At 43.9% G+C, this 72,089-nt stretch overlaps 1 protein-coding gene across 1 annotated transcript; it reads left to right on the top strand.

Annotated features, from left to right (window-relative positions):
* Nucleotides 1-31,696: 31,696 nt before the first annotated feature.
* On the top strand, nucleotides 31,697-68,441 carry LOC124284363 (NADPH oxidase 5-like). The gene is made up of 14 exons (XM_046720448.1): nucleotides 31,697-31,947; nucleotides 47,634-47,755; nucleotides 51,366-51,569; nucleotides 52,180-52,390; nucleotides 52,850-53,241; nucleotides 53,662-53,837; nucleotides 54,592-54,783; nucleotides 58,098-58,230; nucleotides 60,760-60,867; nucleotides 63,774-63,883; nucleotides 64,610-64,651; nucleotides 66,630-66,839; nucleotides 67,524-67,790; nucleotides 68,082-68,441. Exons 1-14 carry the CDS (start codon nucleotides 31,697-31,699, stop codon nucleotides 68,211-68,213), a joined length of 2,550 nt encoding a protein of 849 aa, XP_046576404.1. The 3' UTR covers nucleotides 68,214-68,441.
* The last annotated feature ends 3,648 nt before the right edge of the window (nucleotides 68,442-72,089 follow it).

Here is a 72,089-nt window from a genome sequence, read left to right as displayed (position 1 = left end):
TCACAATTATATTGATCAAACAACATATAGACGAACAATTCTTCACTCTAATGATGGGCGCAATTCTTCTACATTTGATAATTATTTATATCTGATTTTATCAAAGAACATTAAATTCAGTTATCCGTCGATGTGTGTGTGTGTGTGTGTGTGTGTGTGTGTGTGTGTGTGTGTGTTTTGATGTAATTGCCAATCTGTGCATTGTAATTTGTCTTTATGCTGTTCATTTAAACAGAAACCTCCCGTGTCTTCCCGCCGTGATATTGCTGGAATATTGCTAAAAGCGGCGTAAAACTAAAAACTCAGTCTGTCCCGTGTCTTCATATCATCCACTATCAAATTACGTAAATCGTAAATTTCGCTATGTTTGATACATAACGAACCTGCGATTGGCGGTGTTGTTTTCTGCATGTTTCCAAGTGTAAAAATCGGATATATAATCGGGAGAAATTACAATATAGCATATTAGTGATATGTATGTAGTGATATGTATTTCATCAAATCGCCAATGGTAATTCTGAAATACACATATAATTTGTTGTGTTGGTGTGGAAAATATAGAAAATATAGTGAGATTTCCGCCATACTCGACAGTTTACAACGACCGGTCATGTGTCGCCTATGACGTCACGTACACATTCAGCAGCGACAAAGACATCACTGAATTCCTCATACATTTTAAAATAAAGTATCAAATGGTCTTTGTGACCAATACCAAGTGTCGAGATGATGTCAAGTAATATTTTACCTTAGTAAAATATATTTTGATACGTTAGACACGATTGGCCGCCCTTTCCATGTTCACGCTTGTTTTATAATAGTTACCTCCCTTTTATTGTTTACGACTTGTCTACTGTCACCAAGTGGTTTGTGATGGTCCATGTGAAACCAAAACTGGGAAATGCAGGGCTTAAAATGATGGAAGCTTTGGAGTCTCGTTATGAAGGGTTTGTTGTTAGTTCACCTCACGACTCACGAACCCACCACGCCTGCTAAATTGACGTCACCAGTTTTCGCTGTAAGTTCACGTGTTATGGGTGACAATACTCGTTGTTTTGAACTTGAAGCACCTGAGGCTGAAATGAAACCTCTACGACCAAGCGGATGGAAACTTGAAAGGGAGGTGGAGCGCCTTAGACGGGAGTTAGCGGATGGTCAAGCTGGCCCACGTGTTTAAGATGACATAAAATGTCTCCTGGAAGTCGGATGTGCTTGACGGTCTAGTCCCAATAGGTTGCAAAGCTTCAAATTTAGATAGTATCGAGGGCTTGCCCAACCTTTTTAGCAACAATCATGTGTAAGCCGGGACGTTTTTTTTATAATGGTAGCTACGCCCTTGACCAGACTTAGTGATGGGGGTGAGAAGTCAGGGAAACTAAGAAAATGTGGGAAGATATCTTTTGATATCTTTGATATTCAGGGGAAAACAATAGACTTTGGCTAGGGTATTAGGTTGGATATTGGGAATGTAAAAGCTGAAGGAAATCTAGGTAAGATGACTCAAGAAATGTGGACATGCGATCATTGCATTTGTCACCACTCGCATCTTTCCGTAGCCTCGCTATTCGGCTTGTCCCGGAATAACACGAGTTGGTCACGAATGGCGATCATTGGTGTGTTGAAGGACATGATTCAGAAGGAAGCTGACCTCGCCGGCCTGTTAGACTATTTAAAATACATGTAGGGTGTGGCATGTTTAACAGCAGCATGAAGAAGGGTTCCCATGGAGAAAACCCTATCAGGAAATCAGAGACTTTCAACACCTCAAAAGCGCTACGTCATATGCAACAAGGCGGTAACTCTAAGCGTCAAAGGTCACGTGGTCCGTTCACGGGTGATGGGAGAGAAATCTGTCGCCGGTTCAACTACTGTAGCTGCAGCCGGCCTGAGTTATGTAGACTTGCTCATGTTTGTCTGCTGTATCGCTAGGAAGGACATTCGGCCCTCCAACACAACTCCCAGGTTCCGGTCAACAGGAGTGCTGGACCTGGCAGTCAACCCGAGCCCAGGGCAGCTGACCATGAGACAAAAAGACCTTCGTCACATGACACAGAATCACTAAACTACGAGGCTTGATACAGATGGTTACCCCAGGGCGACCCAGACGGAGAATATACTTTGCCTGGAATAAAGCATGCATTCAGATTAGTGGAACTTGATAACGTGACTTTATTGAATGTATTTACTAAAAATCATAACTCTACCATGGTAAAAAGAATTGAAACTGGGAAACTAATTTGTGAAACTAGATCTTGGAAATTATGTGCTAACCAGTTCCAAACCTGCCGTTATGAGCCCCCTTGGGTGAGTTCCCAAAGACAATGGTGCGTCAAACTCATGCTGGAAGTCTCCCAAACAATGCAGGCATTAATTCATTCAGTGTGTGTGTGTGTGTGTGTGTGTGTGTGTGTGTGAGATTGAGAGAGAGAGAGAGAGAGAGAGAGAGAGAGAGAGAGAGAGAGAGAGAGAGAGAGGTGTTGTGCTCAGCTGCCTTCTGCTTGAGAAGTCTAAAGAAATCTGCAAAGGTTCATTTCTTTACTTATCAGGCAATAGGCAATACACAAGGGGGTACATTCCCCTCAACAAAGACATGTATATATTGTTTTCATAAATATATAGAATATAGATACATGCTATATATACAGACATGCTACAGAAATGTACCAGCTGAGAAATTGTAATTTCCACCCTGTACTGCTGCTAGAAGGTCCACAAACTTGAACAAGTTTGGATGACAGGCTGACAGGAGCATTTAAATGAGAGTGCCAACCTTCTACGTGATTGGTCGTTCTAGAGTCCATCTGTATGAAAGTGGTTCCAGAACAGCAGCTCGCCACCCTCAAACCACTGCTCAGTGACGTAGTCGGCAAACCGTTGCACACCCTGGTCATTCAGATCAACACTCTCTCTAGTGCATGAAACCAAAAGTTCTCGACATCACACACCTAACCAAAGGGAAGTGCTAATGCACGCCGCCTGACAAATGTACGCACGTTGTCATCATTCTTGTAAACTCTCCCTGCAGTCCATAGTTTCTTGCGTGTTTCACCAGGGCCTGTCTGAAGTGGAACATACAGCCCCAGAAGCTCACACTGGAACACTTCCTTTGTTGCATCCTGCACACCTTTCTCAAAATCACTGAAGAACGTTGAAAGTACCATCACAATAATAAACAGCAGCAGCAGCAAGGTAAAGAAGGTTTTCATCTGTAGCAAATATCATGATCTTGTTGTGGCCAGTAGCATGGAGCAGGAAGTCTGCGTTGGTAGCCATCTTGGTGCAGTTGTCGGGGAGATCGATGTCGTTGCGCCGGAGTGTCAAGTTTGGCATTTCCTTGGCTCGAGATCGATACAGGCTGGAATGAATACCGTAGAAAGTGGGCACTGAAGGCACTGCTTCGGGAACATCTCTCTGGAGTTCTGGAAACAAAAACAAGATGTATAACAAATAAAAAAGAATATATAATTATAACACATGACGTCTTACTGACTTGATATTCCATTTACAAAATCCATTGCACATTTCAGTATCTCAATTACATGAATATCGAGACAACGGTGCTTGACTGTGTATGGTACGGTATACGTATTTAGGTCATGTTCACAATGTTAAACTTACTGTCTATTTCTTCATTGTAAATAGCCTGAACTGTCCTGGAATCAATTCGGACTATGGTCTTCAACGTGGCAAGAAAGGTGTCAGTGTGAAGCTGAACTTGATCTTGATGATGGTATGGTATTGTTCTTGGAACTGCTGAGAACATCACTGACGGTGTTGGCGGTTGCAGGAAAACCTGTCTTACAACATTTCCAATCAACTCGTTTATTTTTAAACGTCATAACGGGACCGTCGCATTCCTCGACACACTACAATGGTCATTCCTCGACGCATGTAATGAAGGGAGGGTCACACGCCTGGTGTACTGACGCATGTAATGAAGGGGAGGGTCACTACAATGGTCATTCCTCGACACACGCCTGGTGTACTGACGCATGTAATGAAGGGGAGGGGGTCACTACAATGGTCATTCCTCGACACACGCCTGGTGTACTGACGCATGTAATGAAGGGGAGGGGGTCACTACAATGGTCATTCCTCGACACACGCCTGGGTGTACTGACGCATGTAATGAAGGGGAGGGGTCACTACAATGGTCATTCCTCGACACACGCCTGGTGTACTGACGCATGTAATGAAGGGGAGGGGTCACTACAATGGTCATTCCTCGACACACGCCTGGTGTACTGACGCATGTAATGAAGGGGAGGGGTCACTACAATGGTCATTCCTCGACACACGCCTGGTGTACTGACGCATGTAATGAAGGGGAGGGGGGGTCACTACAATGGTCATTCCTCGACACACGCCTGGTGTACTGACGCATGTAATGAAGGGGAGGTCACTACAATGGTCATTCCTCGACACACGCCCTTGTGTACTGACGCATGTAATGAAGGGAGGGGTCACTACAATGGTCATTCCTCGACACACGCCTGGTGTACTGACGCATGTAAATGAAGGAGAGGGTCACTCAATACAATGGTCATTCCTCGACACATGCCTGGTGTACTGACGCATGTAATGAAGTGGAGGGGGTCACTACAATGGTCATTCCTCGACACACGCCTGGTGTACTGACGCATGTAATGAAGGGGAGGGGGTCACTACAATGACATTCCTCGACACACGCCTGGTGTACTGACGCATGTAATGAAGGGGAGGGGGTCACTACAATGGTCATTCCTCGACACACGCCTGGTGTACTGACGCATGTAATGAAGTGGAGGGTCACTACAATGGTCATTCCTCGACACACGCCTTGTGTACTGACGCATGTAATGAAGGGAGGGGTCACTACAATGGTCATTCCTCGACACACGCCTGGTGTACTGACGCATGTAATGAAGGGAGGGGTCACTACAATGGTCATTCCTCGACACACGCCTGGTGTACTGACGCATGTAATGAAGGAGAGGGGTCATCACTACAATGGTCATTCCTCGACACACGCCTGGTGTACTGACGCATGTAATGAAGGGGAGGGTCACTACAATGGTCATTCCTCGACACACGCCTGGTGTACTGACGCATGTAATGAAGGAGAGGGGTCACTACAATGGTCATTCCTCGACACACGCCTGGTGTACTGACGCATGTAATGAAGGGAGGGGTCACTACAATGGTCATTCCTCGACACACGCCTTGTGTACTGACGCATGTAATGAAGGGGAGGGGGTCACTACAATGGTCATTCCTCGACACACGCCTGGTGTACTGACGCATGTAATGAAGGAGGGGTCACTACAATGGTCATTCCTCGACACACGCCTTGTGTACTGACGCATGTAATGAAGGAGAGGGTCACTACAATGGTCATTCCTCGACACACGCCTGGTGTACTGACGCATGTAATGAAGGGGAGGGGGTCACTACAATGGTCATTCCTCGACACACGCCTGGTGTACTGACGCATGTAATGAAGGGGAGATTCCTCGGGGTCACTACAATGGTCATTCCTCGACACACGCCTGGTGTACTGACGCATGTAATGAAGGGGAGGGGGTCACTACAATGGTCATTCCTCGACACACGCCTGGTGTACTGACGCATGTAATGAAGGGGAGGGGGTCACTACAATGGTCATTCCTCGACACACGCCTGGTGTACTGACGCATGTAATGAAGGGGAGGGGGTCACTACAATGGTCATTCCTCGACACACGCCTGGTGTACTGACGCATGTAATGAAGGAGGGGTCACTACAATGGTCATTCCTCGACACACGCCTGGTGTACTGACGCATGTAATGAAGGGGAGGGGGTCACTACAATGGTCATTCCTCGACACACGCCTGGTGTACTGACGCATGTAATGAAGGAGAGGGGGTCACTACAATGGTCATTCCTCGACACACGCCTGGTGTACTGACGCATGTAATGAAGGGGAGGGGGTCACTACAATGGTCATTCCTCGACACGTCGGGTGTACTGATGCATGTAATGATGGGGAGGGGTCACTACAATGGTCATTCCTCGACACACGCCTGGTGTACTGACGCATGTAATGAAGGGAGGGTCACTACAATGGTCATTCCTCGACACACGCCTGGTGTACTGACGCATGTAATGAAGGAGAGGGGTCACTACAATGGTCATTCCTCGACACACGCCTGGTGTACTGACGCATGTAATGAAGGAGGGTCACTACAATGGTCATTCCTCGACACACGCCTTGTGTACTGACGCATGTAATGAAGGGGAGGGGTCACTACAATGGTCATTCCTCGACACACGCCTTGTGTACTGACGCATGTAATGAAGGGGGGTCAGGGGACACACACTACAATGGTCATTCATTCCTCGACACACGCCTGGTGTACTGACGCATGTAATGAAGGGGAGGGTCACTACAATGGTCATTCCTCGACACACGCCTGGTGTACTGACGCATGTAATGAAGGAGAGGGTCACTACAATGGTCATTCCTCGACACACGCCTGGTGTACTGACGCATGTAATGAAGGAGAGGGTCACTACAATGGTCATTCCTCGACACACGCCTGGTGTACTGACGCATGTAATGAAGGGGAGGGGGTCACTACAATGGTCATTCCTCGACACACGCCTGGTGTACTGACGCATGTAATGAAGGGGAGGGGTCACTACAATGGTCATTCCTCGACACACGCCTGGTGTACTGACGCATGTAATGAAGGAGAGGGGTCACTACAATGGTCATTCCTCGACACACGCCTGGTGTACTGACGCATGTAATGAAGGGAGGGGTCACTACAATGGTCATTCCTCGACACACGCCTGGTGTACTGACGCATGTAATGAAGGAGAGGGGTCACTACAATGGTCATTCCTCGACACACGCCTGTGTACTGACGCATGTAATGAAGGGGAGGGGGTCACTACAATGGTCATTCCTCGACACACGCCTGGTGTACTGACGCATGTAATGAAGGAGAGGGGGTCACTACAATGGTCATTCCTCGACACACGCCTGGTGTACTGACGCATGTAATGAAGGGGAGGGGTCACTACAATGGTCATTCCTCGACACACGCCTGGTGTACTGACGCATGTAATGAAGGGGAGGGGTCACTACAATGGTCATTCCTCGACACACGCCTGGTGTACTGACGCATGTAATGAAGGGAGGGGTCACTACAATGGTCATTCCTCGACACACGCCTGGTGTACTGACGCATGTAATGAAGGAGGGGGTCACTACAATGGTCATTCCTCGACACACGCCTGGTGTACTGACGCATGTAATGAAGGAGAGGGTCACTACAATGGTCATTCCTCGACACACGCCTGGTGTACTGACGCATGTAATGAAGGAGAGGGGGTCACTACAATGGTCATTCCTCGACACACGCCTGGTGTACTGACGCATGTAATGAAGGGAGGGGTCACTACAATGGTCATTCCTCGACACACGCCTGGTGTACTGACGCATGTAATGAAGGGGAGGGTCACTACAATGGTCATTCCTCGACACACGCCTGGTGTACTGACGCATGTAATGAAGGGAGGGGGTCACTACAATGGTCATTCCTCGACACACGCCTTGTGTACTGACGCATGTAATGAAGGGAGGGGTCACTACAATGGTCATTCCTCGACACACGCCATGGTGTACTGACGCATGTAATGAAGGGAGAGGGGTCACTACAATGGTCATTCCTCGACACACGCCTGGTGTACTGACGCATGTAATGAAGGGGAGGGTCACTACAATGGTCATTCCTCGACACACGCCTGGTGTACTGACGCATGTAATGAAGGGGAGGGGGTCACTACAATGGTCATTCCTCGACACACGCCTTGTGTACTGACGCATGTAATGAAGGGGAGGGGGTCACTACAATGGTCATTCCTCGACACACGCCTGGTGTACTGACGCATGTAATGAAGGGGAGGGTCACTACAATGGTCATTCCTCGACACACGCCTGGTGTACTGACGCATGTAATGAAGGGGAGGTCACTACAATGGTCATTCCTCGACACACGCCTGGTGTACTGACGCATGTAATGAAGGGAGGGGGGGTCACTACAATGGTCATTCCTCGACACACGCCTGGTGTACTGACGCATGTAATGAAGGGGAGGGTCACTACAATGGTCATTCCTCGACACACGCCTGGTGTACTGACGCATGTAATGAAGGAGAGGGGTCACTACAATGGTCATTCCTCGACACACGCCTGTGTACTGTACTGACGCATGTAATGAAGGAAGAGGGGTCACTACAATGGTCATTCCTCGACACACGCCTGGTGTACTGACGCATGTAATGAAGGGAGAGGGTCACTACAATGGTCATTCCTCGACACACGCCTTGTGTACTGACGCATGTAATGAAGGGGAGGGGTCACTACAATGGTCATTCCTCGACACACGCCTGGTGTACTGACGCATGTAATGAAGGGGAGGGGTCACTACAATGGTCATTCCTCGACACACGCCTGGTGTACTGACGCATGTAATGAAGGGGAGGGTCACTACAATGGTCATTCCTCGACACACGCCTGGTGTACTGACGCATGTAATGAAGGGGAGGGGTCACTACAATGGTCATTCCTCGACACACGCCTGGTGTACTGACGCATGTAATGAAGGAGAGGGTCACTACAATGGTCATTCCTCGACACACGCCTGGTGTACTGACGCATGTAATGAAGGGAGGGGTCACTACAATGGTCATTCCTCGACACACGCCTGGTGTACTGACGCATGTAATGAAGGGGAGGGGGTCACTACAATGGTCATTCCTCGACACACGCCTGGTGTACTGACGCATGTAATGAAGGGAGGGGAGGGGTCACTACAATGGTCATTCCTCGACACACGCCTGGTGTACTGACGCATGTAATGAAGGAGAGGGTCACTACAATGGTCATTCCTCGACACACGCCTGGTGTACTGACGCATGTAATGAAGGAGAGGGTCACTACAATGGTCATTCCTCGACACGCCTCCTCGACACACGTGTACTGACGCATGTAATGAAGGGAAGGGGGTCACTACAATGGTCATTCCTCGACACACGCCTGTGTACTGACGCATGTAATGAAGGGGAGGGTCACTACAATGGTCATTCCTCGACACACGCCTGGTGTACTGACGCATGTAATGAAGGAGAGGGGTCACTACAATGGTCATTCCTCGACACACGCCTGGTGTACTGACGCATGTAATGAAGGGGAGGGTCACTACAATGGTCATTCCTCGACACACGCCTGGTGTACTGACGCATGTAATGAAGGGAGAGGGTCACTACAATGGTCATTCCTCGACACACGCCTGGTGTACTGACGCATGTAATGAAGGGAGGGGTCACTTGGTCATTCCTCGACACGCCCTGGTGTACTGACGCATGTAATGAAGGAGAGGGGTCACTACAATGGTCATTCCTCGACACACGCCTGGTGTACTGACGCATGTAATGAAGGGGAGGGGTCACTACAATGGTCATTCCTCGACACACGCCTGGTGTACTGACGCATGTAATGAAGGGAGGGGTCACTACAATGGTCATTCCTCGACACACGCCTGGTGTACTGACGCATGTAATGAAGGGAGGGGTCACTACAATGGTCATTCCTCGACACACGCCTGGTGTACTGACGCATGTAATGAAGGGGAGGGGGTCACTACAATGGTCATTCCTCGACACACGCCTGGTGTACTGACGCATGTAATGAAGGGGAGGGGGTCACTACAATGGTCATTCCTCGACACACGCCTGGTGTACTGACGCATGTAATGAAGGGGAGGGGGTCACTACAATGGTCATTCCTCGACACACGCCTGGTGTACTGACGCATGTAATGAAGGGAGGGGTCACTACAATGGTCATTCCTCGACACACGCCTGGTGTACTGACGCATGTAATGAAGGGGAGGGTCACTACAATGGTCATTCCTCGACACACGCCTGGTGTACTGACGCATGTAATGAAGGGGAGGGTCACTACAATGGTCATTCCTCGACACACGCCTGGTGTACTGACGCATGTAATGAAGGGAGGGTCACTACAATGGTCATTCCTCGACACACGCCTGGTGTACTGACGCATGTAATGAAGGGGAGGGGTCACTACAATGGTCATTCCTCGACACACGCCTGGTGTACTGACGCATGTAATGAAGGGGAGGGTCACTACAATGGTCATTCCTCGACACGCCTGGTGTACTGACGCATGTAATGAAGGGGAGGGTCACTACAATGGTCATTCCTCGACACACGCCTGGTGTACTGACGCATGTAATGAAGGGGAGGGGTCACTACAATGGTCATTCCTCGACACACGCCTGGTGTACTGACGCATGTAATGAAGGGGAGGGTCACTACAATGGTCATTCCTCGACACACGCCTGGTGTACTGACGCATGTAATGAAGGGAGGGGTCACTACAATGGTCATTCTCGACACACGCCTTGTGTACTGACGCATGTAATGAAGGGGAGGGTCACTACAATGGTCATTCCTCGACACGCCTGGTGTACTGACGCATGTAATGAAGGAGGGGTCACTACAATGGTCATTCCCGACACACGCCTCATGTAATGTAAGGTGCAAGGAAGGGTAGGGTCACAATGGTCATTCCTCGACACACGCCTGGTGTACTGACGCATGTAATGAAGGGGGTCACTACAATGGTCATTCCTCGACACACGCCTGGTGTACTGACGCATGTAATGAAGGAGGGGGGTCACTACAATGGTCATTCCCCGACACACGCCTTGTGTACTGACGCATGTAATGAAGGAGGAGGGGTCACTACAATGGTCATTCCTCGACACACGCCTGGTGTACTGACGCATGTAATGAAGGAGAGGGGTCACTACAATGGTCATTCCTCGACACACGCCTGGTGTACTGACGCATGTAATGAAGGGGAGGGTCACTACAATGGTCATTCCTCGACACACGCCTGGTGTACTGACGCATGTAATGAAGGAGAGGGTCACTACAATGGTCATTCCTCGACACACGCCTGGTGTACTGACGCATGTAATGAAGGGAGGGGGTCACTACAATGGTCATTCCTCGACACACGCCTGGTGTACTGACGCATGTAATGAAGGGAGGGGTCACTACAATGGTCATTCCTCGACACACGCCTGGTGTACTGACGCATGTAATGAAGGAGAGGGGGTCACTACAATGGTCATTCCTCGACACACGCCTGGTGTACTGACGCATGTAATGAAGGGGAGGGGGTCACTACAATGGTCATTCCTCGACACACGCCTGGTGTACTGACGCATGTAATGAAGGGGAGGGGTCACTACAATGGTCATTCCTCGACACACGCCTGGTGTACTGACGCATGTAATGAAGGGGAGGGTCACTACAATGGTCATTCCTCGACACACGCCTGGTGTACTGACGCATGTAATGAAGGGGAGGGTCACTACAATGGTCATTCCTCGACACACGCCTGGTGTACTGACGCATGTAATGAAGGGAGGGGGTCACTACAATGGTCATTCCTCGACACACGCCTGGTGTACTGACGCATGTAATGAAGGGGAGGGGGTCACTACAATGGTCATTCCTCGACACACGCCTGGTGTACTGACGCATGTAATGAAGGAGAGGGGGTCACTACAATGGTCATTCCTCGACACACGCCTGGTGTACTGACGCATGTAATGAAGGGGAGGGGGTCACTACAATGGTCATTCCTCGACACACGCCTGGTGTACTGACGCATGTAATGAAGGGGAGGGGGTCACTACAATGGTCATTCCTCGACACACGCCTGGTGTACTGACGCATGTAATGAAGGGAGGGGGTCACTACAATGGTCATTCCTCGACACACGCCTGGTGTACTGACGCATGTAATGAAGGGAGGGTCACTACAATGGTCATTCCTCGACACACGCCTGGTGTACTGACGCATGTAATGAAGGGGAGGGGGTCACTACAATGGTCATTCCTCGACACACGCCTGGTGTACTGACGCATGTAATGAAGGGGAGGGGGTCACTACAATGGTCATTCCTCGACACACGCCTGGTGTACTGACGCATGTAATGAAGGGGAGGGAGGGGTCACTACAATGGTCATTCCTCGACACACGCCTGGTGTACTGACGCATGTAATGAAGGGAGAGGGTCACTACAATGGTCATTCCTCGACACACGCCTGGTGTACTGACGCATGTAATGAAGGGGAGGGTCACTACAATGGTCATTCCTCGACACACGCCTGGTGTACTGACGCATGTAATGAAGGAGGGGGTCACTACAATGGTCATTCCTCGACACACGCCTGGTGTACTGACGCATGTAATGAAGGAGGAGGGTACTCACTACAATGGTCATTCCTCGACACACGCCTGGTGTACTGACGCATGTAATGAAGGGGAGGGGTCACTACAATGGTCATTCCTCGACACACGCCTGGTGTACTGACGCATGTAATGAAGGGAGGGGTCACTACAATGGTCATTCCTCGACACACGCCTGGTGTACTGACGCATGTAATGAAGGAGGGGTCACTACAATGGTCATTCCTCGACACACGCCTGGTGTACTGACGCATGTAATGAAGGAAGGAGGGGGTCACTACAATGGTCATTCCTCGACACACGCCTGGTGTACTGACGCATGTAATGAAGGGGAGGGGGTCACTACAATGGTCATTCCTCGACACACGCCTTGTGTACTGACGCATGTAATGAAGGGAGGGGGTCACTACAATGGTCATTCCTCGACACACGCCTGGTGTACTGACGCATGTAATGAAGGGGAGGTCACTACAATGGTCATTCCTCGACACACGCCTGGTGTACTGACGCATGTAATGAAGGGGAGGGTCACTACAATGGTCATTCCTCGACACACGCCTGGTGTACTGACGCATGTAATGAAGGAGGGTCACTACAATGGTCATTCCTCGACACACGCCTGGTGTACTGACGCATGTAATGAAGGGGAGGGGGTCACTACAATGGTCATTCCTCGACACACGCCTGGTGTACTGACGCATGTAATGAAGGGAGGTCACTACAATGGTCATTCCTCGACACACGCCTGGTGTACTGACGCATGTAATGAAGGAGAGGGTCACTACAATGGTCATTCCTCGACACACGCCTGGTGTACTGACGCATGTAATGAAGGGAGGGGTCACTACAATGGTCATTCCTCGACACACGCCTGGTGTAACTGACGCATGTAATGAAGGGGGGTCACTAGGGTCACTACAATGGTCATTCCCTCGACACACGCCTGGTGTACTGACGCATGTAATGAAGGGAGGGGTCACTACAATGGTCATTCCTCGACACACGCCTGGTGTACTGACGCATGTAATGAAGGGAGGGGTCACTACAATGGTCATTCCTCGACACACGCCTGGTGTACTGACGCATGTAATGAAGGGGAGGGTCACTACAATGGTCATTCCTCGACACACGCCTGGTGTACTGACGCATGTAATGAAGGGGAGGGGTCACTACAATGGTCATTCCTCGACACACGCCTGGTGTACTGACGCATGTAATGAAGGGAGGGTCACTACAATGGTCATTCCTCGACACACGCCTGGTGTACTGACGCATGTAATGAAGGGAGGGGGTCACTACAATGGTCATTCCTCGACACACGCCTGGTGTACTGACGCATGTAATGAAGGAGAGGGGGTCACTACAATGGTCATTCCTCGACACACGCCTGGTGTACTGACGCATGTAATGAAGGAGAGGGTCACTACAATGGTCATTCCTCGACACACGCCTGGTGTACTGACGCATGTAATGAAGGGAGGGGTCACTACAATGGTCATTCCTCGACACACGCCTGGTGTACTGACGCATGTAATGAAGGGAGGGGTCACTACAATGGTCATTCCTCGACACACGCCTGGTGTACTGACGCATGTAATGAAGGGGAGGTCACTACAATGGTCATTCCTCGACACACGCCTGGTGTACTGACGCATGTAATGAAGGAGAGGGTCACTACAATGGTCATTCCTCGACACACGCCTGGTGTACTGACGCATGTAATGAAGGGGAGGGTCACTACAATGGTCATTCCTCGACACACGCCTGGTGTACTGACGCATGTAATGAAGGGAGGGTCACTACAATGGTCATTCCTCGACACACGCCTGGTGTACTGACGCATGTAATGAAGGGGAGGGTCACTACAATGGTCATTCCTCGACACACGCCTGGTGTACTGACGCATGTAATGAAGGGGAGGGTCACTACAATGGTCATTCCTCGACACACGCCTGGTGTACTGACGCATGTAATGAAGGGGAGGGGGTCACTACAGTGGTCATTCCTCGACACACGCCTGGTGTACTGACGCATGTAATGAAGGGGAGGGTCACTACAATGGTCATTCCTCGACACACGCCTGGTGTACTGACGCATGTAATGAAGGGGAGGGTCATTCCTCGACACACGCCTGGTCACTACAATGGTCATTCCTCGACACACGCCTGGTGTACTGACGCATGTAATGAAGGGGAGGGTCACTACAATGGTCATTCCTCGACACACGCCTGGTGTACTGACGCATGTAATGAAGGGGAGGGGGTCACTACAATGGTCATTCCTCGACACACGCCTGGTGTACTGACGCATGTAATGAAGGGAGGGGGTCACTACAATGGTCATTCCTCGACACACGCCTGGTGTACTGACGCATGTAATGAAGGGGAGGGGGTCACTACAATGGTCATTCCTCGACACACGCCTGGTGTACTGACGCATGTAATGAAGGGAGGGGGTCACTACAATGGTCATTCCTCGACACACGCCTGGTGTACTGACGCATGTAATGAAGGGGAGGGTCACTACAATGGTCATTCCTCGACACACGCCTGGTGTACTGACGCATGTAATGAAGGGGAGGGTCACTACAATGGTCATTCCTCGACACACGCCTTGGTGTACTGACGCATGTAATGAAGGGGAGGGGTCACTACAATGGTCATTCCTCGACACACGCCTGGTGTACTGACGCATGTAATGAAGGGGAGGGGTCACTACAATGGTCATTCCTCGACACACGCCTGGTGTACTGACGCATGTAATGAAGGGGAGGGGTCACTACAATGGTCATTCCTCGACACACGCCTGGTGTACTGACGCATGTAATGAAGGGGAGGGGTCACTACAATGGTCATTCCTCGACACACGCCTGGTGTACTGACGCATGTAATGAAGGGGGAGGGGTCACTACAATGGTCATTCCTCGACACACGCCTGGTGTACTGACGCATGTAATGAAGGGGAGGGGGTCACTACAATGGTCATTCCTCGACACACGCCTGGTGTACTGACGCATGTAATGAAGGGAGGGGGTCACTACAATGGTCATTCCTCGACACACGCCTGGTGTACTGACGCATGTAATGAAGGGGAGGGGGTCACTACAATGGTCATTCCTCGACACACGCCTGGTGTACTGACGCATGTAATGAAGGAGAGGGGGTCACTACAATGGTCATTCCTCGACACACGCCTGGTGTACTGACGCATGTAATGAAGGGAGGGGGTCATTCCTCGACACACGCCTGGTGTACACGCATGGAAGGAGAGGGGTCATTGGTCATTCCTCGACACACGCCTGGTGTACTGATGCATGTAATGAAGGAGAGGGGGTCACTACAATGGTCATTCCTCGACACACGCCTGGTGTACTGACGCATGTAATGAAGGGAGGGGGTCACTACAATGGTCATTCCTCGACACACGCCGGGTGTACTGACGCATGTAATGAAGGGAGAGGGGGTCACTACAATGGTCATTCCTCGACACACGCCGGGTGTACTGATTCATGTACTGACGCATGTAATGAAGGAGAGGGGGTCACTACAATGGTCATTCCTCGACACACGCCTGTTGTACTGACGCATGTAATGAAGGGGAGGGGGTCACTACAATGGTCATTCCTCGACACACGCCTGGTGTACTGACGCATGTAATGAAGGGGAGGGGATCACTACAATGGTCATTTCTATCTAATAATGTCTCATGGAATTTTGTGACATAACTGGAGGGAAGCTGGTACCAGGTATCCTGTCCTGTGATACGATTGCCCTTTACGTTGCACACCTAGTTGACTTTAAGAAGATGACATACTCATCCATTCGCCAATATCTGAGTGCTGTTGGTATGCAGTGAGACCCCTGTTGGTATGAAGTGAGACCCCTGTTGGTATGAAGTGAGACACCTGTTGGTATGCAGTGATACACCTGTTGGTATGCAGTGAGACACCTGTTGGTATGCAGTGATACACCTGTTGGTATGCAGTGAGACACCTGTTGGTATGAAGTGAGACACCTGTTGGTATGCAGTGAGACACCTGTTGGTATGCAGTGAGACACCTGTTGGTATGCAGTGATACACCTGTTGGTATGCAGTGAGACACCTGTTGGTATGCAGTGAAACACCTGTTGGTATGAAGTGAGACACCTGTTGATATCCAACGAGACACCTGTTGGTATGCAGTGAGACACCTGTAGGTATGCAATGACACACCAGTTGGTATGCAGTGATACACCTGTTGGTATTCAGCAAGACATCTGTTGTTATGCAATGTGACAAATTTTATATGGAGTGAGACACCTGTTGGTATGCAATGATACACCTGTTGGTATCCAGTGAAACACATGTTGGTGTGTAATGTGACACCTGTTGGTATGCAGTGAAACACATGTTGGTGAGCAATGATACACCTGTTGGTATCCAGTGAAACACATGTTGGTGTGTAATGTGACACCTGTTGGTATGCAGTGAAACACATGTTGGTGAGCAATGATATACCTGTTGGTATGCAGTGAAACACATGTTGGTGAGCAATGATATACCTGTTGGTATGCAGTGAAACACATGTTGGTGAGCAATGATATACCTGTTGGTATGCAGTGAAACACATGTTGGTGAGCAATGATATACCTGTTGGTATGCAGTGAAACACATGTTGGTGAGCAATGATATACCTGTTGGTATGCAGTGAAACACATGTTGGTGAGCAATGATATACCTGTTGGTATGCAGTGAAACACATGTTGGTGAGCAATGATATACCTGTTGGTATGCAGTGAAACACATGTTGGTGAGCAATGATATACCTGTTGGTATGCAGTGAAACACATGTTGGTGAGCAATGATATACCTGTTATTATTCACCAGATTGACGGACAATCATAACCATCCATCTCCTTTCCGCCACTCAATATGATGTATGAATACACAATGTCAAATGTAACAGCTTTTTGAATAAGATAGCTGAGTGGGTAAGATCACTGGCTTTGTGTGCTGGCGATGAGATGCATAATTCTGAGAGTGTGAGCTCGAATCCCGAAGTAACAGAATCTGTACTTTACTGAGAAAGTGTAATCCAAAGTATAATTAATTTTCATCATGATGTAACTCCAAAATATATAGTTGGCACCACTGATCATTACTTCCCATCAAAACTTTAGACTCACTAGTGTAAATATAGACACTTACTCCAGGGAAATGTTCTAAACTAAAGTTTACAAAATATTCCATACTGTTTAAAGGTGCTGTTTACACATGAACTGATGTGTTGCAAAACAAATTCGTAACGCTGAAAAGATTATTGTCATGAGTTCAATAAATGATAAAAATCAGTGAAAATTAGCGAATTCATAACAAAACTTTACACCAAAACGCAGCTGTTCACATGTACGATATTTGCACATGCTTTTCAGCAATTTGATGCATGATTCTCGTGCAATTCCCCCAAGTTAGTGGAGAAATCAATCTTCGATGAAACCATATAAATATACATAAAATATATATAGTGAGTGTTTTAAGTGAGTCTAAACTTTTGATGGGAAGTATATTAGCGAATAATCTCAGAATACTTTATGCACTCTGCAAAAGTCAGTAGAATAATCTTGAATATTATGAACAGAATATAAGTGCTACAAAGTGGAGAAATAAACAAATCGTTTAAAAATAATCTACCATATCTACGTGAAATGCTCAAATGATTGGACAATCAATTTAAATTAGACACTGTATCAATTTGGATTGAAAAATGTGTCTGATTTTATGACCGCTTCACAGTCTCACATATACAACACTGTCGCACTACTTCAGCTTGACCACCAACATGGCTAATATCAACACAACAGACGTAATGGAAGAGCTAATAAAACATTTATTAAAACTCGAAAAATACAATTATATGATTTTTTCCTCCACAGTAATTAGGGAACCTCGCTATCATATTACCTTCTATTATTAAAAACTGTTGTGCGGTTGTGTTCCGCATTGTGCATAGGGAAGAGTTTTTGTAGTACCCGGAAGTGGATTAGTCTTGAAAGTCACCACTCGCCCCTTTCCGTAACCTCCAAGAAGATCGCTATTCGGCTTGTCCCGGAATAACACGAGTTGGTCACGAATGTTGAAAACACGTGTCTACAGTCCGTTTGAGTCAGAAACGGACCGATGAATTGCCAGTGCTGTCCCTTTCTCTGCACTCCTCCCTCGTAACAAATAGTGAACTGTGTCAAAATTTTAATGATAGTTTCATAAAGAACTTTTTTGGTGGAGTCCGGAAAATTTTCAAATATGAGAAAGCTGTTGGGTATTAGTAAATGATAAACATGTGTACTATTTATATTTATGTGGCAATTTTGTACAATGATAAAATTTGCAATTCATCGGTCCGTTTCTGACTCAAACGGACTGTAGATAATCTTAGTTACTCAGATCTGTACAGGTGATATTATAGGTGCAGGCAGGCAGCTGCACTTTAAATACTCAAACTCAACTGCAAGTACAGCCCCAAACATAAACAAACAAAATCTAACTTATAAATCAGAGAGCCTTGTAAAATACATCCCTATTTATACTGAAGTTACAGCAAAACGTTTGCCTACTTGGTAGCGATATATTAATTTGTTTCCGTTTAGAATGGCTTACAGTAAGCTTGAAACATTACCTTTGGGTCACACCTTCGACACTTTTGTGCGAGAATTCGCAAGATAACAGTCAGTCGAAACACCGAATTTATGTCACTCATACTCCTTCCTGTCCCGTTGCATCGTTAAAAAAATACATGTCAAAAATTGAACCACCAGAATTCTGCTTTCTGCAGCCCCTAGGCGCTGGGATTATCCAGTCATTCAAGGCTCGTTAGAGGAGACATTAGCTCAATCACCTTGTTGATTGCATAGGGCCTCTCACTGCTTACCTGGTTATAATGCCACCCTGGATATAATGCCATATATTCTCCTGGACAAACGGTGTCATTATAACCAGGGTGTACTCTATACTTGTGTTTTATAAAGTCTTGAAGTGTCTCAATAACCTTGCCCGTCCATATCTCTCATCGCTCCTGTAGTGTTACAACTCTATTTGTGGTATTATTGTTTTAGCGGTATGCAAAAACATCTAAGGACAGGAGTTACCTGCCTTAAAGATGTAAAACACAGTTCAAATAAAAGCATGTGAATTACAATGCACTATTTCATTTATTGATATCAAGTGCCCTGATAACCCATCGGTCAACAAAAACAGTACATCTAACTCAGTAACCCGTGAATGTCCGGGTTAGAACTGATCTTCAGTAACCGATGCCTGTCGTAAGAGGCGACTAACGGGATCGGGTGGTCAGGTTCGTTGACTTGGTTGACACATGTCATCGGTTCCCAATTGTTCAGATCGACGTTCATGCTGTTGATCACTGGATTGTCTTTTCAAGACTCGATTATTTACAGACCGCCGCCAAATAGCTGGAATATTGCGGCGTAAACCTAAACTCACTCACTCACCTAGCCCAGTATGTGCCTCTCAGAACTCTACGTTCCCAGGATCAACATCTCCTGATAGTTCCCCAAGCTCCACTCTCCTCTATTAAAAGAAACGTTTTCAACATGTTGCTCCTCTCTTATGGAACTCTCTACCGCTTCAAATCAAACACTGGACTCATTCAAGAAGGCCCTGAAGCCCTCTTTACTAAAGCTTAAAACTGACTGTTCCCCTTCTTAATGCGCCGTGAGCATGCATCAATGGGTTGACACTGGCGCTTTACAAATACCCACCATTAAATCACCCACCCAAGAAGAAATACGATCCCAGACAGATTTTCTGGTGTTCTGGTTCGGAAGATGACCTACAAAAGGTGACCTACAAACCTGACTTGCAAAAAGTCCCAGTTGACCATTCAAGTGATACTGATCTAGCATCATAAATATCACACATACGGAACCTAAACAGCAATAAATATCTGAAAGGCACTATTAATGTTTCACAAACAAGTTCAGCCAGTGCTGTTTCAGCATAGGTCATCTAACTCCAATTTATTTAATGGCGATAACAAATATGTCTTTACGGAGCATGACGACAGATTGGTTTCCGGTTGAGCCATCTTTGCCTTCTGATACCGCCCTGAACATCTACCTCATCTCATCCAAGTGTCGGCAGGCTGCTTGTTCTGGTATCATGTGAACAGCGACGGAGAATGTGTAGATCAGCCTGACATGGCTTCCTACGCCTCAGGGCGGTGGGGTAGCCTAATGGTTAAAACGTTGGCTCGTCACGCCGAAAACCCGGGTCGAATCCCCACATGGGTACAAGGTGTGTAGCCTATTTCTGGTGTCCCCCGCCGTGATGTTGCTGGAATATTGCTAAAAGCGGCGTAAAACCAAAACTCAGCCAGTCAGTCCTACGTCTAAATGAGTCCGGTGTTTGAGGGGTGACATTGACGTCGCGTTCAGGATTATCGCCCTTGTACAAGGGCGAGTAAGTTTAGTTTTACGCCGCTTTTTTGGTTTGGCTGTTTGTTGTTTAACGCTGCCCTCAGCAATATTCCAGCAATATTCCAGCTATATGGCGATGGTGTGTAAGAAATGTCGACATTCCAGAGATCAACAGTATGAGCATCGATCTACGAAGGTGGGATAGATGATATGTTTGTAGATCGATGCTCATGCTGCTGATCACTGGATTGTATGGTCCCGACTCGAGGTTTTACGGACCGCCATATAGCTGGAATATTGCTGAATGCGGCGTTCAACAGCAAACAAACTTCCCCCTGACGGTTGATGTGTGCACAGGTTTCCGGCTGGAAATCCCTTTAAGGTGAATTTGATGACATTACCCCGCCAATGATGCTAAGAACTGTAAACGTATAATAACAGCGAGGGGCGGTGGGGTAGCCTAGTGGTTAAAGCGTTCGCTCGTCACGCTGAAGGCTCAGGTTCGATTCCCCACATGTGTGCAGCCCAACACTGATGTCCTCCGCCGTGATATTGCTGGAATATTGCTAAAAGCGGTGTAATATAGGGCTGGGAGAAGTCAAAAATTTCTACCCGGGTACCCCACCCACTGTTACCCTAATCTACCCGATACCCGATATGTTAATTCCTGACATCAAATTTGTAAGAAATGTCAATATATTCTTCGCCTCGGAGGCTAAAATTTCGAGTTTTTCAATATCTTAATCATATATTATATTCAAAAGTGACTGCTAATAATCTGTAAATCTTGAAAGACAATACAACCTTTTAATCAGGAAAGAATGACATATTACATTGTTTCATCTGTTAGCCACATGATCATAACGGGTCCGGGTATTGAGATAGGTACCCGTGTTCAATTCATTACCCACCTGTACCGGGTTGCCTGGTCACCCGTCCCAGCCCTAGTGTAATACCTAACTCACTCGCTAATAACGCTGTTAACGCTTCAAGACTGAGGACTACCCGTACGGTCGTCGTGGCCGACTTCTTAACAATTAGAACACACAGTCCCAAGCTACAACAGTCACGGTTATCCATCCCAGCTCCGTACAACTACTGGGGAGTTCAAACTACTAGAAACTGATCTTTTATCTTTGAATAAAACTTAATCCCATCATTCTCGGTTTAAAGCCGCCATTGATACCTGTATGTGTTAACGTAAAGATACCTATAAATGTATGAAGATGTGTAGATAAGTTTATTATTATTTATTTATTATTAGACATGAAACACCTGTCAAAAGGACCTTTAATGCACCCTTTGGTGTTGCCTACATTAAGATCGATCATTAAACGACGTAAGTGAGCCTTAAATTAAAGGTAGTTATTAAAAGATGCTTCAAAAGCGTATCTTTCAGAAAATCTAGTATACGTTATGAAAATGTGACAGAAGTAGCACAGTTTATTCCCCAGGCCATATTACTAATGGGGGATACGGAGAACAATCCCCGAGGGACCTACCGGTACATTGCAGTCAGGGTAATGAGTGAGTGAGTGAGTGAGTTTATTTTTAAGCAGGTTTTAGCATTACTCCAGCAATATCACGGCGGGGAACACCAGAAGTGGGCTTCACATATAACAATGAGGGGAATCGAACCCGGCCCTTCGGCGTGACGAACGAACGCTTTGACCACTAGGCTACCCAACCGCCCCACTGTTGATAACCTCATCGCAGTTGCGCAGCCCTAGCGACTATGTGAGACGTACTACGTAGCATATTGTACAATAGCAGTGGATTTAATCCAATGGAACATGTATCGTCTCACCTACACATTCTCAAAGATGAATACAATGTTGACTTCGTTTTTAGCTGGGGAGAGTCCCAAATCAGTCCATTAGTTTCGCTTCGTGATGCTCGTTCGGCTTCGAGATGTGATGAAATCGAGCGAATCTAATCGACCGATTTCCGACTTTCTCCTACACATAACTGTTTCATAGTAATGATAGGTCAACGTTTTCTTCTCCACAGATGACACCTGTCACACACGCACGTAAATGGAAACTAATGAAAATAACTAACTTATTAAATAACTAAACACAAAAAAAGAGCAAAAATAAAATAAACATTCTCGAAACCACGGGAAGAAACGGTACATGTCAGTGTAGGGAATTTGTGATCCGCTGATTCCATCCACTTCTCTCACAAAATAATCAATATATTGTTTGTTTATTTGTACAATGTATTTGTAAAGCTGCAGCAATAATCCAGCTGCAGACAGTTTTGTGACCGACTAGATCTACCCAAATCAGATAAGGTGATTGATTGATTGATTGCACAAGCCAAGTCGGCGATCCTGAACCCGTCAGTCGCCTCTTAAGTGAATGAGGGAGCGTTGCTTTAGCCCCTGTTTAGCAATACTCCAGCAATATCACGGCGCGGGACACTAGAAGTGGGCTTCTAACACTGAACCCATGTTTGGAATCGAACCCGGGTTTTCAGCGTGACGAGCGGACGCTTAAACCATTAAGCTACTCCACCGCTCCTTTGCCGCTTAAGACTATCATTGGTTGCTAGTTCTAACAACTCACTTCCCCAGGACGTATAAATAGTGAGTGAGTGAGTGAGTTTTGTTTTACGCTGCTTTTAGCAATATTCCAGCAATATCACGGCGGAGGGCACCTGAAATTAGCTTCACACATTGTACCCATGTGGGGAATCAAACCCGGGTCGTATAAATAACGACATTGCTCACTGTAATAGTTGGCATGCTTGAAATATGCCTCCATACGAGTTAGTGATGCTCTATTTCAAGTAGAAAGCGAATGGTTTGAAGAAGAATCTCTTGGGCCTAATCCCAGTGAAGAGCAGGAAAATTCGTCAGCATCGCAAAAGCGGCAGTATTCCGCAACCCCTCAAACCGGGTCAAGATCGAGCGGGCATGACGTTGACAACGAACGTCGACAACACACGTCCTAACCTGCCCAGTCTTTACACTTCCACTTCCACTTCCACTGTCCATGTATCCCACATTAAAGCTGGCATGTCAGATCTTTTCCAAATTGGGAATAGTAGGGTGGTTATCGACAATTACTTCCGTGAATAAAGTTAGCGGCGACTAAACTTAGCGAGTTCACGGCTTGAATTGTGGTGAGTCGATTGTCATACATTTCTTCTTTGATTGGCATTCTAAAAGTTGGGTATTTTTATGGATATACAACTTCTTTATTTTATATAGGCAATGGCCTGCCTATATAGAATAAAGAAGTTGTATATCCCTAAAAATAGTCCTCATTCTTCGATTGTCATACAGTAGGGGAGATTAATAATTCGCCATAGAAAAATCAAATAATTGTACTTGTTCACAGTATATACTGAATGTTTTATCTATTTATGCTACTTGTTACAAATACGAGCATACTGGTTCCTGAAATAAAGCATTTATGTTGTTGAAAATGTCTCATTTTGTCCATTGCACAACATGTCTCACGCTAAAGCGTTCGGATTTTAAATTACATCTAGCGGTCTTAAATCAAGTATAAAGGACCGCAAAATTGAAAACAGCGTAGCTTTATCTTCTAAGTGAGAGTCACTGAATATTATTGCACTTGCTTTCGTGCCCTCATGGTAATATTTGATAGTATGTTGTTAAATTTTCGTTGTGTTAATTGTTACTACTGCATTCTGAATAGCTGAATTTGTCACGTGCTATGGCATTAATTTTCCAGTGAATATGAAAAATACCCCGCGCCCATCAAAGCGGACTACTTTGAATAATTGTGTATAAACGGCTTTAGAAAAAAGTGACAGTAAAAACAGCAGTGTTACCTGTTCACGCGAGTTTAAAAAACGCCAGGGTGCCGTTGTAAACAACTCAACTTAGTGCACCGATGATCTCAAGGCCATGCTCCAGTGTATGCTCTAGTGGGATTAAAACTTGTTACGGAAATATCGATAGAATGCTGGTAGGATTTACACAACATCAAGGGAAATGCGGTACAGTAAACAGCGAGGGCAGAGTCTGAGGGAAGTAACGGAGACAGTTGCTGTCCAAAAAGATATACAAGCACAGATCGATATGAGATCAAGCAGACTGACAGGTGTGATGTCAAACAGAGAGACACGAACATATTTGTCCTTAAAAGGTCACGCAGACAGATACACAGATGTCAGTCCTATATAAGGTCATGTAAACAGACACACAGATGTCAGTCTGATATAAGATCATGTAGACAGACACACAGATATCAGTCCGATATAAGGTCATGTAGACAGACACACAGATGTCAGTCTGATATAAGATCATGTAGACAGGCACACAGATGTCAGTCTGATATAAGATCATGTAGACAGACACACAGATGTCAGTCTGATATAAGATCATGTAGACAGACACACAGATGTCAGTCTAATATAAGATCATGTAGACAGACACACAGATGTCAGTCTGATATAAGGTCATGTAAACAGACACACAGATGTCAGTCTGATATAAGATCATGTAGACAGACACACAGATGTCAGTCTGATATAAGGTCATGTAAACAGACACACAGATGCCAGTCTGATATAAGGTCATGTAAACAGACACACAGATGTCAGTCTGATATAAGATCATGTAAACAGACACACAGATGTCAGTCTGATATAAGATCATGTAGACAGACACACAGATGTAAGTCTGATATAAGATCATGTAGACAGACACACAGATGTCAGTCTAATATAAGATCATGTAGACAGACACACAGATGTCAGTCTGATATAAGATCATGTAGACAGACACACAGATGTCAGTCTGATATAAGATCATGTAGACAGACACACAGATGTCAGTCTGATATAAGGTCATTTAGACAGACACAAAGATATCAGTCCGATATAAGGTCATGTAGACAGACACACAGATGTCAGTCTGATATAAGATCATGTAGACAGACACACAGATGTCAGTCTGATATAAGATCATGTAGACAGACACACAGATGTCAGTCTGATATAAGATCATGTAGACAGACACACAGATGTCAGTCTGATATAAGGTCATGTAAACAGACACACAGATGTCAGTCTGATATAAGATAATGTAGACAGACACACAGATGTCAGTCTGATATAAGGTCATGTAAACAGATACACAGATGCCAGTCTGATATAAGGTCATGTAAACAGACACACAGATGTCAGTCTGATATAAGATCATGTAAACAGACACACAGATGTCAGTCTGATATAAGATCATGTAGACAGACACACAGATGTCTGTCTGATATAAGATCATGTAGACAGACACACAGATGTCAGTCTGATATAAGATCATGTAGACAGACACACAGATGTCAGTCTGATATAAGATCATGTAGACAGACACACAGATGTCAGTCTGATATAAGATCATGTAGACAGACACACAGATGTCAGTCTGATATAAGATCATGTAGACAGACACACAGATGTCAGTCTGATATAAGATCATGTAGACAGACACACAGATGTCAGTCCGATATAAGGTTATGTAGACAGACACACTGATGTCAGTCTGATATAAGGTCATGTAGACAGACACACAGATGTCAGTCTGATATAAGGTCATGTAGACAGACACACAGATATCAGTCCGATATAAGGTCATGTAGACAGACACACAGATGTCAGTCCGATATAAGATCATGTAGACAGACACACAGATGTCTGTCTGATATAAGATCATGTAGACAAACACACAGATGTCAGTCTGATATAAGATCATGTAGACAGACACACAGATGTCAGTCTGATATAAGATCATGTAGACAGACACACAGATGTCAGTCTGATATAAGATCATGTAGACAGACACACAGATGTCAGTCTGATATAAGATCATGTAGACAGACACACAGATGTCAGTCTGATATAAGATCATGTAGACAGACACACAGATGTCAGTCCGATATAAGGTTATGTAGACAGACACACTGATATTAGTCTGATATAAGGTCATGTAGACAGACACACAGATGTAAGTCTGATATAAGGTCATGTAGACAGACACACATATATCAGTCTGATATAAGGTCATGTAGACAGACACACATATATCAGTCCGATATAAGGTCATGTAGACAGACACACAGTTGTCAGTCCTATATAACGTCATGTAGACAGAGACACTGATATCAGTCTGATGTAAGGTCATGTAGACAGACACACATATATCAGTCTGATATAAGGTAATGTAGAGAGACACACAGTTGTCAGTCCTATATAACGTCATGTAGACAGAGACACCGATATCAGTCTGATGTAAGGTCATGTAGACAGACACACAGATATCAGTCTGATGTAAGGTCACGTAGACAGACACACAGATATCAGTCTGATGTAAGGTCACGTAGACAGACACACATATATCAGTCCGATATAAGGTCATGTAGACAAACAGATAAAGATACCTTCAGACTTGACTCTATTAGGGTCTAGCCATGTGTGCATTATGTGCGTTTATATAGAGTAGCTAAGCATTGACCCAATTTAAGGGCCCCTTCCTTAGAAAGTCCCTCGAAACTCTGTATGGTTTGACTATCTCAAGCATTCATCGGAGCACAGACCGTATATATGTCAGGGATTTCAACATAGGAATGTCCCCTGTTTCTCCTAAATGCCATGGGTACAATGTGTGGAGCCTGGCGTCCGTGATATTGATTGAAAGCTAAAAGCGGCGTAAAACCATACTCACTCACCTAAGTTTCACACCCTCTAGTTAATGGCAATGAACATTAGCCTAATTCTGTTTAACCCATCACTATATATACAGTAGTTGTCTTAGGTTTCCTCTAAGGTAGCTTGATACAGTACAACCAGAAATTATTGAGAATTTAAAGATTGTAATTTTTTTTATTGTTTTCATTCATTACTCACGTATTAAATGTGAATATTAGCAGAACATAACTCCAGATTCAAAGACAGGTAAACAGTTAGTATTTTGTCAAGTCACCACAGGTAGCAATGCAGGCTTCAATGCGGCGGGGCATACTACTGATCAAAGAAGTTAGAAAGTCGTGGTCCATGCTGTCCCAATATCGGACCACCTCTTCTTTCATTTCAGCAATATTTGTCAGATTTTTCTTATTGACACTTTCCTTCATAAGTCCCCAAACATTTTCTATTGGATTTAGGTCCGGGTTATAGCTAAGCCAATCTAATAATGTCATATTTTGGGTCCGAAACATGGCCTGTGAATGCTTTGAACGATGTTTTGGGTCGTTGTCCTGCTGGAAAATCCCAAAATTTCCATAGAACAAGTGAGCAGTGAGATTATCCAGCCTTAAGTTTTCTAAACTCATTCGTTTGTTTTTAGAAACAAGAATACCAAGCCGCCTCCTGTCACCGACAGTCAATTTTCTGGGCCTACCTGCGCCTCCCTGGTGCTTAATGCCATATCCATTTGCAATATTTTTCAAAACACGATAAACAGTGGACAAAAGGATGCCTGTTCTACTTGAAATCACTGTAGCTGACCTGATGTCCTTGTTATAATACTCTAAAATCAACTTCCTCTTCTCTAAATCATCCATACTGACGATCACTGAAAATGTCGTCTGCTAGCAAGTAAACAAAGGGGATAACTCTTCACAAACTAATGAAATAGGATTAACGGAGTTGTCTCTCTTGAATGAAACCAAGCACTTGATAGCTGGTCTAGGTTGTTTATACTAGAAATCCAATTAAACATATTCCTAAAATTCTCAATAATTTCTGGTCATACTATAGCTTGATACATCCGTACGTTCGTAACACACATTCTCGCACTATCCCGACTTAATAGAATATATTCATAGAGCGCCAATTTAGACAGGCTCTCAACAATACTGCATCGACCAATGGATCACTTTGCACTCGAATTTCATTCCCAACTCTCCGGGGATCATTCAGCCCTGGCGCTAAATGGGTAACAGTAACTTCTGACAGCCGCTAGGTTGCTGTTCCACGGCTGCACAGAGTGATAAGCCCATGGATGGGGAGTAATTCTATCCTTTAAAGAGGCTGTACTGATGGCTAAGCCCATGGAAGTATAATAATTCTACCCTTTACAGAGGCAAGTCTAGATACGAGGACAGTACACGGCTGTACTGAATGCTAAGCCCATGGATGTATCCTAATTCTATCCTTCAAAAATGCAAGTCTGTTGAAGGGACAATGTGGTCGTTTTAATTCATATTCCTGTGGAAATTATCATTTAAAGTATTATTTAATACCTTAGACACGTGTGCAAGTTGGGCGGTGGAGTAGCCCAGTGGTTAAAACGTCCGCTCGTCACGCCCCACATGGGTATATTGTGTGAAGCTAATTTCTGAGATCAGCCGCCGTAATATTGCTGGAATAATGCTAAAAGCGGCGTAAAACCTAACTCACTCACTCACTCTTGCCTATGATCGGTATGGGCGCGACATTGTCATAGGCGTACTATTGGCTATGCAGTAGTTCGATTCGCAGGAATTATCGGCGGAAATAGTGAAATGAATCGGGTCCAGGTCGCCCGCTGGTCCCGAGCAATGCATGCATGTCCCCGTGAAGACCAGTTTTAGAAATAGTCTTCAGAAAACCAAGTTTGTAAGAGACGACAGGATCATGGTCAAACTCGTTGGCTGATGCATTTCCTCGTACCCCATTGCGTAGATCGATGCTCATGGTGTCAGTCACTGGATTGTCTGGTCCATACTCTGTAATTAACAGAAAAGCGTCATGTAGCAGGATTCGATTTAACAACAAACAAAAATTATGTGGATGCTGCCCTCGTCCAACTGATGAAGCACCCAGTTCTGACTGTACTGACCTGAACGGGGCAACGGCTGCACAGCCTCCATAATGACGACGACGTCTATGCTGTAGACTTGTGACATACTGGTTTAGTATCGCGTCACCTGTCGCCCAATCTCGATGGTAATAAACACAATTAGGCAATAAACATATATCTTCATGTCTGCTTGACGAGAAACCGACTTTTATTTGTCAAATTTACAAGAAAAATGGAATCTTTATGTAATGGACAGGTTCAATACGAGATCAATAAAATAGCCAATATGTGCGATTTCCTTATCTTCAACACCACAACATGCATCGAACAGAGTAAAACTGCAGATAACATCTTGATACCACGTCGTTATCCACAAATCACAGTCATGTCACAGGGTGGTACATTCTGTCCCGTTCACTATTGCGACACGCAGAAAAGGACGAGAAACCATTAACAAGCTATTGGTATGACTATAAACATAGGTTCATTTTCTATATCAGCCTGGTTACTTTAGGTTTGTTGCTTGTGTAATGCCACCTAACAATAATCGAATATCTGTAAGTAGTCGCGACCTGTGAAGATCCGGGGTAGAATAGGTCTTCAGCAACCCATGCTCGCCACAGAAAGCGACTATGCTTGTCGTAAGAGGCGGCTAACGGGATCGGGTGGTCAGGCTCGCTGACTTGGTTGACACATGTCATCGGTTCCCAATTGCGCAGATCGATGCTCAGGCTGTTGATCACTGGGTTGTCTGGCCCATACTCGATTATTTACAAACCACCACCATATAGCTGGAATATTGCTGAGTGTGGCGTAAAACTAAACTCACTCACTTGATTGGATATCATGTCTATTACAGTTCGATTGCATGTTATTGTCCATTTCAGTTTGATTGCATGTCATGTCTATTTCTGTTTGATTGGATGTAATGCTTACTTCAGTTTGACTTGATAGTGTGCCTGTTCTAATTTGATTGGATGTTGTGCCTATTGCAGTTTGATTGGATGTTGTGCCTGTTACAGTTTAATTATTTAAAAAAAAATTTTTTTATAAGTTTTATTTACAGTTACAGTTTAGTTTGATGTTATGCCTGTTTCTGTTGGATTGGTTTGATTGATGGGTACAATGTGTGAAGCCTATTTCAGTTTGATTGGATGTTATGTCTATTTCGGTTTGATTGGATGTTATGTCTTTTCCAGTTTGATTGGATGTTATGTCTATTTCAGTTTGATTGGATGTTATGCTTATTATAGTTTGATTGGATGTTATGTCTATTTCAGTTTGATTGGATGTTATGTCTTTTTCAGTTTGATTGGATGTTATGTCTATTGTCTATTTCAGTTTGATTGGATGTTATGTCTAATTCAGTTTGATTGGATGTTATGTCTATTTCAGTTTGATTGGATGTTATGTCTAATTCAGTTTGATTGGATGTTATGTCTATTTCAGTTTGATTGGATGTTATGTCTATTTCAGTTTGATTGGATGTTATGTCTATTTCAGTTTGATTGGATGTTATGTCTATTCCAGTTTGATTGGATGTTATGCTTATTACAGTTTGATAGGTTATGTGCTTGTTGCAATTGTTGTAGTTGTAGTTGTTTTGATTTCATTGGTTGTTGTGCTTTTTTCAATTTGTATCAGTCTGGTTTGCGCATAAAATATAAAATCAATCAATGGATTGGGTCTGACTGGACTATTTCCACACACACGCACACACACACATTCACAGAGGTAACTATTATTTGATAGAAAGGTGGGCAGTCAGTCAGTGAGAGATTGAAAGAGAGCTATGCTATTTTTCATCACATCAATTTGTAAAAGCGAAGGAGCTGCTTACTGACTCACAACGTCACCTAATATTCTGTGCACAGTAGATTTTGAATATATTCACAAAAGTGTTTAACTGAGAAGATCTTAAGTTCTGTGCACCCGCACACTTAAGTAATAGTCAGCAGCTTTATCATAAAGGTAAAGATACAAACAGTAGCTGTATCTAGTGCGCCGTAATGCATACACATAATGAACAATTCAAAAGCATATCTTATAAACCACCGCACTTCAGAAGGGACATACAAATATTAATTCGTATAGTAATATTCGGCATTTTATCACTGTACCATCAATGAGAATGGTGTCTGGAAGGTCGACGATACGGGTGACTGACCGCTGGGAGAGAGAGAGTTGGTGACACACTGAGACGATTCTGGGGATGAGATACTCCAGCTACTTCGCCATGGAAGAGAACACTGTCAACTCTGTTGGGATTCCTGGAAGTCTTGAAGCAGGAACGTTATGGACAACTGTAAGCGTGGGCGATGGGAGGGACTGTGACCCCAACAACGCTCAACTGAGGAGGGAGGTTGAAGGAGGAAAGGAGGAAGAAACGGAATCGGTCAAAGGAGGGAAGAGAAAACCAGTCGAAGATATCACTGAACATCCCGTTTTGAACCAAACCGTCAGGTAAACATCGCCTTTAACAATATCAAGTCTTTTGTCATAGTTTACTATATATGTACAATAAATCTATAATCACCCCTGCCACTGTGAGTCAATCAGAACATTCCCACCGATAAATGGGTGGATTTACTACAGAGACTAATATCTAAGCTCAATACAAATGGGGGCGGTGGGGTAGCCTAGTGGTTAAAGCGTTGGCTCGTCACGCCGAAGACCCGGATTTGAATCCCCACATGGGTACAATGTGTGAAGCCCATTTTTGATGTCCCCCGCCGTGATGTTTCTGGAATATTACTAAAAGCGACGTAAAACCAAACTCAGTCAGTCAGTCAATACAAATGACATCTGAATAGTACGTAGTAGTTTAACTAATACTAATAGGGTCATATTTTAGAAAGGCATTCCATTTTGTCAGATAGGTTGTTCGGTAAAACAATTTCCGGGAGACAATTTCTGAAAGGAATTCTGCAGAAAACAACTCAGCCAGACATTTCTGCAGAAATGCATTTCCCAGTTTGTGGGGAAGTTTTATGAATACATGTTGAGACGTCAACCAGTTCTAATCAGTGATTGTTCCAGTGTTTCCAGTGATTGTTCTTGCAGATTGAACCCTTATATATGGTCCTGCCTTTTCAATGAAGTTTTGTCTATCTTCACGTATGTTGATCTTCACGTATGTTGATCTTCACATTTGTTGATCTTCACGTATGTCGATTGATGTCAAACAGGTATATACCTAACCTACACTTACAATACCTCTGTAGTGGATTGGGATTCCATTCTTCCCTCTATGGGTACCCGGCGGGATAGGTCAAGACTACTGACCTTTCAGCGCCGCACAGGCAGATTGGGTTATGATGCCATGATGTTGCATACCCTTAGAGCATGCTAGTGCAACGTGGAGTTCATTGTTATTATCATCGGATAATAGGGATTGTTTGTTTGGTTTGTTGTTTTACGCCGCACTCAGCAACGTTCCAGCTATATGGCGGCGATCCCTAAATAATCAAGTCTGGATCAGACAAGGATACTACGGAGAAAACCTTGCTCCAAGGCTGTACTGAAGGCTTAGCCTATGGATGTATAATAATTCTCCTTTCAAGAGGCAAGTCTAGATAAGGGGACAGTACAAGGCTGTACTGATGGCTAAGCCCATATAAGTATAATAATTCTATCCTTTCAAGAGGCAAGTCTAGATACGAGGACAGTACAAGGCTGTACTGATGGCTAAGCCCATGGAAGTATAATAATTCTATCCTTTATAGAGGAAAGTCTAGATAAGGGGAGAGTACTCTAAGGATGCCATTCTGTTATATATATATTGTTTAAGAAATTTCATTTAAACTATCAATTATGACTTTAGAGACTACAAGTCTACTATCGAGATCAAGAGACGACATCTCACTATCGTCCTCAGTATTGCCGCGATAAACCGATAGCACCTAACGATAAAAGCGATAATTGAGGCGAAATACCGATACCAAGACACAATAAAAGCAAGGCGTCGAGACGAGAGAAAGATAGCACGAGACGAGAACGCGATATCTAGCGACAGAACACTTTCCCGTCACGTGTTATCCGCTTATACTGCGTATTCTGCCTCATGTGCAAGGTAGCACAAACAATGCGAGCAGTCGCTGCTGATATGGAAATATGAATGCTCTCAAATATACTAGACAATGTGTAATGTTGAAGCATGTAACTTGCCGACGGTCGCGGGACATAGCATTAGAAAGCCTTATATAGGAGCAATTAATTTTGCGAAAATTCGCAAGTAACCCGCTGACGAACTTAGAGTGAACCTTTAAGTGAAAGAAAACTTTAGGGATTATTATATTGAAGTACATGCGGATTTTGCTCATTTACTACTCTACAACCAACCTAACACGTGCGTGCATGCAAACGAGACACCCCATCAAGAAAAGTATTTTCTTTTCTTACAACTTTGCGAAAACTAAATTTTCAGTTAAGAGTTCAGCAATAGTCCAGCTCTATGACGGCCTTCTGTGAGTAATAGAATCTGGACCAGACGACTCTGTGACTGACATCACGTGCATCGATCTTCGCAACAGGGATTTGCAATCACCTAATCGATCTACGCAACAGGGATATGCAGTCACGTAATCGATGTACGCAACAGGGATATGCAATAACCTAATGGATCTACGCAACAGGGATATGCAGTCACCTAATGGATCTACGCAACAGGGATATGCAGTCACGTAATCGATCTACGCAACAGGGATATGCAGACACGTAATCGATTTACGCAACAAGGATATGCAGTCACCTAATGGATCTACGCAACAGGGATATGCAGTCACGTAATCGATCTACGCAACAGGGATATGCAGACACCTAATGGATCTACGCAACAGGGATATGCAGTCACCTAATCGATCTACGCAACAGGGATATGCAGTCACGTAATCGATCTACGCAACAGGGATATGCAGTCACCTAATCGATTTACGCAACAGGGATATGCAGTCACGTAATCGATCTACGCAACAGGGATATGCAGACACCTAATCGATCTACGCAACAAGGATATGCAATCACCTAATCGATCTACGCAACAGGGATATGCAGTCACCTAATCGATCTACGCAACAGGGATATGCAGTCACGTAATCGATCTACGCAACAGGGATATGCAGACACCTAATCGATCTACGCAACAAGGATATGCAGATACCTAATCGATCTACGCAGCAAGGATATGCAATCATCTAATCGATCTACGCAACAGGGATATGCAGTCACCTAATCGATCTACGCAACAGGGATATGCAGTCACCTAATGGATCTACGCAACAGGGATATGCAGACACCTAATCGATCTACGCAACAAGGATATGCAGATACCTAATCGATCTACGCAGCAAGGATATGCAATCATCTAATGGATCTACGCAACAGGGATATGCAGTCACCTAATCGATCTACGCAACAGGGATATGCAGTCACCTAATCGATCTACGCAACAGGGATATGCAGACACCTAATCGATCTACGCAACAGGGATATGCAGTCACGTAATCGATCTACGCAACAGGGATATGCAGTCACCTAATCGATCTACGCAACAGGGATATGCAGTCACCTAATCGATCTACGCAACAGGGATATGCAATCACCTAATCGATCTAAGCAACAGGGATATGCAATCACCTAATCGATCTACGCAACATAGATATGCAGACACCTAATCGATCTACCCCGATTGCCAGATGCCGGTTGTCGTCGACATGTCATGGTTGCAGAAAGCCATATCTAAATCGTTTCTTCATACGGGTCAAGAATGGTTTTCCATTTTTCCATTTCTTATTCGGGACCTGTTATGCCTTTTACTTCCCAGAAATGATTTTTAACATCTCTGACCTTCTGTCTTGCAATTGGCAGAATTTATGGCATCTATGGTCATACAAGACAAATCTTATAGATAACAACTTCTATATCTGTTTACCACGATGTTTCTGGTCTAATGGTGACACGTGGTCCTGGGTATAGAGCTCAGGTCACAAATCAGGTGAAGTTAAGCCATGTTGGGTGCGGAGAGTCCTTGGATGGGTGACAGCTTGACTCCTATGAGTTTCTAGGACTACAGTCCTGCTCCACAACGAAACACATGTCACACGTGTGGTCGTACCTTAGGCATGTGAGTTTGTTCAAAATTGTCTCTGTCCAACCAACAGAAAATGGGTACCCTATGTATATTTTTGCATACAAACGCTGTATTATGTATTGGTAGAAACTGTTAAATATGCCTTCTATACGTCTCCCTAAGAAATGTTACAATTTATTACTGTTAGATGCTCCAAATGGTAAAATTAACTGGACATCAAAATTAAAAAACTTATTGTATACAATGGGTTTTGGATACGTATGGGAAAATCAATTTATTCCTAATATAAACCTTTTTATTTCTGAATTCATATCTAGAGCCCAAAACACATATTTACAGGAATGGCATTCCTCGTTGTCTAGTGGCTCAAAAACTTACTTATATTCTCAATTTAGATTTATTTTTGGTGTTGAGCCATATCTCCATTGCATAACTATAAAGAAATTTCGTATTGCCTTAGCGAGGTTCAGGTGTAGTTCACACCAACTGAATATAGAAACTGGTAGATATATAAAGAAACCCAAAAACTCAAGATTGTGAAATGTGTTCCTGTAACTATGTAGAAAATGAGTACCACTTTTTACTGATTTGTACTGCCTATGATGATCTACGTAAACGTTTTATTCCTGTCGATGTTTTCACCCATCCAACCTTGTGTAAATTTAATCGACTGATGAGTAATGCTACTCTTCTTGTGTTAAGAAATCTTTCCATGTTTATCTTCTATGCTAACAATCGTCGTCGCTACAGCTTAAAGGCTGCCAATGTATAACGTTGTACCATGGGCCGATGGCCTACATCTACATGAATAAAGACTAAACTAAACTAAAACTAAGTCACTATCCCTTCTAGCGCCTAACAGGCAGGTTGGGTTATCCGGTGTAATAATACTCAGATTGTTTGTTCGCTTCGAGCATGCATTGTGCATGGGACGTATGATAATGCAATTATGCAATGTGTGTGATAAATGTACTATTATTATAGTTCTTAAGTTGATTGACTCAAGGAGTTTTCTTTCGCGCCCGTCACTGACGTTGGAAGCCAGGATTTCAGTGTGTTGCCAGTTGATAGAGTGGTTTGGAATGTTAACAATGTGTTCTGAGAGGGCAGATTTGAGATCAGATTTCTCAACTGACGTTTTATGTTCTTTTAGTCTTATGTTGAAGGGCGGACAAGTTTCTCCAATATAGCTGCTTCCGCAATCACGACAAATTTTGTAGATGCATCCTCTGGGATCAGCCTGGCTGTTGCCTCTTCCGTTCGCTCTCAGGATGGTTTTCAAGGTCTTCCCACATCAACACTGGAAGTGTTTCTAAGAAGTCGGCTGATGGGATTGCTAATCTGGCCTGGGTAGGGAATGTTGACTTGGATAGGGGCTGGTTCGGGTTTTGGTGGACGGTCATTACGTTGCGGGAGGGTGGTGGGTGGAAGGTCTGCTCTGCTCTGCAAGTTGTTTGGTATATCCGTTGAGGGTGACGAAGGTTGTTTTGTGGTGGTCGATTTCATCTTGGAGTTGGGCTGAGTCGCAGATAGCCTTGGCGCGTCAGGTTAGGATAGAGACTATGGCTCGTTTTATTTGTGGGTGATGGTTGGATAGAAAATGAATACACTGGTCAGTGTGTGTTGGTTTTCTGTAGACAGAGGGAGTGGTCTTGTTGGATGAGTTGTCGAGCGATACATCAAGGAAGGACAGCTTGTGTTGATCTTCAGTCTCCATGGTGAACTGGATGCGGCTGTGCTGTTTGTTGAGGTGATCTAAGAGGACTGCAGGGTCGTGGTCAGGATCAAGGATGGCGAGAGTGTCATCCACCTTCCTGTACCAGCATAGTGGCTGGAACGGCGATGTTGATCGGGCTGACTCTTCAAAGCTCACCCAGCAAGCTCACCCCCTCTATCCATGGACAACCAGCACACACTGTCCAGTATATTCACTACTTGATGAATTTCATCAAATAGCATCAAGGCAAATACCATCCAAAAATCACCCAGGAGTGCATTCGTATACTATTGTTAGAACTCTCGCAGTTGGAACAATCATCGTGCAATCATCTTTCACGTTTAATGTACTCGTTATCATGCACATTATGCTCACAAATTTGATGCCAATTCCTCTAGGAGATGTAACATAATAATTTATGAATAGTTCATCAACTTTGAACTATGGCGATCAATTTGGCCTTTTCAAGAGAAACTGTAAGATTCAAGCCCCTTTCAAGCCCTGAATGCTCCCCGGGAATATTTACACAAATATACTGAGTCAAAAAAGAAACTTCACATTCTTTCTTCAGGGCACTATAAAAGAACAAGAGATGGTAAGATGGTTAAATTGTTATTATTTCATTGCTGAGATCTGTGTGATGTACTCGATACACTGACAGTGCCATAATCAGTTCCATTAGGTTACACCGCCGTTCCAAAACATGGGTATACAGAATGTCAAGTCACAAGAATAAAAATGCGAAATTTCTCAGTTCAATATCGTGTATGGCCGCCCCGCGCATTCACAACTGCCAAACACCGTCTCCTCATCGACTGCCTGATGCTTGTGAACACGTGGTTGGGGGTTCTGCGCCATTGCTCTTGCAAGGCAGCGCCAAGTTCCTGCAAATTCTGAGGTTGGTTCCTAAGACCACGAAGCTTTCTCCCAAGTGCATTCCAAACGTGCTCTATTGGATTAAGGTCAGGGGACCTCGATGGCCAGTCCATGACGTTGATTCCAGCGTTTTGAAGGAAATTTCGTGTCAACATCGCCATGAGCCGCCATGAATGGAACGAGTTCAGGGGTGAGCACCTGGTCGCGGTAAGCAGCAGCTGTGAGGTTTCCACGGATGACCAGAAGTCGGGAACGGTTGTTCCCACAGAAAGCACCCCACACCATGCAACTTCCGCACCCGAGTCTGTCGACTTCCTGTACACAACATTGGGCATACCGTTCACGACGTCGTCTCCAGACTCTATGCCTGCCGTCCGCGAATCTGAGGGTAAACCTGGATTCATCGCTAAAGACGACTCGATTCCAGTCTCTCTGGGTCCATCGGAGGTGACGTTGGGCCCACAGCAGACGTTGACGTTGATGAAACGGCGTCAATATTGGCCCACGATATGGACGTCGAGAATAGAGATTGGCAGCCCGCAACCGATTTCGAATGGTCTGTGAGGACAGTCGACCTCTAAACATCTCAGCCCTGGTTCGTGTAGCCGGTAGAAATCTGTCACGTAGGTGATGTGGGACGATTTTACGGCCTTCTGCTCGTGACGTCACACGTGGACGACCCAACCTTGGGCGATCAGAAGTGGTGCCAGTTTGTTGTAGACGACCTCGCAAGTCATACACGGTACGACGGCTGCATCCCATTGCTCTTGCGACGTCAATAACTGATCTTCCCGCTTGCAACATGCCAACGGCACGTTCACGTTGCACATTTGACAATCGTGGCATTTCAAGTACCGTTAGAACTGTGGTTTAAAAGTGTTTTTTCAATTCTTGAGGCCAATGCAAACACGTGCATATGAAGAAAACTTCGATGTGAAGATCACGTGATCGACTGCACTTGCAAAACCTGATTTGGCACTAACATCATTTGCACGACGAATGGATGGGTTTGAGTGGGTTTTGCTAACGTTTTTCTAGAGTCGAAAGATAGGGATTCCATTTCGGCTACATAGATGTATCATCAAAGAAAAATTATTCATTATTTTTCAAATTACATTTTGTGAAGTTTCTTTTTTGACTCAGTATATATACTCACAACGATTAGGTGTTGCCAAATATCCTGTTTGTGTCGTAATTCTCGACTGACATGGATCACGTGGTTGGAGTCAGGCACTTCCGGGTCATGATAATTCCATGTAATGGTACTCCGTTAGCGTTCATAGGTTGACCACGACGTCTGTCACTGGGCTCTTTGATTCTGACACACTAAAACAACCGATGTCATTGTGATTGAACCTGCGGCGTTACACCACACTCACTCACTTGATTCGCTTCGTTAGATGCCATAGAATTACGTTCATTTGTCTACCCGTAATGGACATGGAAATACTACGTAAGACGTCATATGATCCCATTAAAGATGATCGTGAGGTAAATAGGAGAGAGCAGAGACAGAAAGGTTCCATAACAGACACTAAGCCTCTCCTAGAAATAACTTCCCCCTCCTACCACCCCTCCAACCCCGTTCACCCCATCCCTCAATCCTCCACCCCTTTCCATCATCCCTCCAACCTTCTTCACCTCCACCACTTCACATTCCACCCCTCCCACCACACACACCATCCCTTCACCCCTCCAAGCATCTTCACCCTCCCACCACACACACGATCCCTTCACCCCTTGCAGCGAATACTCCATTCCTTTACCTCCTCAAGGCATATTCGTCTCCCTCCCACCCCACCTCAACCTTACACCCCTCTCACCACACACGCCACCCCTTCACACACCTCCAAGCATCTCCTGTCCCTCCAACTCCCTCAACCTTAAAACCCTCCCACCACACACTTCATCCCTTCACCCTCCAAGCATCTTCGTCACCTCCACCCCACCCTCAACCTTCCACCCCTTCCACTGAACACTCCATCCCTTCACCCACTCCAAGCATCTTCGTCCCTCCAACCCCACCCCTGAACCTTCCACTCCCCAACAGACTCCAACCCTTCACCCTCCAAGCATATTCGTCACCTCCACCCCCACCCTCCACCCCACCCTCCAACTACACACTCCATTCTTTTCTCCCTCCAAGCATCTTTTGTCCCTCCAGCCCTCCCTCAAACTTCCACCCCCAATACGCTCCAACCCTTAACCCCTTCCAAGCACCTTTCGTCCCTCTCCACCCCACCCCTCAACCTTCAACGCCCTCCCAACACACACTCGACCCTTTCACCCACTCCAAGCATCTTCGTCCCTCCCACCCACCCTACAACCTTCCACACCCTCCCACCACCCACTTCATCTCTTCTCACCCTCAAAAGCATCTTTCGTCCCTCCACCCCACCCCCCAACCGTCCGACCCTCCCACCACACACCTCCACTCCTTCATCCACTAAGGCATCTCTTCGTCCCTGCCAACCTCACCCCTCAACCTTTTCAACCCCAACACGCTCCAACCCTCCCACCACACCCTCCATCCCTTCACCCTCCCACTACACACACTCCATCCCTTCACCCCTCCAAGCATCTTTTGTCCCTCCACCCCATCCCTCAACCTTCCACCCTCCCACCACACACCTCAATCCCTTCACCCTCCAGCATCTTCACCCCTCTCTACCCCCACCCCAAACACGCTCCAACCCCTTCACCCTCCAAGCATCTTCACCCTCCAACCCCTTTCACCCTCCAAACATCATTGTCCCTCGAACCCCATCCCTTCACCCTCCAACCATCTTTTGTCCCTTCCACCCCACCCCCTCAACCTTCCACCCCTCCCACCACACACTTCTCTCTTCACCCCTCTCCAAGCATCTTTGTCCGTCCACCCCTACCCTCAACCCTCCATCCCTCCCACCACACTTCATCCCTTCACCCGTCCCACCACACACACTTCATCCCTTCACCCTCCAAGCATCTTTTACCCTCCAACCCTTCACCCCCTCCAAGCATCCTTGTCCCTCGAGCCCAACCCCCACCCTCCACCCTCCCCACCACACATTCCATCCCTTCACCCCTTCCACCATACACTTCCCCATCCCTTCACCCCCTCCAAGCATCTTTGTCCCTCCACCCCACCCCTCAACCTTCCACCCCCTCACACCACACACCTTCAATCCCTTCACCCCCCACCGCACCCCCAACCTTCCACCCCCTCACACCACACACACTCACCTCTTCACCCCTCCAGCATCTTCACCCTCTCTACCCCCACCCCTAACACGCTCCAACCCCTTCACTCTCCAAGCATCTTCATACCCTCCAACCCCCTACACACCTCCCTCCCCTTCATCCACACATTCCAACCCCTTCCTATCTCGAATTTCTACACATCACATACTGAATTTATGATTTCTTTTTACAAAACTACCCATGGGTTGAATTGCACGCTGAGTCTCACTTGCATATTTGTATAGGAGAAACATTCCCCGTCGGCTGTGCATACCTCGATTACTTTACGCAGCCGCAGGGAACATTGTGATGAGTAACTCATTCAAAACACGCAATGCATCATCCAAATGTCGACATTAATTAGGTATTTGACCACACGACGATTCAGATATTTCTATAGCGTACCCACTTCAACCTGAGTAGGAACCTGTGCTCGCTGGGGTGCACCCGTGACACTTTACACTCCTCTAGAACATGTTACTACTTCTACAAAGGATGCTGGAAGGGTTAAATAAAGTGAGCGTGGTGATGAGGTGTAAGTTATGCTTTCATACATTCTCAGAAACTAAACAGTATCTAGTCCTTTATGCCACGCTGAATGCATGTTACATATGCTGGGCTAGCTCTGACAGCGTACCTGTTCCCCTCGAAGTGATCGTGACCTGCTTTCATAAACATGACGTGTGAACGTTCTCGACTCGATATGCTGATATGAAGGATGGCCCAGTGGGTGAAGTGCTCGCCTGTTATGCGGAAGAAGGGTTTGAATCCCATGTAGTTATCTACTAGGGAACTTTCCGTGGTCGACCGCCTTGTGATGTATGGAATATTGTTAAATCCGCACAATACTTCATTTAATAGATAGGACATGTAAAGGCCTTGGGACACGACTGGTTCTGTCACTGTGCAAGGTTGCGCCCCTTAGTCGACGTAGTAATTTACGATCTGGAATAATCATTTGCCGTGAATATCTTAAGGTAATTGAATATTATATATGATTTTGAGGACGGTTGATTCGAATTTGAGCGACAGCACTGTTAATTTACATATATACTTAGAGAAACAAATAAAGGAACACAGGAAAATTCAAGTGTTCCTTTAATATTTTTTAGTTTTCATCACCAGCTTTGAATAGGGCTGTGGTGATGAAAACCGTCCTCAAAATCATATTCCTTTTTTTATTTCAAAATCATGTTCCTTTATTTGTTTCTCTACGTATATATTGACGTTAAAAGAACTATTATATATTCTATGCGTGCTTACACACCATGAAATTCATACCTGATGTCGTTGTTTAACAAGCAACAAACAGCTTCCCTCTTTCCCAGAACCACCGTATAAGGGCATCGAAATCCCGGGGTCGGTCGAACTGTAGCTGTGACGTCATCGTGGGGAGGTCAACTCCATTTCACTTTGCTTACATTGCATTTAATCCACATAACAAAGAAGTAGGGTTTCAGGTATCTTCGGTATTTACAAATTACAAAACTGGATGTTAATTTGGTGGCGAAAGAGGCAGGAGTGGGGTTTGGTCAGACGAGAGAGTGATGTGTGTCATTGCTTCAGATTTCCAAGCGCAAGGTCCGATACCGGCAAGACCATAATCTGGATGCGGCGATGTCAGGATAGTTAAAATGGAAACCGAAGCAGTATTCTGTTTCGTGGTCCTGTCATTTTGAGGCATCTGACTAAGAAGACTTAGTATAATATATAATGTATTCATTCTGAAAACAAACCGTGACTGAGTACTGTCGTAGAACGATAACCACGCAAACTTGGCTGTCCACACGTGTGTATATTTGGTACACGTTGGATATACCTTTTTCACATATTCAAGGCTGTACTGAGTGCTAAGCCCATGCATGTATAGTAATTCTATCCTTTAAAGAGGCAAGTCTAGATTAAGGACCCCAGTCTGTTATTCATATTTTGTTTAGAAATTATCACTTAAACTATTCATTATTACCTTATAGACTTGTGCAAGTCTACTATTTCGTTTATGATGTAGTATGTGTTTAACTCTGCAGGATGCTTCTCTTATTCTATTTACAAAACATGCAGGTTGAACCTTTCTAATTTGTTATACGTCTTTGAATTAAAGAATTCTATGTATGCACAGTATTTGTAAGCAATAAATTAATCGAGTTCACACAAGTTTATTCTCATAAAACCGTACTTTATATGGATGGTTTGAAATGAAAAAACCCAACATTCTTCTGACATGTGATTGATCGTCTCAACTTCATGGATGTACCTTGCTTTCCTCGCCACGCTCAAGGGTACACTAGCCATGGGCCTATGTTGATGAGGACGTATCAACTGAGCAAACATTCAAAGTTTTCATGACTCACACTGTCATAGAAAACACTAGTAATGTTCCAAACACAAGACAGTCAACTCTCCATTGAGGTCACGTGACACCTCTCCGGAACACGTGCAGGTTTTTAACGCTTATTATTATTAATGTAAATTTTAAAATCCTTTCATTACTCATGTGGTATCAAAGAAGTCTTCACATACAGCTCCATCTGAATGCATCTCAGTTGGGCAGGGGATTCAGTACATGACTCATATGTGTGCAACTCTGCAGTAAAGGCTTCTCTTATTGTATTTACATGCAAGATGGACATTCTACATTTTCGCGTCGTCTTTAAATTACACTGTATGCACAATATCGGTAAGCTATGAAATTAATTGAGTTCTCATTTAAAAAGAAAAGACAGGTTAATACTCGCCGGATAAAATCGCAAATACATATGTTCGTCTTCTGTTCAAATGAGGGTGCGTGTAGATTTTCCTCCCCATCTATCCCTCTCTCTCACCCTTGCTTACCTCACTGTGTCTCTCTCTCTCACTCCCCTCTCATTCTTTCTTTCTCGCTGTCCCCTTCTCTCTCTCACTCCCCTCTCATTCTTTCTTTCTCGCTGTCCCCTTCTCTCTCTCACTCCCATCTCATTCTTTCTTTCTCGCTGCCCCCTTATCTCTCTCCTCCATCTCATTCTTTCTTTCTCGCTGTCCCATTCTCTCTCTCACTCCCATCTCATTCTTTCTTTCTCGCTGCCCCCTTATCTCTCTCACTCCCTCTCATTCTTTATTTCTCGCTGTCCCCTTCTCTCTCTCACTCCCACTCTCATTCTTTCTTTCTCGCTGTCCCCTTCTCTCTCTCACTCCCATCTCATTCTTTCTTCTCGCTGCCCCCTTCTCTCTCTCACTCCCTCTCATTCTTTCTTTCTCGCTGTCCCCTTCTCTCTCTCACTCCCATCTCATTCTTTCTTTCTCGCTGTCCCTTCTCTCTCTCCTCTCCATCTCATTCTTTCTTTCTCGCTGCCCCTTATCTCTCTCCTCCATCTCATTCTTTCTTTCTCGCTGTCCCCTTCTCTCTCTCTCATCCCATCTCATTCTTTCTTTCTCGCTGCCCCCTTATCTCTCTCCTCCCCTCTCATTCTTTCTTTCTCGCTGCCCCTTTCTCTCTCTCACTCCCTCTCATTCTTTCTTTCTCGCTGTCCCCTTCTCTCTCTCCCCTCCCTCTCATTCTTTCTTCTCGCTGCCTCCTTATCCTCTCTCCTCCCTCTCATTCTTTCTTTCTCTTTCGCTGTCCCTTCTCTCTCTCCTCCCTCTCATTCTTTCTTTCTCCTGTCCCCTTCTCTCTCTCCTCTCCCTCTCATTCTTTCTTCTCGCTGCCCCTTCTCTCTCTCCTCCCTCTCATTCTTTCTTTCTCGCTGTCCCCTTCTCTCTCTCCTCCCCTCTCATTCTTTCTTTCTCGCTGTTGTCCCCTCTCTCTCCCTCCTCCCATCTCATTCTTTCTTTCTCCTTTGCCCCCTTATCTCTTTCCTCCATCTCATTCTTTCTTTCTCTCGCTGTCCCCTTCTCTCTCTCACTCCCATCTCATTCTTTCTTTCTCGCTGCCCCCTTATCTCTCTCACTCCCCTCTCATTCTTTCTTTCTCGCTGCCCCCTTCTCTCTCTCACTCCCTCTCATTCTTTCTTTCTCGCTGATGTCACAATAGTGTTTTTATTGTTCCCAAGGGTACATCATTAAATCACCAATTCACGTTTTTTAGAGTTTGTTAGGTAGAGTTCGAAAATACACAAAAATTGACATTTTCACATCAAAATAACGTACCAAATATAGAGTATCTTCATTGTTAAGTTGGGAATAAAGATCTCCATTTTGTGTCATGACTTTGGAGGCTATTATTTTTAATTGAATGAACTTTTGCACATTGAAAATTTCTCTCAAAACAAACAGGAACTTTTCGAGTTTTGGAGTGTATTGGTTAATCCCACAAAAATGGATATATTTTTTGGCAGTTAGGATTATATGGTGTAATAATCTATCTGTGTATAATGTTCCAAACCAAACAAGATATTTTGTTATTTTAGTTGTGTTCTCAATATGACTATTCATCCAAACTTCAAGTTCATTCAAGAATGTTTGTGTTTCTCTACATTCCCAATATACATGACAAATATTCTCATTCAGCTAATTACAAAAACAGCAAACAGATATGTCAACAAGTTTCATTTTAAATAGTTCATTTTTAGTATAGATAATAGTATAGATAATAGTATAGATAATACCATGTAAAAACTTGTATGGAAATCAAGTAGTTTGACATATTTTAAACCATTTCTCTAAGTCGTAAAAATCTGATTCCAATCAAAAGTAACATTAGCGAAAGATTCTTGCCATTTAAGAGACATTTTAGGTAAATCTTCATCGAAAATCGTGGCGTCATAAAAATTCTAGAGCCTTTGCATCATTTCAATAAAGTCAAATGACACTCAGTTATGAGTAAATCAAAAACGGGGATGTTTCTTAGAGTGTCTAATAGTATATTTCCAAGAATCAGGTAGTATATTCAAAATATGCAAATAATCCAGGTATGTGCCTTTAATGCCAAACATTTCCTTTAACTTGTCAAAGGTTAAGAAACCAGTGTTGTCACACAGGTCTTTAATTGTAAGAATGCCTTTACTTGGCCAGTTTTTATTGTAATGTGTTGGGTTTTTGTAATTATGGTTAAACCATAGTGGTTGGGCTAGGATTTCATAAACATTACCAGAATTCACATGACTTTTTTTGCAATATTTGTTCCAAGCTTTCAAAACATCCTTCCAATAAGGGTTATCGATGTAAGTTACATGATCAACATTTGCACCAGATTTAAAAATGACACCAAAAGGAATATTACAGGGATTTTCAACTGTTCTTTTTCTACAATATGATCTCAGGTTAGCTAGTTTCAAAGCTTCACAAAATGTTACTGTGTCAACCATTCTTAAACCACCATTTTTGTATAATCTTTTCAAATTGTTCCTTTTGATTTTATCAGGTTTGTCATTCCATATGAAATTGAAAAAGCTATTCTCCAATAACGTAATGGAGTCTTTAGGAGGATTAGGCAGAGTATTGAATATACGAACAAGTTTTGACAAAGCCAAAGTTTTTATGACACTTATTTTACCAATCAGTGTCAAGTGTCTTTTCCTACATTGTGAAAGCAATCTATTTATCTCATCTAGTCTTTTTCTTGTATTGATTACCCATAAGCTGTTAATATCTGTGTGGAATGTAATTCCCAAGACTTCAAACACACCCTTTTGCCATTCTATTTAATGTCTTTACATAGTATATCATGCTATTTCTCTTTGAGTCAATCCATATTGCATTTGTCTTATCAATGTTTATTTTAAGTCCTGACATTTTATAAAATGTATTAATTTCATCAATAGCTGCCTTTAAGCTTTGTTCATTTCCACCAAGAAATAGTCCCGTATCATCTGCATATTGGTTTAATTTATACTCATTATTGTCAATAACAATACCTTTTATGTTCTCATTACTTCTATCATACAACCAAGTATTTCAGCGACAAAAATAAAGAGGTACGGTGACAGAGGGTCCCCTTGCCTGCATCCGCGTTCATTTACGAAAAAAACAGAGAGTTTACGATGTTGGATGATACATGATGTTGTTTCATATGTTGTCGGTCACCGCTCTCTGCATTTCCAGCCATTTGACTGTGGCCTGTACACAGTCCAGTCACACCCATTCCATTGATCTTATGTTTTATGAGCAACCGTCCTTTCAAAGGCTGCTGGAAATTGATTTTGATGACATGGAACAGAATTTATGGCAATATTAGGCATGCACACAGGTCAGGTGATTTCTAAGTCTAGAGTTAGGCTCAAGTGTTTTCTGTAGTTGTGAAAACAAAGTGAAGATTGTGTTTGTCATGTCAAGCGTCCAGGCCGTGGTGACGTCACTAGAGGGTCAGATGTTGACGACCGTGGGCCTCGATACAGAGATGGACTACAACACATTCAAACGGTCACTGAAAGTTAGAGACGTGAGTTGCCCTGTACGTGTGTGAGTGCTGGCATGTGTGTGTGTGTCTGTGAGTGTATACGGATGTGTGTTTTTGTCTGTGAGTGTGTACTGGTGTGTGCATGTGTGTCTGTGAGTGTGTACTGGTGTGTGTGTTTGTGTGTGAGAGTGTGTACTGGTGTGTGTATGTGTGTCTGTGAGTGTGTACTGGTGTGTGTTTTTGTATGTGTGTGAGAGTGTACTGGTGTGTGTTTGTGTGTCTGTTAATGTGTACTGGTGTCTGTCTGTGTGTGTGAGAGTGTGTACTGGTGTCTGTATGTGTGTCTGTGAGTGTGTACTGATGTGTTTGTGTGTCTGTGAGTGTGAACTGGTATGTGTTTGTGGGTCTGTGAGTGTGTATGTGTGTCTGAGAATGTGTACTGGTGTGTGTATGTGTGTGTGAGAGTGTGTACTGGTGAGTGTTTGTGTGTGAGAGTGTGTACTGGTGTGTGTGTGTCTGTGAGAGTGTACTGCTGATTGTATGTGTGCCTGTGAGTGGGTACTGGTGTGTGTTTGTGTGTGTGAGAGTGTGTACTGGTGAGTGTTTATGTGTTGGAGAGTGTGTACTGGTGTGTGTTTGTGTGTGAGAGTGTGTACTGGTGTGTGTTTGTGTGTGTGAGTGTGTGTACTGGTGCGTGTTTGTGCGTGAGAGAGAGTGTACTGGTGTGTGTTTGTGTGTGTGAGTGTGTGTACTGGTGAGTGTTTGTGCGTGAGAGAGAGTGTACTGGTGTGTGTTTGTGTGTGAGAGTGTGTACTGGTGTGTGTTTGTCTGTGAGAGTGTGTACTGGTGAGTGTTTGTGTGTGTGAGAGTGTATACTGGTGTGTGTTGTGTGTCTGTGAGAGTGTACTGATGTATGTATGTGTGAGTGAGTGTGTACTGGTGTGTGCTTGTGTGTGTGAGAGTGTACTGATATGTGTCTGAGTGTCTGTGAGAGTGTACTGATGTGTGTATGTGTGTGTGAGAGTGTGTACTGGTCTGTGCTTGTGTGTGTGTGAGAGTGTACTGATATGTGTCTGTGTGTCTGTGAATGTGCACTTGTGTGTGTCTGTCTCTCTGTGAGAATGTACTGGTGTGTGCACGTATGTCTGTGAGTGTGTTCACGTTTGTGTTTGTGTGCCTGTGCATGTGTACTGGTGTGTGTCCATTTGTCTATGAGTGTGTACTGGTGATTTTGTGAGTGTGTACTGATGTGTGTTTGTGTGTATGTGAGTGTGTACTGGTATGTGTTTGTGTGTGTGAGAGGGTGTTCTGGTGTGTGTTTATGTGTGTGACTGCGTACTGGAGTGTGTTTTGTGTGTGGGTGTGTACTGGTATGTGTTTTTGTTTACTGGTGTGTGTTTGTGTGTGAGAGTGTGTACTGGTTTGTGCTTTGGCGTGTGTTTGTATGTGAGTGTGTACTGGTGTGTTTGTGCGTGAGAGTATGTACTGGAGTGTGTTTGTGTGTTAGAGAGTACTGGTGTGTCTGTTTGTGTGTGATAGTGTACTGGTGTGTGTTTGTGTGAGTGAGTGTGAACTGGTGTGAGAGTGTACTTGTGTGTGTGTCTGAATGAGAGCGTGAGAACTGGTGTGAGAGTGTACTTGTGTGTGTTTCTGTGTGAGAGTGTACTGGTTTGTGTTTGTGTGTGAGAGTGTACTGGTGTGTGTTTGTGTGTGAGCGTGTGAACTGATGTGAGAGTGTACTGGTGTGTGTCTGTGTGTGAGCGTGTGAACTGGTGTTAGACTGTACTGGTGTGTGTTTGTGTGTGAGAGTGTACTGGTTTGTGTTTGTGTGTGAGCGTGTACTGATGTGTGTTTGTGTGTCTGTGAGTGTGTACTGATGTGTGTTTGTGTGTCTGTGAGTGTGAATTGGTGTGTGTTTGTGTGTCTGTGAGTATGTACTGATGTGTGTTTGTGTGTCTGTGAGTGTGTACTAATGTGTGTTTGTGTGCCTGTGAGCGTGTACTGATGTGTGTTTGTTTGTCTGTGAGTGTGTACTGGTATGTGTTTGTGTGTCTGTGAGTGTGTACTGATGTGTGTTTGTGTGTCTGTGAGTGTGTACTGATGTGTGTTTGTGTGTACTGGTGAGTGTTTGTATGTGAGAGTGTGTACTGGTGTGTGTGTGTGAGAGAGAGTGTGTGTGTGTGAGTGTATGTGTGTGAGAGAGTGTGCACTGGTGAGTGTTTGTGTGTGTGAGAGTGTGTATTGGTGTGTGTGTCTGTGAGAGTGTGCTGGTGTGTGTATGTGTGTCTGTGAGAGTGTACTGGTTTGTGTTTGTGTGTGAGAGTGTACTGGTTTGTGTTTGTGTGTGAGTGTGTTAACTGGTGTGAGAGTGTACTGGTGTGTGTCTGTGTGTAATAGTGTGTACTGATGTGTGTGAGTGTGTTCTAGTTTGCGTCTGTGTGTGTATACTGCATGTGTCTAAACAATGTTGTGCGTTTTTTTTTGCGTTTTTCGTGTGTTTCTTTGATCTTGTGTGTGCATGTTTGTGCATACACGTGTTTGTGAGTGTGAACATATGTGACTGTGAAAATGTGAGTGTGATTGTGTTGGTATTAGTATTAGAGTTCTGTACCGTTAGGTCTTTAATGAACATGTGAGTTCCACGAGCGTACAAGGGACGCTGTGAATACAGTGGTGTGAGCGTTTGAGGACACATGTGATTGTATGAGTATGTGGGTGTGGCAAAGCGTACGTGTGTGAATATTGGGCTGTATAGTGCTCGAATCCGTTAAAACGTCTGTAAATTCAAATTCGTTAAATGTGTTTAACTTACCGGAGTAGCGAGACTGTTGATGACCAACACTGTTGTCAGCGAAATACAAGCTATATCACCTTGTAAATGAACGAATATTGACCAGGGAAGCCATCAACACACGATGTCGCAAAGTTATACCCAGATGTTTAGGACTGTAAAATGTGAATGAATCTGAAGCCTGTTTCAAGTGCAGTTATTAATAGCTTTGAACAATCATAAACTTTACGTTGTACATAAACTGTACACAATATTTGTAGCTTGTAATTCACAATCAAAACACGTTTCAATGCATATGACTTTGTGGATAACAACGATTTGTTTATTGCATAGGGCGACGTTTCGGTGGAGATTCATACACCGTTTTCAGTAAAGGCGTGTATTCATTGTTGACTCATCAAGTTCTAAATGCCGATCAAAAAGTTTTCCTTTTCAAATATTAAGTAGATAGTTTATTTTAAAAGACATCCTGTTCAATGGGTTGCAAATTATTAACTGAACATGAATACACTATGTAGATAACAATACAAAAAATGTAAATGAATAAATGAATGAATGAATGAATGAATTATCGATAATTTATAACCATTATAAAAAAAACTGTATTCGAATTCGAACCCAGATCGGACCCACGACGGATGAACACTTCGCCACAATAGCGATTGTTCCATTACTATGGCCAGTTACCCGTGAAGATCCGGCTTAGAATTGGTCTACAGTACTACCCGTGCTTGTCGTAAGAGGCGGCGAACGGGATCGGGTGGTCAGGCTCGCTGACTTGGTTGACACATGATCGGTTCCCAATTGCGCAGACCGTTGCTCATGCTGTTGATCACTGGATTGTTTCGTCCAGACTTGATTATTTACAGCCCGCCGCCATACAGCTGGAATATTGCTGTTAATGTTAATGTAACAGCCTTGTCTTTCCAGTCCTTCTTCGCAAGGAGATTCTTCAAGCTGTTTGACACTGACAACAGCAACTCGGTAGATGTGTCGGAACTGTTCGCCGCCACCAGACGTTTGAGACATGGTACAGCCACTCAGAAACTCAAGTTCCTCTTTGACGTCTATGACGAGAGTGGTGAGTATCATGTTTATACAATGAGAGTGGACACAAACGCGACGGCTGTGTACTATCGCTGTCACCGCCCACAGTTGGATCGTGAACTTGGACTCTTGTAGCTGGATGAAATGACTTCATGTAATGAGTTTGTGTAATGACTTCGTGTATGCGCTTGTATTATGGCTTCCTGTAATGACTTCGTGTATGCGTGTGTGTAACCGTCCTTCCCTAAGGTTTCCTATTATGACTTAAACACTGACTTCGACTTTCGTATGCTGATATGTGATGACTTTTTGTGTAAAGGACTTCCGGTAATGACTTCGTGTATGCCTTTGTATAATGGCTTCCTGTAATAATTTCTCGTAGGCATTTGTGTAAACGTTTCCGATAATGACTTCAAGTATGGGTGTGTGCAATGGCTTCCTGTTTGTACAATGGCTTCCTGTGTGCGTTTGAGCAATGCCTGCAGCTATGCGTTTGAATAATGACTTCCTGTAATGGCTTCCTACAATGACTTCTTGCATGCGTTCGTGTAAAGGCTCCGTGTGGTGGCTCCTTGTATGCGTTTGTGTAATGGCTTCCTGCAATGGCTATCTGTATTCGTTTGTGTTACTGTCCTTCCTTTAAGGTGACGGTTATATCGACATCGAGGAGTTACGGACGGCGTTACGGTCGTGCATGGTGGAGAGTTCGGTGAAGCTTGGGGAGGAGGAACTAGATCTGCTGACTCAGGCATTATTTGAAGAAGCAGATGAAGACTGCAGTGGCGAAATCTCCTTCCAGGAATTGGAATCGGCGATTGACAGACATCCGGGGCTAAAGGAGAACCTGTGTCTAAGGTGAGCGTGTTGATGGGGGAACTTACACCCACCACGGCTGTCCAACATAGTGTGGGAAGGAGGCGCAAAGTCAGATAATGTCTATTTCTATCACTTAATCTCTTCTCCTAAATGAATAAATATTTTGGGTGACAAAAGTTGCCCCGCCGTGTAGTTGGTGGAATATTGCGTAATACCACACTCACAACATTTCTGTTCACATTTCCATCAGAACGCAACCCAAACTGTCATGGACGGTAAACGGTTACTTCGGGTCTTCCTCCCACACGAAACTGACAAACTGTGATATAACTTGCCGCTGTACAGATCTGTGTTACCGTTAAGGTGATCGTATGTCCCATACCATGACCCAGACTCAAACTAATCGTGAAAGTTGGTCGGTACGGTGACATCCCAATGAAATGTGATTGGCGGCCTTTATTCTTAATCCATTCACTCACAATATTCTTTTTATTGAAGCGTGGACCAGTGGCTGAAACCCCCATCCGCACCCCGCAAAGGGACGCTACTTCAGTACTACTTCTCGAAGTCGTACTTCCTCAACAACCTCCGGAAGATAGCTTTCTTTGCCTTCCTGATCCTCCTCAACTGCATCCTGTTTGCCGTGGGCTGCTGGAACTATCGCACATCCAACTGGTGCATCATAGTAGCCAGAGGATGCGGGCTCTGTCTCAACTTCGACTGCACCTTCATCGTTGTCCTCATGCTGCGGAAGTGTATTACCTGGCTGCGTGCGACGCCAGCTAGTCACGTGCTTCCGCTGGACCAGCATATAATATTTCATAAGCTGATGGGCTTCTTGATAATGCTGTTTACAGTGGTGCATACCGTATTCCATATTGTGAACGCAAGTGAGAACACAAGAACAATATACGAACTTTTTTAAAAATAATTGTTGATAATAATTTAAGATTTCCAAATCGTGTATTTTACTTCTAGAAATTGGAATCGCTACACTTGCACACAACATTTATAATTGAAAATTAATACAGTTTGCATTGGTTGCTTGAACGCTTGATTGAATTATTGAATTATTGATTGATTGATTCCAACCTAAGGGATAAGTGAGCGATTAAATTGAAGATTTCTCAAACGTGTATTGGATTCGCTACACGTCTACTCAACATTCGTATTCGAAATTAGTAAACTAGATTTTCCTGTTCATCGATCACTTTAGTGCATGACAGGAGTACTGAGGCATCAAATGTTTTGGCAACGGTGTGATGGACATATTGTTTCGCGGTATTTCAGATGCCATCTTTCCATTGCAGTCTTGGAAGCCGAGAGTCAGTTCAACCTGACCGTGCCTGCCTTAATCTTCACCACCGAGGCCAACATCGGCTGGGTGGCCGGTTTCGCTCCCCTCTCTGGCGTTCTGCTCGTCGTCGTCTTCGTCGTCATGTTCATCTGCTCCATGCCCTTCGTCAGGAGGAGTGGATACTTTCAGGTAGAGAAACATCCAGCGTGGCGTATTTATGGTAAACTGGTACAGAGATGTACAAGATGGCAGCTGACACATCCAGTGGTCACCAAGCTACAAAACATCAGTTCAAAGAGTTAGACGAGTTACACAAATAGAGTTAGCGAGTAATTGTTCTTTAACTGGTATTTTCATGTCAAGGTGGCGTACTGCAAGCACGTAACCCATATTCTATAAAGATGCTGGCTGCGAATTAATGATCGAACCCCTTTGGGGCGGTGGGGTAGCATCGTGTTAGCTTGAGGCCCCGGCTCGATTCCCCACATGGGTACAATGTGTGAAGCCTATTTCTGGTGTGCCCCGCCGTGATATTGCTGGAAGAACGGCCTAAAACCAAACTCACTCACTCACTCACTCACTTGGCCTTCTCTGTTTGGGTCTTTGCTGCAAGTAAATGATCCCACTGGTATTCTCCCTGAGCTGATAATAGCTGGAAACTTTCTGAAGCGTCTTAAAGCAGCATATACCTTCTCATTTTCTGTTTTGCGTCATAGAGTACCGATTGCGTTGTTTTCTTAAACGCAGATAACTCTTTGATCCCGGGTTTAAATCCCTTGTCGTCTTAAGTATGGTTCTTGGTTTGTAAGCATCACACCCGTGTGAGTTTCACCTTTGGAGTAACTAATAAACATTGCTGTTACTACGGGCCGAGCTCCCACATTTACCAGACCTAGACGAAATACTGTTTTCTCACGCACTCAACCATGCGCTGTCTGTGCAGGTGTTCTACTGGACGCACATGCTGTACGTCATCTTCTGGTTCCTGCTCATTCTTCATGCGCGCCATTTCTGGAAATGGTTCTTAGTGCCTGGTGCCATGTTTATTCTGGAGAAGCTATCCCGGTCTAAAGTGATCAAGAGAATCGCTTACGGCGATACATTCATAACGGGAGTCAACCTTCTGCCTTCCCAGGTATGTTATACTCGTACTGGGCCCACGCATTGATATTGACACTCAAGATCAGAATATACACAGGCGTATTTTTTCTGTAGAATAAATATGCTTTCAGCGTGATTTCTTCTTAACTTTCTCTCTGTACAATATAAGCAAAAAATAATAACAGGAAATAACGTGTACATTTCGCGTCAAACTAAGTTGATTTATTGATTAGCATGCGTTGTGCAGAGAACACATGCAACCAGTATACTCTGAAATTCCGCGTTAATGTAAGGGCTTATATTTATTTTCAGTTATTTTATCGATGTAGAAATTCGAATGAGACATGATATGTGAATTTGAACCGCTTTACGCTGTGTGAGTGGCGACACGAGTGTGTTCGTGTGTGTGCGTGCGTGTGTATTTTGTGCACGTGAACGCGAGTGAAAAAAACAAAACAAACAAAAGTGTGTCTAACTACCGCAATAATAGTTAATATAAGGATAACGCTATTTTGCAGGGCATAATCATTAGCAGAAGCCTGAGGTCTTTCATTAACTTCCCGACGAAGGAGTGCAGTTGAAAAGACCGAGGGCTTCTGCAAATGATTATGCCCTGCAAAATAGCGTTAAAGTGGATAGAATTTTCAATAAGATAAAAACAAACAATGGTATCGATTTTGAAGCATTTACTGCTAACAACAAACGGCGGAGGTCACTGACCCACCTTTTACAAATATGGAAACATCACAGAACCAAACAGATGACGTCACTATTGAGAGAGTTGACATTCGACCTTGACCTTAGCCCATAACTACCAGCCGCCATATTTTTCAATGCTCTAGAACGTTAGAGTTCGATGCTTTCATTGCTGCCTGTTGTAATTTATGGTACAATTGTTAAGGTTGGCACCGGCAAGAAAGTGCATAATGGCACAAGTACATGTGACGAATGTGAGTCAGGAATATCGTCAATATTGAACCCAAGTTCAAACGAGCCGTAGGTGATTGAACAGCAAGAGCTGAGCTCCTTATGACGTCACCTAACAACGGGCATGATAATGGCCCATCGACAATCAATTTGGGGACATTATCAAGTTACAGCGGCTGTCTCATGTCTGATAACATGCGGGCGTTTTAATGAAAATTCTATTCATTCTGGCTATAATGTGCAGCTGATGTCACTCTGACATCATACAGTGAAGAGCAATTACGCCTAAGTATATCAACAGCAATCTAGGTCTGTACCAACGAGAACAATCGTATGATCTCAAGTGGATAAAAGTGTATGACTCACTATTGTAAGATTATGCCTATTATCCAAAATTATTCTTGAAAGAGTTTATGTACAGAAGTAACTAAGTTGCCGTTGTTGACTATAGTACGAAGACGTAAGTCGTAAGTCATCGTTTGTTAAGGTATAGCAGTTACGATGACCTCAGAGGGAAGATCGCGTCGTCGTACAGTGGTACCCAATTTCGTTAGTTTACAAGCTTACTTCCCTGTAAGAGAAATTAATGAAATCATTTGAATGTGACGTCATGATTACAATGACGTCATAATTTCCCGTAAAGCATTGTCCTCTTACGTCAGTGCCGCAGTATATCTGCTACCAGATATTCTTTGTTATTACCCATACGGGTGAGGAGATCCCGTGTAATATCTTTTTGATATTTGCACAATGGTCATTGGTCGATTGTATATTTGTACATTTTCACACCGCTACGTTCATTCATAATATTTCATCGATTCATTGATGAATTGCTGTAATCGCTCTGCTGTAATCGCACTGATTAGAGATTTTAAAGTAGAACAAAAAAACAAAAAGAAAGAAAAATACAGGATTTCGATGTTGATGCTTAGTTAATGCTTCATTGCATAATTCATTAACAATATGGCGTCGTTTACTTAACAACATGTTTTATAGAAAAACTATTGTCTGATCGTATTTTGTAAACAAACATGGCTACCCAGTTAACTGCGATCAACGCCAATGACCTGGTCAAGGTGGACGGATACATTACTAGACGCGTAACGAGAATTATACAACCACTAATTTCCTTTCGCGTGTGTGTGATAAACACTGAACATGGTGAAATGGAAGTCGCAAGGTACAGACTGAAAGTGTTGCCGGAAACGATATCGAGCGAGTCGGCATCTCGCTAAAGTCCTCACTTACCGGACATAAATGACTTACTGCAAGATGGTTTTTGACCCCCCAATCGAAAACAAAACTTTTGACAAATGTGTTCCTGTTTTTGACCATGAAATCGAAAACATTTTGGCTGCTAACGAAAACTGTTGTCGACTCGGACTCGGACTAAATTTAGAGTTTAGACACTGATGCGAGCCAAAACTAGGTCACAGTCCGTTTCAGCACAATGATGACAAACGTTCATAATTGTGTATCGTCTTCTCAAAACAAAGGTTCACCATTCCTGCCTTTTATTGTTCCCTTGCAGATTTTCACTGTTTTAGAAGTTATCCAACAACAGTCACCCACCTTCTGACACCAGTAGACACGTCGACACATTTGCGATCTACGATTAAATATTGCCTATGTTATTGCACTCGTTAAAACTAAACTGAAACTTTACAAGGGGTGTGGGTGATAAAGTCGTCATCAAACGAATTTGGAAACTGTTGAATTGTGTTGTTCTTCATACCGTTTTCTACAGTACTATATTGTGGTTCGAATGCGATTCCATTAAGTTTAGCAGTTTAGTTCCGTCCGCGCATTAATACAGATCAGCGGAATTAGTTGTAAACACGTATATAAGAAGATGCGGCGAGTTCATAAATATTGGTTTCTCGGTTAATTACAGAATGGGTAATAAATAGAAAAACCCACGAGGTACGGTCGATTACGGGAAATATGTCCCTCGTGAAATTAATATTCAAGTCCCCGCTAAAGCTCAGGACAGTGAACATTGATTTCACGAGGGACATAATTTCCGTAATCACTCGTACCTCGTGGATTATTCTCTAAATCTCACATTCATCAAATCTTGATTTAACGGGTAATTGTTATACGTTTTCTCCATTGTCAGAATAGCCTCTTGATTAATATACTATACCCACAAATCTCTCAACTAAACGTCCGGTTTCAGGTTACCCATCTTGTCATTACAGAGATCCCAATATGACATTTCCAAATTGGACGCACCAGTGACGAAAGGATGTCTCAAGCAAATTCCCATTTTGACTTATACCATACGTTGCAATTTGTTTTGTGTGGTGAACACTTGCCTTGCCTTTACACTTAACAGTTATGGGGACGCTCACCTTTTGGTATCATCACTATTTGATAATGATTAATAACAAACTTGCTCATATCCATTACTTTCTCCAGGTGACCCATCTTGTCATTACAAAGCCTCCTAATATGAAGTACCGACCTGGAGACTACGTGTTCCTGCAGATTCCAGCCATTGCTAAGTATGAGTGGCATCCCTTCACCATCAGCAGCGCCCCGGAAATGGGAGGTAAGTTTCCCCTTGAACGCGCCCCAGAAATGGGAGGTAGGTTTCCCCATAAAAATTCCCATTACTGGAACATAGGTCTTCCAATCAGCTTCTTAAACGAAGGGAAACTCTCTCTATGGTGCAACGCCCCTGGGTCCCGATCGACAACGCGTTCTTAACGTTACGAACTGTCGTATAGTTTATCAAAGGCTTACGAAAGTCGTAGCTCTACGAACGTTTTGTGGATCGGGACGCGGAACTGGAAAGTTTGTCTTCCCATAAGGAGCACTTGAGCTGGAAGATTGGTCTTCCAATAAAGACAAATTGAACTGGGACGGAGGCCTTCCAGAACAGCGCCCTTTAACTGGAAAGTAGGTCTTCCGAAACAGCGCCCTTGAACGGGAAGTTATACAGAAGATTATACAGAACAGCGCCCTTGAACTTGAAGGTAGGTCTTCCAGAACAGCACCCTTAAACGGGAAGAGAGTTCTTCCTGAACAGCGGAATTGAACTGGAATGTAGGTCTTCCTGAACAGCGGACTTAAACTGTAAGGTATGTCTTTCAGAACAGCGCCTTTGAACTGCAAGGTAGGTCTTCCAGAACAGGGCCCTATAACTGGGAGGTAGGTCTTCCAGAACAGCACCCTTGAACTGGGAGGTACGTCTTCCAGAACAGCACCCTTGAACTGGGAGGTAGGTCTTCCAGAACAGGGCCCTAGAACTGGAAAGTAGGTCTTCCAGAACAGCGCCCTTGAACTGGAAGGGAGGTCTTCCAGAACATGTCCCTTGAACCGGGAGGTATGTCTTCCAGAACAGCACCCTTGAACTGAAAGTAGGTCTTCCACAACAGCACCCTTGAATTGGGAGGGAGGTCTTCCAGAACATCGCCCTTGAATTGGGAGGTAGGTCTTCCAGAACAGCACCCTTGAACTGGGAGGTAGGTCTTCCAGAACAGCGCCCTTGAACTGGGAGGTAGGTCTTTCAGAACAGCACCCTTGAATTGGGAGGTAGGGCTTCCAAAATAACGCCCTTGAACTGGGAGGGAGGGCTTCCAGAACAGCACCCCTTGAACTGAAAGGTAGGTGTTCCATAACATCAGCCCTTAGCTGGAAGGTAGATCTTCCAGAACAGCACCCTTGAACAGGGAGGTAGGTCTTCCAGAACAGCACCCTTGAATTAGGAGGTAGGTCTTAAGGAACAGCGCTCTTTAACTGGGAGGTAGGGTTTCCTATGAAGCGCAAATGAATTGGAAGCTTGTCTCACCTTGAACTTATTTTGTATGGAGACTAAATTGTAGAAATGTTTTCCTCAGCTGCAGCAGCAAACCTGTAAACTGAGCATTAACAATTTATTTCAAGTTAAATCTTGCAAAAATGAATTTTTATGGTTGACAGTCTGAACTATAATTTCTTTGACAATTGATTTTGTTCGATCAAAAACACAGACACACAGAATTTCAAATTAGGAGATTAACGTACTGTGTTTGAAAATTAGATGAATGTTAGACCGAATTGATAGTCTCTAAATTTCATTTGAAGCCGAAAATCGAAGAATAGATCCTTTTCTGATCTACCTATGACCTGTAACTCATCAAAGACTGTTGATTTTTATGACCGGCGAGTGTCGATCATGATTTCACGTACGTGCCTCCACCCCGGCATGCGACGAAAGAGTGACAGTGCTGCTTTGTATACATGCGACTAACTTGGGATTCCTTGGAACATTGTTCTCATCATTTGGGAATGTATTGTGGCCAAGCTTTTCAAAGTGTACGAACAAAGCACTGACAGCCTTGCGGGGAAGGTGGCAGAGAGCGGAATTATCATGGTTCAGTTTTTGACATTTTGAACGATGCAACGGGACATGATGGAGTATGAGTGGTAAATTTTGTGTTTCGCCTGACCGTTAGTATCTTGCGAATTTCCCATTCTAAACGGAAACAAATATACCAGGTAGGTAAATGTTTACGAACGTTTTGCCGCACAAATAAGGATAGAGAGGGATGTATTTTTACAAGGTTTTCTGATTGACATTGTGTGTATATGTTATGGATTGTTTGTTTATGTTTGAGACTCTGTATTGCAATTGAGTTTGAATATTTTTATAGTAGAGGGTAATAATTATGATAGTGAGGTTCCCAAATAATTGTGGAGGAGAAATCGTATAATTGTATTTTTAGAGTTTTAATAAATGTTTCATCAGCAACATTTCCATCACGTCTGTTGTGATGATATTAGTCATGTTAGTGGCCAAGCTGAAGTAGTGCGGCAGTGTTGTATACGTGCGCCGTGAAGCGCCGTGAAATCAGACGCATTTTCAATCCAAATTGATACCGTCTGATGTTATGGATTGACCAAACAAATTCGAGCATTTCACGTAGCCATGGTAGAATGAAAGATATCGGTATTTCACATCTGGCGAGATGTTGACACAACACTGACTAGTTGTATCTGTACATATCTACATATAATATATCACATACGATGAAGATCTATACAGATTCTCATATTGATTAGATGTTTCCTTGACCTGCATTCTCTGTGTCCACAGGCAAGCTGTGGGTACACGTGCGATCTGCTGGTCACTGGACAAACAAGTTGTACGAGCATTTCCATGACTACGACGAAAGCAGACACTCCACAACTGACCTCAATGGAAGTATGTTCTCGTATTTACGCATTCCCCCCCAGATATTTTAATAATCGAAATATTTAATATATTATACAGCACATCAATCAACACACCCAGCAGAAAATGGGAACCCGGTAGGATAAATCATGTGACTATCAACCTACTGGCGCCTCACAGGCAGCTTGGGTTTGTGATTACAGCGTCCAGTGAGCAACTAGACAGATAGATACGAGGCTATAAAAATGAATTATAATTATTATATCATCATAAATAAAAGATGCAGCTGATAATTTTTTAATGTAGTGAGAATGCTCCAGTCAGCGCGTGAGTGTGAGTGTGTAAGTGAGTTTAAGACCAACAATATTCCAGCTATATCACAGCTTCATATCTGAGGAAAGCCCGTTGGTGAAACCCGTGAACGTGTGTATAGAGCTGACAAACACAGAAACATAATCGCGATGAACTGGGATTCGAACACTCTGGCATTGGTTTCTCTTGTGCCCAAGGGACGCAACTCTGCATAGAGAGTGGTGGACTGGAATGTGAAGCCACTTGCTGGCGTTATATTGCTGGACTATTGCTAAAAGCGGCGTAAAACCATACTCACTCACTCACTCCCGTTATATTGCTTGGCTATTGCTAAAAGTGGCGTAAAACCATACTCACTCACTCACTCACATCCTACTGCTGGACAACTCACTCACGTTATATTGCTGGGCTATTGCTGAAAGCGGCGTAAAACCATACTAACTCACCCCCGTTATATTGTTGGACAATTGCTGAAAGCGGCGTAAAACCATACTCACTCACTCGCGTTATATTGCTGGACTATTGCTGAAAGCGGCGTAAAACCATACTCACTCACGTTTTATTGCTGCTATTGCTAAAAGTGGCGTAAAACAATACTCACTCACTCACATCCTATTGCTGGACTACTCACTCCCGTTATATTGCTGGACTATTGCTAAAAGCGGCGTAAAACCATACTCACTCACTCACTCCCGTTATTTTGCTTGGCTATTGCTAAAAGTGGCGTAAAACCATACTCACTCACTCACTCACATCCTATTGCTGGACAACTCACTCACGTTATATTGCTGGACTATTGCTGAAAGCGGCGTAACACCATACTAACTCACCCCCGTTATATTGTTGGACAATTGCTGAAAGCGGCGTAAAACCATACTCACTCACTCGCGTTATATTGCTGGACTATTGCTGAAAGCGGCGTAACACCATACTCACTCACTCGCGTTATATTGCTGGACTATTGCTGAAAGTGGCGTAACACCATACTCACTCACTCGCGTTATATTGCTGGACTATTGCTAAAAGCGGCGTAAAACCATACTCACTCACTCACTCACATCCTATTGCTGGACAACTCACTCACGTTATATTGCTGGACTATTGCTGAAAGCGGCGTAACACCATACTAACTCACCCCCGTTATATTGTTGGACAATTGCTGAAAGCGGCTTAAAACCATACTCACTCACTCGCGTTATATTGCTGGACTATTGCTGAAAGCGGCGTAACACCATACTCACTCACTCACGTTATATTGCTGGACTATTGCTGAAAGTGGCGTAACACCATACTCACTCACTCGCTTTATATTGCTGGACTATTGCTGAAAGCGGCGTAAAACCATACTCACTCACGTTTTATTGCTGCTATTGCTAAAAGTGGCGTAAAACAATACTCACTCACTCACTCACATCCTATTGCTGGACTACTCACTCCCGTTATATTGCTGGACTATTGCTAAAAGCGGCGTAAAACCATACTCACTCACTCACTCCCGTTATTTTGCTTGGCTATTGCTAAAAGTGGCGTAAAACAATACTCACTCACTCACTCACATCCTATTGCTGGACAACTCACTCACGTTATATTGCTGGACTATTGCTGAAAGCGGCGTAACACCATACTAACTCACCCCCGTTATATTGTTGGACAATTGCTAAAAGCGGCGTAAAACCATACTCACTCACTCGCGTTATATTGCTGGACTATTGCTGAAAGCGGCGTAACACCATACTCACTCACTCGCGTTATATTGCTGGACTATTGCTGAAAGTGGCGTAACACCATACTCACTCACTCGCGTTATATTGCTGGACTATTGCTGAAAGCGGCGTAAAACCATACTCACTCACTCACGTTTTATTGCTGCTATTGCTAAAAGTGGCGTAAAACAATACTCACTCACTCACTCACATGCTATTGCTGGACTCCTCACTCCCGTTATATTGCTGGACTATTGCTAAAAGCGGCGTAAAACCATACTCACTCACTCACCCCCGTTATATTGCTGGACTATTGCTGAAAGCGGCTTAAAACCATACTCACTCACTCCCGTTATATTGCTGGACTACTCACCCCCGTTATATTGCTGGACTATTGCTAAAAGCGGCGTAAAACCATACTCACTCACTCCCGTTATATTGCTGGACTATTGCTAAAAGCGGCGTAAAACCATACTCACTCACTCACCCCCGTTATATTGCTGGACTATTGCTGAAAGCGGCGTAAAACCATACTCACTCACTCCCGTTATATTGCTGGACTACTCACCCCCGTTATATTGCTGGACTATTGCTAAAAGCGGCGTAAAACCATACTCACTCAATCCCGTTATATTGCTGGACTATTGCTAAAAGCGGCGTAAAACCATACTCACTCACTCACTCACGTTATATTGCTGGACTATTGCTGAAAGCGGCGTAAAACCATACTCACTCACTCCCGTTATATTGCTGGACAATTGCTGAAAGCGGCGTAAAACCATACTCACTCAATCCCGTTATATTGCTGGACTATTGCTAAAAGCGGCGTAAAACCATACTCACTCAATCCCGTTATATTGTTGGACTGTTGCTAAAAGCGGCGTAAAACCATACTCACTCACTGCTTCTGTTTATTGCCAGGCTTCTTGTCACCAGTAGACCTGCAGAGTCACGCAAATATAACTGATCATATGAAGCCCATCAAGCTAAACGGCCCTTTACCTTCAACACCGCCGGAGACCCCCTCTAAGGTTAGTCCATACACATACGTGTAGGCGGATCCAGGAACCCCCTGAACCCCCCCCCCCCTCCCTTGGATCCGCCAATGATGCAGACTGAAGCAATACACAATGATTGTGACTTGCAGTCAAAACACCTTTAACAATAATTACATTGTTATAAAAACATAATAATCAAAAATTCAGGTGTGTACTTTTGTCAGATTAGATGCATCTATACCGATACTCAACTACAACTTTGAAGCAAATATCAATGACAATTTGCAGTAAGGAGATTGCCAAGTTATATTATTGTGGCAAACATTTATGTTACTGCAGAGGTGACGTGCATTTTGCTGAAAGCAGAACTAAATGTAATGATATGAGCAGACACCATATATTATCTGTTATATGGTTTCTGATATGAGGCTGTGATGTTAATTTTAGATCTTTGCATTGAATGAAAAGTTTACGAAAATCCCAAATCTGCCCGCTAAAGGGCACTTAGAGTTTGAATCCAATAATGTTAACACTATGGCTATGTTTAGATCTAACTGTCCACAACGGCAGTCGACGAAGATCAAGGATACATTAGAATATTCAACATTTTCTTTAAATTCATTTCAGAATATATTATAAACGATCTTAATGCAACAAAAATGCATCCAGGTTGCTGTAGCTAGTCTGGTAAACTATATCAAACGTTTTACGTCTCTACGACAGAAGTACATAATTAAATCAGCAGTTTTAATTCCACAGAAACAAGAGCGCGGGGTAACACACAAGGATCTGCACGTGCGGGTAAGAGTTTGTTTCAAGGAACACTTTCCATCTGTAATGTGGCAGCTACCTGTCTATAATGGACTCTTTCTCCTCAACAAAAGTACTTCAGCACACATTGCAAGTGCAGCTTAGACCCCTGTGTATGTGCATGTGACAAAACGTGTTTGCCTCTATTGTATGGAGCGAATTAGCAGTTTTGAAACAATCCCTTCAAAAATTAAAAATAAAGGTAAGTCTTTGATCTTTGTCACTGTTCATCCAGCAGAAAATGGGTACCCGGTGGGATAAGTCATGCGACTGTTAGCTTTCTATTATGTTTTATCTTTTAAACTAAGTCTTCTCAGTTGTGTCAGTGGTAGCTTTGCGATATATGTGTGAACAGGGGTAGCTATGAGCACATCATTCCCTGCCAAGGCGAGAACCAAGGCACCAAACATATAGCGACTGTCCACGTCACGTGCTTGATGAGGCGGTGGTGGTAGCCTAGTGGTTAAAGCTTTCTCTCGTCACGCAGAAGACCCGGGTTCGATTCCCCACATGGGTGCAATATGTGAGCCAATTTCTGGTGTCCCCAGCCGTGTTATTGCTGGAATACTGCTAAAAGCGGAGTAAAACTAAACTCACTCACTCACTCACGTGCTTGATAGGAGCAGTGGTTTACTGCGTCAACACTTCAGTACGTGAATTCTCTCGCTAGAGTATTTGCGTTTTGAGATAGAAAGCACATTCTTGTAATAAGGCTTATATCTGTTAGCTGAATCAGTTTGTAACATTCATACGCTGAACACATAACAAAAGTAATCAGGAATAATTTCAAGGTTAAGACTGAGTACGCAAATGCACGTTCTGTATACTAGTATATGGACGATTGAAAAAGTAGAACAGCTTGAATAGGTGCCTCAGGTATGGTCTGCATAGTGACTGAGGTGTTTTAGGTACCCTCGACATGTTGACCTGGGTGTCTCAGGTATGGTCTGCATAGTGACTGAGGTGTTTTAGGTACCCTCGACATGTTGACCTGGGTGTCTCAGGTATGGTCTGCATAGTGACTGAGGTGTTTTAGGTACCCTCGACATGTTGACTTGGGTGTCTCAGGTATGGTCTGTATAGTGACTGAGGTGTTTAGGTACCCTCGACATGTTGACCTGGGTGTCTCAGGTATGGTCTGCATAGTGACTGAGGTGTTTTAGGTACCCTCGACATGTTAACCTGGGTATCTCAGGTATGGTCTGTATAGTGACTGAGGTGTTTAGGTACCCTCGACATGTTAACCTGGGTGTCTCAGGTATGGTCTGCACAGTGACTGAGGTGTTTAATGTACCCTCGACATGTTAACCTGGGTGTCTCAGGTATGGTCTGCATAGTGGCTGAGGTGTTTAGGTACCCTAGACATGTTAACCTGGGTGTCTCAGGTATGGTCTGCATAGTGACTGAGGTGTTTAATGTACCCTCGACATGTTAACCTGGGTGTCTCAGGTATGGTCTGCATAGTGGCTGAGGTGTTTTAGGTACCCTCGACATGTTGACTTGGGTGTCTCAGGTATGGTCGGCATAGTGACTGAGGTGTTTAATGTACCCTCGACATGTTAACCTGGGTGTCTCAGGTATGGTCTGCATAGTGACTGAGGTGTTTCATATACCCTCGTGTGTTAACCTGTGTGACCGGTGTGTTTCAGGTACCCTCAGTATGTTAACCTGGATGACCGGTGTGTTTGAGGTACCCTCAGTATGTTAACCTGGGTGACCGGGGTGTTTGAGGTACCCTCAGTCTGTTAACCTGGATGACCGGTGTGTTCCAGGTACCCTCAGTATGTTAACCAGGGTGACAGGGGTGTTTGAGGTACCTTCGGTATGTTAACCTGTGTGACCGGGGTGTTTCAGGTACCCTCGGTATGTTATCCTGGGTCTCCTAGGTATGGCCTGTACGATCACTCATGTAAACAAGACAGTGATGGTGTTATGGCAAATACATTCTCACAACATTTATGTCTGGCAGTGTTTCATCGACGGGCCCTATGGTACATCGTCCAGGGAATTATTTGAGACGGAGCACGCTGTTCTGATTGGTTCCGGTATCGGCGTGACTCCCTACGCCTCCATCCTCCAGAGCATCATGTACAGGTTCAAGGCCTACAAGAGATGCTGCCCTAGATGTAGCCACTCCTGGTATGATGAAGTGCCACATCACGTCATGAACCTCAAGAAGGTCAGCCCATGGTTGTGGACTAGAGTGAGTGAGTTTAGTTTTACACCGCACTCAGCAATATTCCAGCTATATGGCGGTCATGGACTAGAGCTCATCAGATGTATTATTATTTCTATCAAGCTTTTTATATTTCTTTCTAATCTTCATTCTTTATTTTTTGGTCATCATTGATTCATTGATTAATCCGTTTATTTATTTATTTATTTATTTATTTATTTATTTATTTATTTATTTATTTATTTATTTATTTATTTATTTATTTATTTATCGTTGATTGATTGATTGATTGATTGATTGATTGATTTCATCATCTTGAATCCTAGAGCTGTTTACTAGGATGACGTCACTTTCACCTCAAAGCATTTGTTGGCAAAGAGTGGCGTGTATTCATTAACTACAAGGGGTAATGTTAAAGATCAAAATTTATGAGAAGTACTTCCACAGCCATGACGGTATGTTGACATTGAGAAATAAACTAACAAATGAAAACCCACGAGGAATAGGTCATTATGCATTGTTCTGGTTGGGGGTGACACCATGAATGGACAGCAAACTTCAGGGCCACAGTACGCAACACCGCCATATCTATTGCCTTAACCAGCTCTACCGCGATTACAATTCGTTCATAAAAAATATCATTAACACATGAACCAAAATATGTTTTTACCGATGAGTTGATACCAGGTCGACTTCATCTGGATCAACCGCGACCAGAAATCCTTCGAGTGGTTCGTCAGCCTCCTCACTCAGTTAGAAATGGAACAGACTATGGAAGGCGGGCTGGGGAACTTCATCGAGATGCACATGTACATGACTGCAGCACTTAACAAGACGGACCTGAAAGGAATCGGTTTACAGATGGCCCTGGACCTCATCCATAAGAAACAAGACAAGGACCTACTGACGGGACTGAAGACCCGCACACAGCCAGGGAGGCCAGACTTCAGAAAGGTAGTGAGACGTGAATTATATATTTATATATCGATGAAGAAACTAAATTACAGTATTTTGATATGCAGTATTTTTCTGAAAGGCAAGTTGAAAAAGTTGAGTGAGTATAGAGTGAGTGAATGAGTTTAGTTTTGAAGCGCATTTCTGGTGTCCCCCGCCGTGATATTGCTGGAATATTGCTAAAAGTGGCAATAAACATGCTCACTCACTCACTCACTCATTCACTCACTCACCCATCCACCCACTCACTCACTGACATTAAACACTGACTTTGTCTGTCTTTTCTTGCAGCTGTTCTCCAACATCGCCACTGAGAAGAAAGGGCAAGTGAAGGTCTTCTTCTGTGGGAATCCTGTTTTGGCAAAAGTTATCAAACGGCACTGTGAATCTTTCGGCTTTGCCTTTTCCAAGGAGAACTTTTAAAAGGACGCCAGTGCACATGGCTAATGTGATGGTGTAAAACTGTAGGGACCTGCCACCTCAGGTGAAACACCTACGTTCTGTTACTCAGACAGAAGAGTAGCGTCTGGAATTTGGCTCAGTGTCAAATATATGTCCCGAAGATCTTCCAAATATGATAAATCTGTGCATGGATATCTAAACGTTCATAGAATCATGATCCACCTTAGAGATTAAAGTGTTTTACATTCGTAACTACTCGTCCCTTTCCGTAACCTGAAAGAAGACTCGTATCCCTCTCGTTGCCATGTCAGGGAGAAATATTCCCCCAGCCAATCAGAATGCGCGTATGAGAAGAAACTGGGTCAAAATAGTCAGTTGAAATAATTTTTATTTCAGCTTGCATAATTTTTTCCCAGACACTTCAAGTATATTTCAATAATTGCATAGTCCTCCTGGGTTTCCTGAATTTTTATAACATAATGGTGTAGGAAAGTATTTAAGCATGTTAAACATACCCTTTGAGTTAATTTCCATTGCGTGGATGCCATATGTTTGTTTTCAAAGTAAACTAGAGTTACATGCCCTTGAAAATAGTTCGGCGACTAGACTATTTCTTTCTCTCCGCGCTTTTGCGCTCAGAGTCAAGTTCAGTAAAATGGCTACGAGAAGTGTACGGGTCTTCTTTCAGGGTACAGATAGGGACGAGTAGTTACGATTGAGTCTTTTAGACACGCCTCAGGCCCTAGTTTGATTCCCATCATCCGTACAGTGTCTGGAACCCATTTCAGGCTCATAGAACTGTGATATTGCTGGGATGTTGTGACGTAAAACCATACGCACTCTCCCATTGTGCCAGGACTCGCTCCTGTCAATTGCCTCTAATAAAGTCAATGACAGAACCGTGCTATTTGTTTATCTCTGATAGTCCTGCTGCACCTCGGGCCTGTTCCACAAAAAAGATCGTAGCGCCGAGGTGACCGTAACTTCCATACTTTAACACAGACTTAAAGGCACTATTTCACACCACACTTCTCTATAACTATAATTTCTCTCAATAATACTAACTATCCGCCCTCAGAGAAGTTATCATATAATTTATGCCCCCCTCTCTCTCTCTCCCCCTCCCCAATTACTAATTAGATTACAATATTAAATTATCCGGTTCGAATGAATTAATGCAATCTTACATTAAATCGATTCTCGCGCCGTCTACTGGCCGATCATTAGTTCAAGCGAACTCGATAGGGTTATGTCCCTTGGAGCGCTCTTTACGACTATCCTACGCAAAAGTTCTGATTGAAACCAATTCGGCAAACACCGCGTGCGACAGTTTTCGATGTACGGAGCAATTGTTTACATTCCATAACTGGCAAGCGTTCTCTGTTTGGAAGCTGTTCGCAGCGTAGTTTCAATTATCGATTTAAGAGATAACAAGTCTTTTATTTCACCAATAGAAAGCTAAAGCGAGTGCATATCCCAATATATATAATATAGGCCAAAATATAAGTCGAAACTTTGTGACATTGTGCCTTTAAGGTAGACTTAAGGCTAAGGTTGTTTTGTATAACAGCACCCTGACCATTAAGGTATTCGCCATACTTGTACGAGTCATTTTCAATATAGTTCATTTCTCCAAATGTTAAGTTTCTGTTTTTATTCACTACATTATAGCTGATCCAGCTTCTTACGTTAATTCTTACATAAGCTTACGATAATTGTAGCGCTAAGATGATGGTGATCGTAACTCCCATGCTTTAACATAGGCTTATGACAGTCGTTGCGCTAAGGTGACCTTAACTCACATACTTAACATAGACTTATGACAGTGGTAGCACTAAGGTAACCTTAACTCACATACTTAACATAGACTTATGACATTATGACAGTGGTAGCACTAAGGTAACCTTAACTCACATACTTAACATAGACTTATGACAGTCGTAGCGCTAAGGTGACCTTAACTCACATACTTAACATAGACGTATGACAGTCGTAGCGCTAAGGTAACCTTAACTCACATACTTAACATAGACTTATGACAGTCGTAGCCAAGGTGATCGTAACACCCATACTTAACACAAACCTATGATAGTCGCAGCTATAAGGTGACCGTAACTCACATGCTTAAACGTAGGCTTATGACAGTCGTAGCGCTAAGGTGATCGTAACTCCCATACTTTAACAAGGCTGATTATAGTCGCAGCACTTTATTGCATTCCCTTGGTATGCTGACTACAACAGTTAAAGGTGAGATAGGTTACTAGTATGGCATGTTCGGCAAGGTTAAAGGCATGGTCGGAGTACTGGATAAAGACAAGGTTAAAGGCATGGTCGGAGTATTGGATAAATCCAAGGTTAAAGGCATGGTCGGAGTATTGGATAAAGACAAGGTTAAAGGCATGGTCAGAGTACTGGATAAAGACAAGGTTAAAGGCATGGTCAGAGTATTGGATAAAGACAAGGTTAAAGGCATGGTCAGAGAACTGGATAAAGACAAGGTTAAAGGCATGGTCGGAGTATTGGATAAAGACAAAGTTAAAGGCATGGTCAGAGTACTGGATAAAGACAAGGTTAAAGGCATGGTCGGAGTATTGGATAAAGACAAGGTTAAAGGCATGGTCGGAGTATTGGATAAAGACAAGGTTAAAGGCATGGTCGGAGTATTGGATAAATCCAAGGTTAAAGGCATGGTCGGAGTATTGGATAAAGACAAGGTTAAAGGCATGGTCAGAGTATTGGATAAAGACAAGGTTAAAGGCATGGTCAGAGTACTGGATAAAGACATGGTTAAAGGCATGGTCAGATTACTGGTTATTTGAAAATTTAAAAGCAATGGCATAGGAATGGTAGAAACAAACGTTAAATAACGAGGATATTGTTCTTGGTATCAAAGAGCCACAATGAATATTACAGGAATATCAGATGATGTGATCCAGAGATCTTTCAGGCAACTGGTAATGACTGAGAGCCGAGTTACTTCCTTTCATTGACTATACTTCCAAATACAAATACTAGGATAATGCATATAAATATGTATGTGTAAATGATGAAAAGTCCCCAACCTATATTAAGGACATGTTACATCACTACCAACCCACAAGATCAGCCGATGATAAACTACTTCAAGATCCTAAAACTAAAACAAAGATGGGCGAAGTGGCTCTATGCTTTGCAGCTCCAACACTGTGGAATGCTCTACCACTGGAAATCAGAAACTGTCCAACAAAAGACTCTTTTCTAACTCATCTGAAGACATCTTTTTTCCGCTCACTTCAACAAGCGCCGTTCACGTCTTGACTATGGAAATGCCCTCCTCAATGGGACTACTGCCACTAACATCAAACTACTGCAACAAGTGCAGAACAGTGCTGCGAGGATGCTGACACTGGTACCAAGAGAACTGACCATATCACCCCTGTCCTGAAACCACTCCACTGGCAACCCGTAGAGCACCGCATCACTTTCAAGACTCTTTCTATCACATATTCAGCACTAAATGATGAAAACTCCCCAACCTATATTAAGGACACCTATATCACTACCAACCCACAAGAGCTTTAAGATCACCCGATGATAAACTACTTCAAGATCCTAAAACTAAAACAAAGATGGGCGAAGTGGGTCTATGCTTTGCAGCTCCAACACTGTGGAATGCTCTACCACTGGAAATCAGAAACTGTGGAATGTTCTACCACTGGAAATCAGAAACTGTCAAACAAAAGACTCTTTTCTAACTCATCTGAAGACTCATCTTTTTTCCGCTCACTTCAACAAGTGCCGTTTAGCAGTCATGTTTAATCTCGAAACTAGGCGCTATACAAATCAATCATCATTCAATATATTCAATCACTCTTTCTCCTGGAATCTCTTACATAAATAGCCAACAGCTTAGAATAG

Source organism: Haliotis rubra, unplaced genomic scaffold (genome assembly GCF_003918875.1).
Source record: "Haliotis rubra isolate DU_JTF1 unplaced genomic scaffold, ASM391887v1 Scf335, whole genome shotgun sequence".
Taxonomy (NCBI): domain Eukaryota; kingdom Metazoa; phylum Mollusca; class Gastropoda; order Lepetellida; family Haliotidae; genus Haliotis; species Haliotis rubra.
This window is presented reverse-complemented; position numbering and strand designations above follow the sequence as displayed.

Coding starts and splice junctions, on each gene's coding strand:
- LOC124284363 (XM_046720448.1), top strand. CDS start 31,697: ATGAGATACTCCAGCTACTTCGCCATGGAAGAGAACACTGTCAACTCT. Junction 31,948..47,633: donor GTTTTGAACCAAACCGTCAG/GTAAACATCGCC, acceptor TGTCATGTCAAG/CGTCCAGGCCGTGGTGACGT. Junction 64,652..66,629: donor ACAAGGATCTGCACGTGCGG/GTAAGAGTTTGT, acceptor TATGTCTGGCAG/TGTTTCATCGACGGGCCCTA.